Source organism: Mytilus galloprovincialis, unplaced genomic scaffold (assembly GCF_965363235.1).
Source record: "Mytilus galloprovincialis unplaced genomic scaffold, xbMytGall1.hap1.1 HAP1_SCAFFOLD_92, whole genome shotgun sequence".
NCBI classification, from domain to species: Eukaryota; Metazoa; Mollusca; class Bivalvia; order Mytilida; family Mytilidae; genus Mytilus; species Mytilus galloprovincialis.
In genome coordinates this window covers 1-72089 of record NW_027468029.1, presented here as the reverse complement: position 1 = coordinate 72089, position 72089 = coordinate 1, and the positions used below count along the sequence as shown (strand labels likewise).

Genomic DNA, 72089 nt, shown 5'->3' with positions numbered 1-72089 from the left:
AATTCAGTACATAAGCTACATGACAGACTGTGATGAACAGTGCATTTGAGATGTTTGTTTCAAACAATAATTAGGCTGATTGGCAAAACGTGTATACATTCTGTAAAAATGTTAAATGGATAATAAATTAATATAAAGAAGTAAGAAGTAAACAGTCTTTATTTCAAAACAACAAACAATTATGCAAAATAAAGCGATTACCATTTGTTTTATTTTGATTGGATAGGGGAAAAAATGTATCCACATAGTCAAAAATCACTGTTGCAGAACATGCGAATCTGTAAGTAATCACAGAAAAGCTATGAAAATTTATCAAAATGAACAAAATTGATGACATATATACATTATACACTGACCACAGTAGTTATCATTATTTCAAGGACAATCATCCTACAGTGTACCCTTTTTTGTCTATACATGCTTTAACCGTAGTCTTTAATTAATCAAATATAATTGTTTAACGGGAAAGATTGTGCCTGATTTTCATATGATGAAATCATAATCTTTCAGTCAATTTAATTGAAGTCTGGAGCTGGCATGTCAGTTAACTGCTAGTAGTCTGTTGTTATTTATGTATTATTGTCATTTTGTTTATTTTATTTGGTTACATCTTCTGACATCAGACTCGAACTTCTCTTGAACTGAATTTTAATGTGCGTATTGTTATGAGTTTACTTTTCTACATTGGCTAGAGGTATAGGGGGAGGGTTGAGATCTCACAAACATGTTTAACCCCGCCGCATTTTTGCGCCTGTCCTAAGTCAGGAGCCTCTGGTTTTTGTTAGTCTTGTATTATTTAATTTTAGTTTGTTGTGTACAATTTGGAAATTAGTATGGCGTTCATTAACATTGAATAAGTATATATTTGTTTAGGGGCCAGCTGAAGGACGCCTCCGGGTGCGGGAATTTCTCGCTACATTGAAGACTTGTTGGTGACCTTCTGCTGTTGTTTTTTTCTATGGTCGGGTTGTTGTCTCTTTGGCATATTTCCCATTTCCATTGTCAATTTTATCTATCATTCAATAATAAATATCTCAACCAAACGAAACGGTTTTTTCAATATCATTTTCGCTATGAATGAAGCTGACTTTCAATTGACTCCTCGTTTATGATTTGAATGTTGGTCGAACATTTTTCTTTCTTGTTCTCGTTGTCGTCTAAGACGGACACCCATTCTCGTGCCTACAGATATAAAACAAAATACAAAACGTGAATAGTGGATTATTAAAAACAAATAATCTATAAAAATGTATTTCTATGATGATATATTTCTAAACACACATTTGCTCTGAGCATATACCTATCTCTAATAATTATTCAATTGCTATTGATTAATTTTGAAAATGACTTGAAATTAGTTTGATTCATTTGAGCAGATGAACAAAAAAAAAAAAAAAAAAAAAAAAAAAAATAAAAAAAAAAAAAAAAAAATAAAAAAAAAAAAAAAAAAAAATAACATTAGGATCAATCGTATGGTAGTTTTTGATTGAAAGTACACAATATGCACAATGACCTTATGAAAATAAATTCGAATAATTCTTATCAAAGCAGCCTTTATCAAATTGTAATAGATCAAGGCTGTCAGACAATAATAGTCTGTCACATTGAATACGAGAATAACAAAACTCAGTACGTTATATTTTTAATTTACAAATTTACAAATCGCACCTACTATTTGAAATGTTATTTTATTGTTTCACATCTAATAAAAAAATGCTGTATTATTTTTTTCGGTGACGAAACACGAGTATCGCGTTCAAGGTTTTAATCCGGGTATTTATGATTAGTTTATTCCCTTTACATGATATAATACAATTTGGAATAGTACAATAGCATTTCAAATTGTTGATTCGACTTACGGGTGAAACGAAATTCTAAAATATATTAATAATAATAATTTTGCTATGTTTGATTTTGATCGCACACTGGAAATTATCATAAGACCGTTTTCACAGGTATAAAAGTAATTCGATCATTTATCGCATGCAACAAAGTGAATAGTAGCCATATAGATATTTTCATGATTATATATCCCGTCATTCTGGTGATTTTCCTGGTAATAGACGAATTAAATTGAATATCAGAACATTTGAATTGCAACTCCTAAATATTATTGACAAACTCAAACTCAACAAACTCAAGCTGCAATCATCTTACTTAATCAAAGTTAACATACATAGACAAACACTTTCAATCAAAATCTAATAGTTATCATTGCAAAGGAGATGCGAACGATATCAAAGGAAAACTTAATGACAATTTGACCATGGCGCGGCCAAAAAGACAAATAACACTACACCAAAAACAACATAGAAAACTTACGAAGGAGTAGCACGAGCCTAAATACAATCGGGCTATCTCATGTGCTTCAACTGGGTAAGCAGATCATTCTCTACATGTGACAAGGTATTTTAGTACTGTTTACGTACAGTAGTAACGTATGAAGAAATCTATGTTAAGTTAAAATTGACAACTGGAATCTTTCTAATCTTGCAGAAGTATGCCAAACATATCATAAAGCATGCACAAGATCTATTTAAATAACAAAGATATCTAACTTACATTAGTAACATATGATGAAGCATGCGCAAGATCTATTTAAATAACATATCATAAAGCATGCGCAAGATCTATTTAAATAACATATCATAAAGCATGCGCAAGATCTATTTAAATAACATATCATAAAGCATGCGCAAGATCTATTTAAATAACAAAGATATCTAACTTACGTTAGTAACATATGATGAAAACCATGTTAAGTTAAAATTATCAGCTGGAATCTTCCTGACCATGTAGATGCATGCCAAACATATCATGAAGCATGCACACACCAACATTGTTATAAGCACAGGTAAATGTAAATCAGATTCTATTCTTGATTCAACCACGTGATCTTTTTGAACACTTGTGAAGTTAAGTTCTAGCATTGAAGCGTCAGTAGTATCTGAAAATAGACATAACAGAAGCGTCTTGAGCTATGGATTTGATATCAATGTATACTCCTTTTTTTGTCTTCAAAAAATAACAAATGTAATACAACATTTACAAAATCTGACATAAATTAGTACAAATTTACAAAACACTTAATTATCACTAGACTGTGCCGCAAAAAGCCCACTAGTTCTTATTCTTGAATTGGCGCCAATCCGTATCTGACGAAATCCTTTATTTTGAATAATATTTTTCGCTTTTATTTCAAGTGCAACGTGCAGGTGTACGTCATTTGTATAGTTATTATTCAGGTTTGATGCAATTTAATTAAGAATTGCAAGTCTTTACTTATGGTACTTATTGGTTACAGGTATAATCATGGATATATATATATATCTAACAACTGAGTATTTATTTTGTTTTTGCTTTGCCAATTTTCGAATCCGGACAGGCTCGCTAACTGCAACGAAGAAATAAAGCAAAAGGAATTGAACTCCCATGTTTTCTGCCTCTATAATGGTAATGCTATACTTCTTAAGACCCTCTTTTATGAACATTATGAATTAGACAACAATAAGACGGTTTCTCTCGTTTATGCGCATCAAATTCACTGGAACTCTTCTTAAGAAAAATAGTGACAACAACAACAAAATCGATACGATGAGATTACACTATGTGCTGACTTTTTATAACTAAAAATCACACAAATTATCAATTTTAGAAAACTGTCAATATTCTAAAGGTTTACCTCAATCGTTAAGCATACAATTCCACGTGAATTAAAAAAACATATGAAAAGCTTTAAGGATTTAGAAAAAAATATATTTTTGAGAGAAAAAAAACATTCAGAAATTATAAAATGAAAATGAACAGTAATAAAATATTTCCTTAAACATTGTGTTAAATCAATGCATAAATAATAACACAAGGGAAACCTAAAAAATATTTACTATACCTAAAGCAGCCATATTACAGTGAGATGTTAATCGTTCTGAGTGCCAGACAAATATGGTGATGTATTTAAGGCATTGAGACTCAATATAACCCCTGATTATCAGATTATGCAAGATGTAAGTCATATTTAAAGGTGTTATCCTCCAGTTATGACCTTTCTCTACCACATTTTAACACGACTTAGATATATAACCTTAATCTAAAAATATTAACAAGAAAACAAATAACAGCAGCTGTAGTAAAAGAACCATGATGAAAGATATTTTATGTATGTTTTTAATTACGAGTTGTGTTCATCTCTATCGTTCGTCAACAATAACTGTTGATTTTAATAATTCATTTTCTAGTAAATATATTTATTTTATGTTAGTTGAGGTGCTCTTTTTCTGCATACGAAAGAAATGCAATATTATGTGATTTGTTGATGACAATTGTATCAAGTATATGAAGTATGTACAAAAATCATTCTTGATGATGTATCAAACAGTATATTATTCAGATGTCACGGATAGCAAAGTTTAGTCGAAAAAAAAATATGATACAAAATACATTGAAAGTTTCAAATCAATACAGTCTCGTTGATGTGTTCTTTATCAGACTCCCGTCTGTGGCCATTTCTGTTGGCTGAAATATGTTCCCATTCCACTAAACTGTGTCTTTAGAAGTAATTAAACTCATATTTGAATTAATTTTCTTTGATTAAACCAATAGTATTGTGATGTTACTTGGGATAGTCACAAAGCACTGATTAGTCATAAAAAACTGAGCAACACAAAATCTATATTCCTAATGATTATGGTACTCGTATTCAAAGGAATATGTTGCCTTAAATGTTATTTCACTTCGCTTTTATTTTATGCCTAGGTGCAGTCGTTTGCCATTCGGTATAAAAAGACGAAATTTGAACCTATATTTTAAAAGCTGGTGGAGATTTATTTCCCCGAGGGTATCACCAGCCCAGTAGTCAGCACTTTTGTGCTGACATGAATTATCATTGATATGGTTATATTTATAAATTGACTGTTTACAAAATTTTGAATTTTTGAAATTCTAAGGCGTTTCTACCTCAGACATAGATTACCTTAGCTGTATATGACAAAACTTTTAGGAATTTTGGTCCGTACTGCTCTTCAACTTCGTACTTTATTTGGCCCTTTTAACTATTTGGATTCGAGCGTCACTGATGAGTCTTTTGTAGACAAAACGCGCGTCTGGCGTATATATAAAATTTAGTCCTGGTATCTATGATGAGTTTATTTAAAAGATGCGAAAGATACCAGCGAGAAAGTCAAACTCGTATATCGAAAATAAACTGACAACGTCATGGCTAAAAGTGAAAAAGACAAACAGACAAATAAAAGTACACATGACACAATATAGAAAACTGAAGACTAAATAACACGAACTCCACAAAAAACTAGGGGTGATCTCAAGTGCTCCGGTAGGGCAATCAGCTCCTGCTCCACATGTGGCACCCGTCGTGTTGCGCTCATGGTATTATAAACCCGGTTTTTCAACTTTTTACTTGCAGATTACAAAGAACTAAAATAACGAACTGAATATTTCGAAGGTCCTTCTGGATCACAAAGCCTACTTTTTTTTATCACTTCCAAATAAATTATAAAAAAACCCATTCATGTTGGGCCTTGGGAATTTGGTAAAAAAACGACATTTTTAAAATACAAAAACTTCACAAAAATTATAGAAGCAAAGGAACAAAAGTAACATATTTCCCGACATTTTTGCACGAATAACTAGAAACTTGTTTATCATACTAAAAAAAAAACATATTACAGGGAGCTGATTCTCGGTATAAATGCCAGGCACATATGATGATAACACATGCATTATCAGATTATGCAAGATGTTAGTTATCTTTCTAAGTTTTATTTTCCATTTATGACCTTTGTCTATCACATTTTAATAAGAATTACGTCTATAACCTTAATGTAAAAAATGAGTATGAGTATAAATAACAACAACAGTAACAAACAACACATACAGGTAATATGTTTTATTTATGAGTCTAGATGTTTGGGCATCTCTATTGTCAGTCAACAACTTTTGTTCAATAATACATTACTAGCAAATGTAGTACATATACTTTTTTTAGGGGGTTGGCCTGACTGTCTCTTATTTTTGGGCATACCTTGGAAAATTGTCACACAATTATATGATTGATTTCCGGTTAAAATTTGTGTAACGTATGTACACAAATCATTCTGGCCAATATTCAAATCAAACATTCAGTTGTCATGGAATTCAAATTTTCGCCGACAGAAAAATTGAAAACATAACACCATATTATATAAAAGTCAAACTATACGCCCAATCTCATTTAAATGTCCTTGATGTATATCTAGTCTGTGGTTGTTTGTGTTACCTTAAACATGTCCCAGTTCCTCAAATATTGGTCATGAAACGCGATTAACTTGACATCTGAAGAAGTCATTTAGTGTTTTGTTTAGATCCACGTCCATATTATATATTAGACTTTCTGTAATTTGACATGAGTTGGGTTATGCACATATACATTCGTTGTGACATGATTATAGGGATCTGCCTCATCCTAACTAGGGACCTTTACGTTACAATAAAACATACACGTATACGACGCAGGACAGATTCCTAAATTCAGTTTGAAAGAACACGACTTATCAGCTAGGTTATAATCACATAGATTCAACAGAATTTTTTTAGTCCCTCCATATTCTAAATGTTCCTGACCCAAATCATAAGCCTGTTATAGAGATGTAGTCCTTGTTGAAGTACAAATTAAACACAGTCAAGTACATATATAGAGCGTTTCAGAATTTTACCTGTTTTTAGCGTACATGTTACAGTAAAGTGGTGAAATTTGAAATTACACATAAGTACAAAAATCAAGGAATTACATGTAATTACTAATCGCTTAGTGTAAACAAGTAATTTCTGAAATTATCATGTTATGACCAGTAACGAACATTTTTTAGATGAATTATTAAACCTCTTTTCTTACTGTTTTAAAACTAAATGTTGTAATATCTTGTTTAACAGGCTGAAACTGATTTAAAATGTTATCAAGTCTAAAATATACCTTTATGTTCATATTCATATTTGTTGAAAATGGCCGACGAAAATGGAAAAATATTTACAGAACAGTTGTTAAGAAAAAAAGTAAAACCACTAAAATACTGAACTCCAAGAAAAATTCAAAACTGACTTGGTAAAGACATTTTCAAATGTAGAAAATGGTGGATTGCACATAGTTTTATAGCGCTACACCTCTCACGTGTATGACAGTCGCTTCAAATTCCATTATATTTATTACAATGTGTTAACAAAACAAACGCAATAGGTAAAATAGTCAAAATATGGGTACAACAATTATCACTGTGTTACATAAGGAAAATAAGACAAGAAATGATAATAATTTTCTTTTCCCTGACATTCCTGTTGTAGTTAAAGTAATATAATATACACAAGTTTTGAACAGTCCTTGTTGAAGGTTGTAGTAAGAAGGGGTCAATCGGTACATGCGTATACCGTGCGGTGTTTTACTAGGTACTCTCCATTTTTGAATTTACCTAGGAGTATTTTTGTAATTTGACTTTTTCTGTACTAACAATAAGTCTTGACATGGTTCCTTTTCTAGATCTTTTTTGGGTTGTAATGTCAAACTTGGAACAGGACAGGTTTTAACTAGTATGTTATATCAGCATCCTCATCTATCACTCAATTTGAATAATAGTGTAAATAAATTCATTCGTATACAACTCAAAAAATGTGCCATGAAATCACAAAACAAAGCCACATATAAAAAGGCATCTGCGTCTTTTCGTTCACAAATCGTAGCAAGGCGCTCCGAAAAGATACGTAACTTCGGCTTCGTATGCGACATTAACAATGTATCAATAGCTTCTATTAACATGTTTTTAATCATAAACATGTATCCGTATATGATACCGAAATGGTAGGGTTACTGAAATATGACCTGTATAATACAATTGTGTTTGGGTTTGGAGTGATTAAGTTTGGAGGTCTTAAACAATCCTTATCTGTTCTTGATGATATATTTGATGTAAATAGATAATCTCATAATCCTATCAACCGCGCTTGGCGGGGTTTGGTGAGAGGATGGGCAGATACAGAAGGCAATGTACCCGAAAACAAATGTGACTCCTAGTCCAGAATGCAAAAGAAAGAGTATAAAGGTCAAACAGTGACGTCCATGACATGTTAGTGAGTTGAATTAGAGACAACAACAGAACTACAAAATAGGCAACCTGAGTTTGCGTAGTTTAACATGTTTTTAGTGGTTGCACCTATACCTGTAATGTTTATATCTTCTGGATTATAAAAAAAATTGGTATAACTGTCGTCAATGTTGAAATGTTTATCTGTAACATAAATTAAAATACTTTAATAAATTAATACAACGTAATTAACTCACTGTTTTTGTCTTTGTTTTTTTTTACCTTAGCTGAAAAATTCGTCAGGAGCCAGTATATTGATGAATTGAAGAACGTGTGTTGCATTCGCTTTGTATTAAAAGGGAGCTGCTTTATGATTTTTAGGGGATGACAAATATCCTGCCATTTTTTTTTCAAATTTCTTCCTAGTGATTGTCGGTGTTCTCCTTTAACATGTTAAACTGCACAAACTCGGGTTATTTTACATAGTGATATATATACTGTTTAAGTGTTTTATTGGGAATAGAAATTAAGTTGGTACCTAACACTACTGGGAGATAACTCTGTAAAGTCAGCTAAACGTTTTAATTACGTTGTGTTTTAAAGGAATATTAAGCTTCTCAATGATCAAAATTGGGTTTTGTCAAACTGCTATATAACCAGTGTAATTTTTCTGACAAAACGGTTGGTTCAAAGTTTTTGAAATTTTTATATTTTTGTTAAAGGGTCAAAGTAAATACTTTAACAAAATTTCATGAAAATTAAACGAGCCAAATTAATTTTAGTTAAAGTGTTGGGCACCACCTTAAGAGTGCAAATTGACAACAGTTATAATAATTATACTTAATCAGTATATATAAAACTATGTAAATATGGCAAGGTTATGTATTAAAAATAAAAAGAGAAAAATAATGTTTAGCCAAGGCCACGCATCGAATCAATATTTGCATGACCAAACATGTTAAATTAATTTACAAAAATGTTAGATTGCAAATTCAAATAACGCAATATTTGTATCTTCTGGCCAGTACCGATGTATTGGCTCCTGTATGTGCTAAATGAATTAAAAAAAAAAAATAAAAACGATAAACTAATAAAACTTTGTTTTGTAAATCCCGTTAATTCATGTCACCTCAATAACAATTACTGATGAAAACATACGTATTAAGTGTAAACGGATAAACAGTTCATCATTGTTGCTGTTTTATTTTTGATACTTGAAATGTGGGAGATAAAAAAAATTGAGGTGTTCGTTCCAAAACTATTATGAAATTGAGCAAATAGATGTAGAGTACATATACACCAATCATAATTGTCAGGACTAAAATTGTGTATGCCAGTATGCCATTTATAAAAGATTCATAAGTGAAGCTGAAATGGAAAGGCTAAAATGTACATAGTTGGAGAGCATTGCAGACCCATAAAATAAGAAAGGTTTTGTCAAATAAAGCTAAGAGTTTCTATCCCCGTGAAAGAACATCCCATTAATTTTATTTAAGCCATGGCGCTGTCAGCTGTTTTCTATCTATGAGTTTGAATGTCCCTCTGGTATCTTTCGCCACTCACTAAAACAATTCAAAGTAATACACATTAACTTCAGTTATAATTTAAATACTCAAATCAAACAATCAAACCAGTTAAACAATAAACATAATATTGTTAATGCAAATTTCAATAACAGATTGTTCGTATGTTGTTGTACAGGCTAATGAGCTAGTTTAACGCTATGATAAAAAAGGTAAAATAAGGTGAGTTTATAATGTTTTCTTAAATTATAATTCATGCTTATTTAATACTATTTTGGAGGACATAAGCACTAATTAAAATTGAATTAATATAGTAACAGTTCTATATTAACGACAGTTACAGTTATAATTCTTTTAATCAGAGGAATATAAAATAAGTGTTTAATAGAGTAATCAGATAATCAGTTTACCAAGTACCAACTGACTGGCTCCTGTGTTAAGAATAAATTTAAAAAAAAAAAAAAAAAAAATGAAAACAATTTATTATAACTTTTTTTTCGTAAATCCTGGTAATTTATGAATCCTCCGAAACATATATTGCTGCTTTCAAGTGTTACAAAGAGAAAACAGATACTCCACGGTCAGTTTTGCAGCTGCTTTATCATTAATACTTTAAATGCGGGAGATAAAACAAATAGAGCTATTAGTGCGACAACAAATATAAAATTGAGAAAAAAGGTTAAGACTGCAAACACCGATTACAAGTATCAGGATTACGAATCTGTATGCCAGCTATGCATTTCATTTATAAAAGATTCATAAGTGGCGCTCGAATTAAAAATTGAAAATTAAAACAAATATAAAACAAAACTGAAAAGAAGTGAATACACAATAATAAGAAAGGATTTATCAAACAAAGTAAAAATTGTATATTCCCGCAAAGAGGATCATTTATAATTTGAGAAATCAAAGTTTTCAAACATTGACTTCAGTTATAATTGTAGTTCTCCATCCGAACAATGAACCAGTGAGATATGTTTTTTATTTAAATAATCAACATAATTTTGTTCATGCATATTTCTTTAACGAAACATTCGTATGTTCATGTCGGTACCGATGTACTGGCCGTTAAGCTAGTTTAAAGCATGAAAAAAGTTAATTTCATTTTCAAATTTTTAGTTATAAAGCTTGTTAATTTATATTACCTCGAATACTACTATTTTTGCGGACATAAGAATAACATTTAGTACACAGGTTAAAAGTTTTGAATTGACAACAGTTTCACTAATAATTCTTATAATCCGTGAGATGAAACAATAGAGATATAGGTGCCAAAATGTATGATATTGAAAATTGATAACTATACGTTATTAAGAAGAACTTTAAAAAAAAAAACAAATAGAGTAACAGTTTAGTCAAGGCCAGGCATGGAACCAATCTTTGCATGTCCAAAACATGTTCCTGTCTTTAAACAATATACAAAACTTTTGAATTGTAAAATTTGAATAACCGTATATCCGTATGTGTGGCCAGTACGCATGTACTTGCTCTTGTGATAAATGAAATAAGAGAGAAAAAATTGAAACAATAAATTAAAATTGTTTTGATAAATCCTGTTAATTTATGCAACCTTCAAAACAAATATTGCTGTGGACTTAAATTGAGTAAACAGTTAAACTGTTCCTTATTGTCGACAATATTATTATTGATACTTTGATTAAGGAAGATATAAACAAAATTAGAGGTGTTGGTGCGAAAACTTAAATCAACGTTTACCTTGACCTATAATGGTTTACTTTTATAAATTGTGATTTGGATGGAGAGTTGTCTCATTGGCACTCATACCACATCTTCTTATATCTAGTTGAATATAATATTGACACCCTTATTCAGAAAGATCAGATATGACGTCATAGAAATGACGATATATTTTGGCTGATCTTAAACCGCATACTTTTTTTTTTAAATCTAAATTGTTTAAGAACAGCTTCGCCCCAAAAAGTTTTTGAACACAAAGCAACTGCTCCGTTAAAAATCTGTTTTAAAAAAAATATGGTCATATTTGAATATTAATGACAAGATTACAAAATTAAACTCTTTGTAAGTGTTTTCTGCTGTTCACTGAATTTTAGAAATAAGATTGCCTGCTTTAGATCTGAAAGCTACAATTTAGAAATGTGTAGACTGCAGTCAATTAAACTAAGGTAAAAAAAAAACATCTGAAAAATATAATCGTTCATGACAAATAAAGGCAAAAGATATCAGAGGGACATTCAAACTCACAAGTCAACAATTAACTGACAATGACATGGCTTAAACAGAATACAAGACAAATAGACAAACAATAATACACAAAACACAGCTCAGAAAAGAGGAGACTGAGAAACACGAGCCAAAAGTAGAGACTTTACAACTATAACCACGCCAAACAATTATGGTGATCTTATGTGCACCGGAAGGGTAAACATAGCCTTCTCCAAAAATTAAGGGATACAGAATTGAAGACCATCAATTGCAGACACTTTGGGGACATAAGGGTACAAATCATCGATCTGTAACTAGGTATTTTTTGTTTTGTTACAAAATTGTGATAGATGTATCAACAATTTGATAAAGGATTTATTGTGAATCAAATAAGTAAATTCAGTGAATCGAGATAAGAAACTATGATAAACATGATAACTATGAACATGTTAATATCACAACATATAAAAGATGGACGAAAGATGCCAAAGGGACAGTCAACAAAATAGATCGAAAACAAACTGACAATGCCATGGCCAAAAAAAAAGAAAAATAGACAAACAGACAAATAATAGTACACAAAACACAGCATAAAAAACCTAAGACTGAGCAACACGAACCTTACGAAAAGAAAGGGTTGATCTCAGGTCCATTGGAGGGAATATAACATTTTTCAATAAATCATCCAATGTTACATAAACAAATCTCTCTCGTGCGACAGATTTTTACGTGTTACTGAATTTGAATTTAAGGCAGCCATTTTTATCATAACATCATCTTAAAAATCTGACAAATACATTATGTCAGTATTTCAGTCAATTACTATTGTTAAATGTATCAACTGCGCGTTAATTGGTTGTGAGACGACTCAGTATAGTTCTGAAGCTTTTGTGATAATTCAGTATGTCGTTAATTTAAATTTATAAAAAATTAAAATCACAATCACAATTACTCTGAGGGAAATTCAAAATGGAAAGTCCCTAATTAAACGGCAAATCAAATGATAAAACACATCAAACGAATGGTCAATAACTGTTATACACCTGACTTAGTACAGGCATTTTCAAATGTAGAAAATAGTGGATTGAACCTGGTTCTATAGCGCTGAACCTCTGACGTGAACGATAGTCGCACCAGTTTCCATTATTTTAACAACGTGAACAAAATGAACAATCTGATTCATGGGCTTATAGACAAAACAAATACTTAATGACTGCAGGTATATTGTCAGTGCTGCGCTTAACGCAAGTCTAATCATTGCTTGAAAGATTTAAAATGACTGGATAATGTATAATTAGTTTAAATTGACAAGATTGTTTCAGATACAAATTGGTGTCTTGATGGTTGCAAATATATTTGGACGAAGACATGTATTCAATGTTTTAGCTTTCAAATGGGAAAATGTGTCCAACCTTTTATCTTTGGGCATGTGTTCGGATTGTAGTATCTTTAATTAAATGCATTTTGCAGGATAAATGATGCTTCATATACTAACATGTACAGTTTTTTTGTGAAGATATATTTTGAGGGAGGGGTTAATACGACAGAATTTATAAAATGTCTTGATTTTCCATTTTTCTTAGCTTATTTAAAGTGATACTCTCTAGACAAAGCGAAATAACTCAGTTATGTTAGTATTTTTTTTGTTTGGACTTTTATGGTTGTTTTTAGTTAGTTAAAAATACTGAACAACTTAATTATTTGCAAAACAATAGAATTCAAATGAGATGTTATAGGTGCTTTTAAAATTTACAATTATATTAAAGGGACATTTTGAATAGTCTATCATGTCTATGCGTTCGTGAAGCGGAAATCTATACAAGTCATAAAAAAAAAAAAAAAAAACGATAAACAAGTTTGAACTTTAACTTATCATACACATATAATAATAGGAAAAAACTACTAAATTATCCCATTTACAAAATATTGAATTTTTTGAAATATTAAGGCTTTTCTACCACAGGCATAGATTACTTTACCTGTATTTGGCAAAAGTTTTAGGAATGTTGGTCCTCAATGCTCTTTAACTTCGTACTTTATTTGGCCTTTTTAACTTTTTTGGATTCGAGCGTCACTGATGAGTCTTTCACAGACAAAACGCGGGTCTGGCGTATATATTGAATTTATTCCTGGTATCTATGATGAGTTTATTTATAAAAAAATATTCATTTACAAAGCAAAAACATATGATCTGAAAAATCTCACAAAATCTGAAAAATAGAAAATAAGGGGTATTGAACACATGGGGTCAATATCGAATTTTGAATTTATTGGTAAAAAGGGTTTTGATACGAAAGTATTAGACTGTAAAAATAAATGACCAATTTGGCAATTATTAAACTTGGTACAGCATGTACAGTGCATCCAATTTCATGATTTAGGTAAAAAAAAAAAAAAAAAAAAAAAAAAATTTGCCTTGTGTCGTTTCTTTTGTTGACTAGTATATTTTTTTTAATTGTTTTGCTATTTGGTCCCTTTTCACCTTTTCAAAGTAAGAATAATTTTGTTGAACTGCTAATTGATTCGACATTGTTAACAAAACTATATTTAATTAGAATATAACAAAGTGCTCTCGACCAATGAAATTGTAGAGTTTGGTGTCTCTTAATTTCGAAGTATGAATGTAAATCATGTTCTTAGTAAGGAATGGTCGAGTTCCGCAATAGCTATACCGGTTGTTTTTCCGTATACGTTCCCGATATTATTTTTATCATCTACTTCCGAGACGTCTCTCATCATCAACATATCATAGCAACCACAATCAACAAGACGCAATTCACAAAATTAACTTACTATTTACGATCATCGATAATATATAAAGGTAAACAGTTATGCTTTAGTATAGTACAATATATATAGATATGTTTTAATACAGATTCGAACTTTTTTTCATCTAGAAAGATGGATTCTGACCCAATCTCCTATAGTTTTGTACATTTTTTGCGTAAATCTTGTACGTTAAAATCGTACACGGCAGGACCAGTATATCGCATTTGTATTTATGTGTACCCTTGGGCTAAAACAGGTTGAGAACAACCCCCTCAATGAGAAATGTCCCTCAAACAAGGGTTTATTTCCATGTTGTGGATAATTAGAAAACCAGAAAAACTTATTTTTGAAACAACACTTATAAAAGTGGGGTCCACTTTCTTTTAATTATAAAGAGGAGATACAAGTGAATATTAAAAAATTCTTTGACATGTTTTGACCATATAATATAAGATACTGATAGATATAAAGTTCTTTAGGCAAAGTTCATTAAATAATATAAATATGTGCCCTTTTGTAACAAGAATTGTTTTTAATAAAAAAAAATATCACTAGAAATGAAACTTTTCTCTAAGAAATATACATCTATCTTGTAAAATATGCCATAATATGGTTAAACATGTCCAAGAATTTTGTAATATTCACCTGTACCCCTTATAAAAGGGATAGACTTTACATTGAGGGGTTGTTCCCCACCTTTAAAATGGCTGTGTTTTCATCTCAAAATTTACTCTGAATACAGACAAACCTTTGCATCTGGAAAAGTTGTAAGGCATAGCAGAGAGTGTTTTGATATTAGCTATTATTAGTCTTAGAGTGCTAAAATTTAAGATAAAGAATATATAGAAAAACAAATTAAAAAAAAGAATAGAGAATAATGGGATATATATTAAAATATAATGATTAGAGAATAATGTGCAAAAAGTACTAAGAATGAAGATTAAAGACAAATGACCTACACAATTAAAGAATAGAAAAAAAAAGGACCCCATATAGGCTCTCAGTTTTTAATTTTCTAAAACATAAAATAAATTGGCATTTTGTTTATCCTGGATATGTTATACTAAGTAAATTTTGAGATGAAAACACAGAACCACAACCTTAGCCTAAAGGTGACAGCAGGGTCAATATGAACCTTAGTCAACTATAAAGAGTGTGAAATACTACATGTCAGCTATAAATCTTCAAAGTTAAAATCTCACTGCATCTTTGTCATATCAAAAATAAGGAGATGTGGTACTATTGCCAATCAGACAATCATACACCCGAGTTCAAATGAAGTGGATGTAAGCAATTATGGGCAATCGTACATCTTTCAACATTGAGACATACATGTACTCATACTGTATAGATATATATTACAGATTACGAATGTGTTGATATCCATAGATGTTAGCATTTATTCAGAAAACTACCAGGGTATATATATACAACTTTTTCACCCCATTTCGAACCTCTACAAATTGATCATAACAAATGTTACTATGTGACGAAGTCTTAAGCTGTACAGTTTGTCATAGGCTCACACAGTGAAAAAAAAAAATACTTATATCAGTCAATAATACGCTTCTCATTTAAAATCACTTGGTTTGAATATCAAACACTATTAAAATTGATGTCTCAGATTGTTATAACATATTATTTTGCACGCAATAAAATTATTTTCACAGCAAATTACTATATTCCTCACATATGCGTATATATATATACTGTATACAATTATCTCTTAATTCTAATGAAAGATCTATGAAAGAAGCGAAGGGGCTCTATCCATACATGCTTCAGTGACTCCCTATATAATCAACCAATTTTTTTCAACGAAAGGGGGTCCTTGGGCCCCTGAAAAGGCCTATGGTTATTATCTTTTATTAATTTTCTTATATAAATAACCCGCGGAGGGACTATATAATACAAGCTCAAACTAAATAAATATATATTAACAAGTCTAAATTGAAAACAAGTTCAAACCTATGATTCTCTGGGATAAAAACCGCAATTTTTATACGTGTGCATGTAAAACAAATTTCATTGTACGTAGAGGGGTTTAAATACAGCACATACAACATTTTCCAAAAGACCAAAACAGTGAAAAAGTATATTTTAACAAAAACGCATTTGAGTAACAGGTCGAACAACTGGTGTTCTTAAATCCTGCTGACTGCCAAAGAAATTGATCACAAGAGAGGGGGGCGGACCTTTTTAGGGACGTCGGAATCGGGTGTTTTTAAGCTCGGGTTTCAGGATTGATCCTTTCCGTTTTGGGATCCGGGAATTCTTTTTCAAATTTCGGGATGTCTGGATGTAAATTTCTTTAAATTCTGTACCTCAGGATTTCATGTTTTTATGCCCGGGATTTCATGATCAGGAACCCTCCAACCCCCCCTCACAAGATGTTACAAAATGGATCTTTATATTAATTTAAAACAAAACATAAAACAATAGACTTACCACAAAGACAGTATACCACAAACATGGGGTGCAAATATCCCATGCCATATCCAGATTTCAACAATTAATGTCTCTTCAGTGATGATAGGGATCAAAACGGAATTTGGAAGGCCATATATACATGTATATATATATATATAGTGAATGTTTTAAAAATATTTGGTACATTGTACCTATAAATCATTAAAGCAGTGCATTATATACCCTGCATGAGATCTTTAAAACATATAATGTATCAGATATCAGATTGCTGGTTCCTACATGTATGATTGCCATGTTTAACCCCGCCACATTATTTATGTATGTGCCTGTCCCAAGTCAGGAGCCTGTAATTCAGTGGTTGTCGTTTGTTTATGTGTTACATATTTGTTTTTCGTTCATTTTTTTACATAAATAAGGCCGTTAGTTTTCTCGTTTGAATTGTTTTACATTGTCTTATCGGAGCCTTTTATAGCTGACTATGCGGTATGGGCTTTGCTCATTGTTGAAGGCCGTACGGTGACCTATAGTTGTTAATGTTTGTGTCATTTTGGTCTTTTGTGGATAGTTGTCTCATTGGCAATCATACTACATCTTCTTTTTTATATACTTATCCAGTCACATTACTCACATTATTTAAAATCTCGCAATAAATTATACTTGCTATATTTACAGTACATATTGAAAACCTTAAGCTTGCATTCAATATATATAAAGTTCTCTTTTTTAGGATGGGTAAAAGATACTGTTGCGTTCCGGGATGTAGCAACACCTCTGACAGTGTGTAGATTTAAATGGCAACAAAATTATTTTGCATCGTTTCCCAATCTCAGAAAAGAAAGCACACATCAAAAGACTATGGATTCAAAGATTGAACAATGTAAGAGCAAATTTGGTGGTGAAAGACCATACTAGAGTGTGCAGTGCTCATTTTGAAGGGACATTCACAGATGAGTCAATACCAACCATATTCCCTAGCAAGCCAAAAAAAAACAGGAAACTCCCCGCCGACCATTGATTAGGAAATTAGGCAATAATAATGAGTTGAATGATGCTGAAGAAAATGAAAACCCAGTTGGACTTGAACCATACAGCAAATTCAGATCAGTGTCAATACAAACTGATGGTGTATTTTTAAACGGGGTCGCCCCGATATTCCGACACCCCGTTAGTCCGATACCCCATTGGTCCGACACCCCATTAGTCCGAAACCCCATTGGTCCGACACCCCATTAGTCCGACACCCCGTTAGTCCGACACTTTTAACATAGATTATGACATTATATATAACTATGCAAATGCTTGCAATACTGAAAGACATAATTGCAAACTGCATTATTTGTACCACTGTCCCAGGTTAGTGGGAGGGTTGGGATTTCCCTAACATGTTTAATCCCGCCATATTATGTATGTAACTATGTGCCTGTCAGGAGCCTGGAATGCAGTGGTTGTTGTTTGTTTATGTGTAACCTATTTTTTATTCGTTCATTTTTTTAAGGATAAGGCCGTTAGTTTTCTCGTTTGAATTGTCATTTCGGGGCCTTTTTTAAAATTAAAAGCTGACTATACGGTATGAACTTTGCTCATAGTTGAAGACCGTACGATGACCTATAGTTGTAAATTTCTGTGTCATGTTGGTCTCTTGTGGAGATTTGTTTCATTTGCAATCATACCACATCTTCTTTTATATTTATATATCGGCACGATTAAAACAACGTCATCACACAATTTTAGTCGAAACTATGGCAAGCCGTTCTCGTCAAAACTATGTTTAAACCATTTTTCAAAAAATTTACACACTGAGAATTACAACAAAGCACACTGAGATTTAAAAACTTCAAAACGCACACTGAGAATTGAAAATTACACACTGAGAATTAAAAATTACACACTGAGATTTCATAAAGACGCACTGAGATTACAAAAATGAAAAACGCACACTGAGAATTGAAAATTACACACTGAGAATTGAAAATTACACACTGAGAATTGAAAATTACACACTGAGATTTCAAAAAGACACACTGAGAATAAATAAACTGAAAACACACACTGAGAATTTGAAATTACACACTGAGAATTTAAAATTACACACTGAGATTTGTGCGCACTTTTTATGCGCACATATCTAATTAGTATACTTAATCTGAATCTATTACAAGCTTAAAACGACAAGGGGACATAACTCGTTAGTCCTTTGATTTGGTTCCAAATTATTAATAAAAAACCTTTAAAAATACAAGAACAAGAAAAATACCCACTGACTCTTATTACAAAATATAACCAAATGGTGAAAAACTTTATTAAAATTATAAGTAAAACATTGGAACAATCTGCAAAAGAATGCAGTGAAATTTTTACTCAAGTGTCTAATATAGCATATAAACGTAACAAAAATATAATAGATTAACTAGCGAAATCAGAGAAACAGTTGGAAGACTTTTGACTGAAAAGGGACACATGTTTAATTACTGGTAGTAATGATCTGAATTATAGGCAACAAACTTATGAATATGAGCGATGTTAAGTCTTGAAATTTATTACGAATGTTGGTTGAAGGAATCGCATTTCATTACAATGACAAGAGTTCTTGAGATCAAGATATTAATCTGTTGAATTATTCATCTCATGAATATTCATTAGTAATTTGCATATTAATCTCAGTGTGTATTTTTGAAATCTCAGTGTGTAATTAACAATTCTCAGTGTGTGTTTTTCAATTTATTTCATCTCAGTGTGTCTTTTTAAAATCTCAGTGTGTAATTTTGAATTCTCAGTGTGTGTTTTTTATTTTTTTAAATCTCAGTGTGTAATTTCGATTTCTCAGTGTGTTATTTTATTTTTTTTAAATCTCAGTGTGTATTTTTTTCGAAAAAAGGGTTTAAACATAGTTTTGACGAGAACGGCTTGCCATAGGAAACAACTTCCATTTCAGGGATCGCAATTGACTTATAAATTCCTAAAAGGTGTTTCATATATCCACATGTTGAAGCCTACCTGAAAATTAGCAAAATCATAAAAACTTTAATTGAGGAACGTCGATTTTGTTACAGTACTATCTTCTGATTTCTTAACTTTAACTTCAAATTATTATTTATGAACTACTCCTTAATTCTATTCAATGATAATCAAGCTGTTCATTAGACTCCGTGTAATATGACTAATATATGCTAATAAATAGGTACAGAAAGGTCAAGTAAGCTTTTCTCATCACTTGGCGTGCGGCGTCCGTCGTCCGTCTTCGTCGTCGTCTGTTCACTTGAACAAAAATCTTCTTCTCTGAATTTAAGAGCCCAATTTTAACCAAACTTGGCCACAATCATCACTAGGGTATCTAGTTTAAAACATGTGTCCGATCGATGACCACGCCTGCCAACCAACATGGCCGACATGGCTAAACATAGAACATAGTGATAACATGCAGTTTTTGGCTTATATCTATGAAACTAAAGCATTTAGAGCAAATCTGACAGGTGTCAAAAATGTTTATTGGATTTAGATTTATCTGCTCTGACATTTTCAGACGAATCCGCCAACCCGTTGTTAGGTTGCTGCCCCTGAGTTTGTAATTTTATGGACATTTTGCAGTTTTTTGTTATCATTATAATATCTAATATTTAATACTATTAATTCTGATTTTAACCTTATTTTACTTGATTCTCTAAGCATCAGTAAATGCAGGTGAGCGACACAGGCTCTTGAGAGCCTATAGTTGAATCATGTACAGTCATATTGTCTATGTATGTTATAAACTACTAGGTATAAACACAACTGGTGATAGTTTTCAAAAGGAAAATGCCTGTATAAGTACGTCTGTAATATTATGTTAATAATGAGCATGCATAGACGTTACGCGCGATGTTCGTACCTTTTACGTTTATGCATGTTTCGTGAGTAAAACTGCTCTGTAGGTGCAGAAAAAAAAAACGTATTTTAATTAGAAAAAAGATATCAATTTGCAGGATATAAACGTCCTTGTTCATTTATCTCCATTAAAACAATATAAAAAGCATTTGTTCGAGTTGATAAGCATTTAATTCTGGATTTTTTTGTAAAAAATGGGTTGTCCTGGGTAACATTTGACGATGAAAACTGAAGTATAAACCTTCTTTTCGCCTTCTTTTTTTGCCGATTTTCTTATATTTTTTTTTGCCGCGAACCGCCATGAAATGGCAATACTTTATGACGTATTTGAATGGCGGCTACTGACGTCATATTCTGTTTCGCCAAGCAAATCGGCAAAGTTGCATTGTGTCCTATCTCCATTTCCGAAACTAATTCACCGAAAACAGTCCAAAAATACGGATAAATGATGTCATCAGGTGAGAAAATGATAAAGCTTGTATAATGTTGTTTTTCTGTAATTAATTAATTTCAAAAGCAAAATCGTTTAAACACAAAAACAAAAAAGATGATAAATTTTTAAATTTGGTGAAAAAATGTCACACGTTCATTTTTTGCAAAAACGTTGCGTACAGTCGTTATTAAAGATAGCTAGGTTTCGTTTTGCACTTGATTGTCGACAACGGCATTCTAATATAGACATGTTATTTTTCTAGTCTTTCTAAAATATCTATATTGATCTCCATAGCATTCGTACTTTCCGAAAAAAAAATGTTTGAAAAATGGTGAAATTGATGTCACACGCATTAAATTTATAACGGCGGCAACCTGACGTCGTTTCGAATTGTGAAAACAACAAAATACGCGGCTCCATGAAAACACATTGAACAAGCTCACAACTTAGTCGATTGTCGGTGCATGCATTTTAAAACTATAAATATAGAGAGAGAGACTTTTTAAGCTACGATTTGATTTATCTATATGTTACTGATTTTTCCGATCTTTTTTGTTATTCCGTGATATTAATAAGTGCTGCCCTCGACGCAGAACAGATTGCATGTTTTATTTTGCCCGCAAATTTTAACTTGGGTGCAAAACTTTCAAATTTTTTAAAACAAGTAAAACGTGGGCGCGTAATAGTTCGAGCATTTCTTTTATGCGTTTCTATCTTTTAGCACTAAAGAGGTTTCTTTTAAACACGCGTTCCATTTTTCAAAACTCAATAATAATTTTTTGGTAATGATTTTAATTTGCAGTTAACAAAAGCACGTCTGCTTTGAGATTTGAAATGTTTAAGTGTAATCGTAGCAAGCACAAGTGGTAAAAACATAACTAAAGAACGAAAGAAAACTTTACTTTCAAGAAAGTTGGGACTACCCCTTAAACGAATATCGAAAGGAAAAAGAGTACGCACCCAAACATTTACTTCTGAAAAGTCATGTTGGACATATATTGAGAGAAAAACGAGGAAAGATGCTATTACTGACGATGTAAAGAAAATCGCGTACAATTTTTGGACAGATCCTAATACATCCCGTCCGTCTGGAAACAAAAATGACACGAAGCGTATCCGTATTGGCCCCAAACAATTTTTAAAACATCCTATTTATATACTTGATAAATCTCAAACTGAAGTGTTCAATGACTTTTGTATAAATAATCCAAACATAAAAATGAACCAAAGAACATTTGAGAGATTAAAGCCGTATTTTGTTCGGTCAGCAAGACCAAAAGATCGTGTTACCTGCTGTTGTCGCTACCACATAGAAGCCAGAACTTTGTTTTCAAAAACAATGGAGTTTAGAAAAAAATACACGATTCCGAACATTTTAGATTTCGAGAAAAGCGTATACCCTATTTATGAACACCTGACTGATATCGCCGTTGCTACTCTATGTGATAAGGATCAAGTTAATAATTCTTACTCGAAGGCGTGTTTAGATCGTGAATGTAGTAAATGTGGACTTTCGTTATTAAAATTTACGGACGAAGAGTTGAATGTTTCGGATCATGCTCCCAATGTATCTTGGGAACGGTACGAATATATCACTGTAAATTCAAAGAAAAAACTTACACTTGTCAGAAAATGCACTAAACCGGGTGAAATGTTTAATTATTTTAGAGAACTTTTAGAAAAATTTGCTGGACATCAGTTCCGGGCACAGTGGCAAAATGCACAACTTAAATGTTTGAAAGAAAACTTATTACCAAATCACTGTATTATAATTCATGACTATTCCGAAAACTACGGTTGCGAAGAAAAGTTTGAACTTCAACAAACTTATTTTCAGCGCACTGAGGTATCTATTCATGTGTCCGTAATTTATCGACATGCAATTTTGGAGGTAGACGGAGTAGAAAGTTTGCCGGATATTCCATGTATTATTACTGAGCATTTTTTTGTAATAAGCCCGGATGAGAAACATGACCAATTTTTTACCCAAAAAGTTCAAACCCTTGTCAAGGAGTATTTAGATACGATTCAATATGATGTAAAAGTTATTCATGAGTTTACTGACGGTTGTTCGGTTCAGTATAGGTCACGAAATTGTTTTGGAATGTTAACCGACATTTGTTCCAAAGACGGATATGAACTTTTCATTCGAAATTATTTCGAAACTTCGCACGCAAAGGGACCTCAGGACGCAGCCGGTGGCTTTTTAAAGAATCAAGTAGACATGGCTGTTTTTCGCGGGAAGGAAATAATACAATCTGCGAACGATTTTTTTAAATATTGCGAGGAACATTTGAAGGACACTAAGTCACTGTATTGTAAGCGCCGAATATTTAGATATGTCGAGAGTATAGATCGTGACACAATATCTTTTAAACCCGTTCCTGGTATGAGAAGTCTTTATCAAGTTTTTTCTTCTTTGAACGATGCTAATTTGACAGTTAGGTACAAATGTACCTGTCATGTTATTCTTGTGAAAACTGTTTGGTTGGTACTTACAAAGACTGCATGAATAATTCCATTGGGAGTAAGGCGACCGTACCGATAGTTGTCGAGAACAACCGAACCCGCCTTTCGGGTACCGAAAAATCCACGGAAAATTACGAAATGGAAGACCTGATTACACTTGGCACAATACTGGCAGTATACACTGATGAAGCAGATTCAAATTATTACCTTTTAAAAGCAGATGCTTGCCCCGAAACTCTTAAAAAGGACACCACTGATGATTGGGGCGTAACTTACGTAAAGGGATCCAAAGTTGTTCGTGGTTTATACTTTGACCAAGCAAAAAAACTGTTGTCGTATAAACTATTGGATAAGAAACATTCCATCATTTCCATTGCATCTGTTATTTACATTTCACCAACTCTTCAATGTTCGACGCGTGGAACTGTAACTCTTCCGGAAACTACACATCTTGACATTTTATCAGTATTGGATGAAATTGAAGGAGCTAGCACAATAAAGTTATTGTTTAAAAACTTCTTTCTTCTATAGTTATATCCCCCAACAAAAAAGTTTTGGGTTATACAGGAACCACCATGTCCTTCTGTCTGTCCATTTTTCTTGTTAGTGGTTATCCTTATCAATTACTTTATGGATATTAATTAACTTGACACAACGTGATGTAGTTGTAGGACACTAGTTATAGATGGGCATGTAGGGAGATAGATCGCTTAGCTAAATATTACAATATATAGCTATAGGGTATTATATATAGTCTTGTTATGTAAGTGCAACTTATTCTAAACGTTTATTGGATTTCAATGAAACTTTACATTAGTGTAGTATACTGTGTGTATAGGATGTGCATAAAAAATAATAATGTAATCTGACATTTTTTTCTTGAGATAATCCTAATAATTTGAGGGGGGAAGGGAAGATGATCGTGACCACAGCTCTCGTTTTACCTGTATTAGAATCACATTAAAATGAATCATTTTAAAAGAGGTCAAATGGTTTGCTAAAAGTGATCATATTTATTTGTTTTGGGAATACATATCATTATAGTACAAATGTTATTAACGTATCTTATTCTAGAAGTATTTTTGTAACGTCTGAACCATAAAAAACGTCCGATTTTAGCGATAACGACTGTTACGCTTATAGGCACGAACATCGCGCGTAACGTCATACAATTCTTGCAATGCATTCTCGTGCATTATGGCCAATAAGACGACCCATGTATCTAGGTACCTGCGAACGCTATTATGCGTTATATTATCATGACTATGATATGCATGATTTTTACTGATATATATTTCTCAAGAAGTTTGAACATTTTGACAAAGAAATGTTGTATGCTCTTTAGTTGGGTGGTTGTCTCTTTGACATATTTCCCATTTCCATTCTCAATTTTATTAAAACAAATATGCTCTTGAAATTTCATTGGTTATATTAATATACCGTATAGCGGGTTATTTTCGCGGGTGTAACAATTCACGATTTTCATTGAATAAGGTATACATGCGAAATACTTTGGAAGTTATTATTTTTTGCGGATTCATAACTTTTATTATACCTTTGCATGATCACTTGCGGAATCTAATTTGAAGATTTTATTCTATCCGCGAAAATTTACACCCCGCAAAAACAACCCAGTATACGGTATATGAAGCGATAAAGAACTCCATTTTGCATTCGATGACGCCAGCGTATGTAGATATATGCGCAGCAATACTTGTTTAAAGAACAGCTGCACCATGAGCGCATGATACGTCCGTCGTCTTGTGTGTGAACTTTTATGCAATAATCATAAAATTATAGTTTCATACATATGGGGTGACATGTGAGAACCCCCCTTTTTTAATAAAAAAAAAATCAATAACTCTAAAATAAAGTTTGAATCATCACCAAAAAGTATACAGATCTTTACATTAATATAACTAAGAATTGTATAAAGTTGTAAGCAATAATCATAAATTGTTTTTGAGATACGGCGCGACATGTGACCCCCCCCTTTTTTTACAAAATAACATAAAAATAAAATTTTGAATCAAAACCAAAAAGTATCTAGATCTTTAGATTAATAAAACTAAGAAGTATGTTAAGTTTTAAGCAATAATCATAAATGGCTTTTGGGATACGGCGCGACATGTGAAAAAATTACACCCCTGTTTTAGTTACAAAGTCCCGTAACTCAAAAAGTTTTAATCTTATTGTCATCAAAAAGTATATAGATCTTTTGATTATCATAAAAAACAACTATGTTAAGTTTCATGAAATTTGGATGAGTCTTTCTCAAGTTACGATGCGACATGTTTACGCCGGACAGACAGATGGACAAACGGACAGACGGACATTTGTATACCATAATACGTCCAGTCAAAATTTTGACAGGCGTATGAAAACAAACACAGAACTCCCATAACATTAATATTTGAACCTGCATTTATTTGGTTGATATTTTGATACCTTGCCTATATATAGCTAGCTAGATGCTTTTTGTAATAATATACATGTACGTGGTTTTTTTTCTTGGTTCCGTGAAACTACTATTGCACAATCGAATACCGGTAACAAGTATATAACGATCTTCTGATGAGGCTTTCTTTGTAATGTTTTTTATATCATAGATGTATATCCTTCCAGATCACCTAGTTACATTTCAGGTTGTGAGTGCGAGTTTTTGTTTTGAACAACTTTTATTTAATAGTCCAATTGAGCATGGAAAGAGGAAATGTGTCAAAGAGACAACAATCAGACCAAAGAACAGACAACAGCCGAACGCCACTTATGGGTCTTCAATGCAGCGAGAAACTCCCGCACCCGGAGTCGTGTTTCAGTTGGCCCCTAAACAATACTATATAGGGGTTGTTTTATTTGAACATTTGTATTGTCCTATTTTCTTATATACTTATAGGTCGATTTTCTTGTTGCCTTTGATATAGATACTCTAGGGTTACCCTTTGATCTAAGTCGCAAAATTCCTGAATTTGTGTTCATCTTTATTTCAAATACAATAGATCTATATGATAGGACAAACAGTAAATAATCAAATAAATACGGAAAGAACTCACAGTTTTCGGTTTCGGTCAAACTAACCAATGAATGTTATCTATAATCAACATTATTGAATCGATTCATTTACCAATAAATGAGTTGAAGTTGTAGATTGTTGTTTGCATCTCCCGCAATGGAGGGGTGAGGGGTAAGCAATTCCGTTCGGATAGCGGGTTAATTGACAAGTTCATTGATGTGGAAAGTGTGTGTTCACAGTTTCGGTATGCAATGTTGTTCCTCGTAAAGATAAACATTTACATAATAGTACTATCGATGTGTCCCTGATTGCTCTCTAAAAACTGGTCTAACACTAGGTTCACAAATTGGTAAGTTTCTGTGTATCACCTTACTACTATTGGTCAGGATTAATTGTATTGTCGGACTATTGGTGTGTCGGATCAATGGGGCGTCGGACCAATGGGGTGTCGGACAAATGGGGTATCGGACCCGTGGGGTGTCGGACCAATGGGGTGTCGGACTAGTGGGGTGTCGGACCAATGGGGTGTCGGACTAACGGGGTGTCGGAACATCGGGGCTGCCCCATTTTGTCTATATGAATGTCGGTAAATTCGTATGATCGAGCACACCGACAAGTGTATCGTTGGGACAACTCGATATAATGTAATCAATATACGTGACAAATAACCTAATGTGAAGTTTATTAAAATCATCATAACATAATTGAACAACACATTATATTTGAAAAACATGAGTCCTATAATATAAGACATTAAAGGTTCATATCATTTACATTCAACGTTTTTATTGGATTTTTTTTTTACTACAATGTAACCTCGAGGTTAAACGTTGGTAGTAAAAAAAATCCCAGAAAAATGTTGATTGATATTGTAAATGATATGAACCTTCGAATTCTTATAATATCGGAATAGAAAATATGTGATCCGAATTAACCATGCACGTGTATTGAAGAAGACTTTGCACTTTTATGAAGTACAGGGGGTAAGGTGTTTTTCTTAAACAATATTATGATCCCAAATTTGAGGAATTTTGTTGGCAATACTTTTAAAGAAACACTACATATAGGAAAGTATATGTTAAATCTCAATGTATTATTATTATGAAAAAACCATCCCCCTCCCCTGATTTAGCATGTAATGGTTGAAACCTAAGGTGATTCGCACTAACTGCCTAAAAGGGGGCCCGCTTCAGTCTTGCGTCAGTGATTTAGTATATACTAGTAATAAACAAAATATTGTCTCATACTGAAAGGGGCGGTCGAGCAACCTGCACAGCCAAGCCTTTTATAGCTGACTATGCGGTATGGGCTTTGCTCATTGATGAAGGCCGTACGGTGACCTATAGTTGTTAATGTCTGTGTCATTTTGGTCTTTTGTGGATAGTTGTCTCATTGGCAATCATACCACATCTTCTTTTTTTATATTGTCTTGCAAAACAGCCAAGATTTACAAAACATTTCCAACAAAAACCTTCAGTTGGGCAATCTGACTGGAATCTAATTATCGCTACTGATAAATAATGCAACACTAATGATACATTTAAGTTTTGGAAGGATTTTATTCACAAAGAATGTTTCTCATTGATGTACATTTCTATGCTCTTGTCTTTTCGGAGTTTATATTGGAAATTAAATTGTTCCATGAAAGAGTCTAGCTCCACATTCCTATGCATATGATTGTCATATGTACGTGAGAATCATTCCATAAAACATCCGTTTGATATCCTTTCAATGCCAGACACTGTATATACATAGTGTGGGAAATCTGGCGAAACTTGTGCTGGATCAGACACTTGAATCTTACATCGTTATTGATGTTAAGCAATTAGTTTAACGGGCCATCCGGAACTGTTAGATTTTATGACAATCTTCCTTCCATACAGAACATCACTGCAAAATAATTTGAACATTCAATTAGGTGATTATAATATTATTTGGCAATCCAAAGAGAACCTGAAAATATTAGACCAACGTACGTTTGAACAGAGATGCTAAAAAAATCCCCCCACAAAACCCCAGCCATTTTACTTTACAATCAAATTGAAAAAGTAGTTAGTTGCATGTCCCATCATCCTTTGGTTGTAGACCCCAGATAAATATAATCTAAATTTCGTAGCATTTTCACCACCCCCCCTTTTTTTTAACTGAATTTGTTCAAGGTATAGTGGTTTTACCCCTTTTCAGATTTCAGTATGTCATGTTGTATATATTTTATAAATTAGATGAATTTCTAGTAAGTTTCTACGATATTCTTTATCATTTGACAAAATACTATGCATCTGAATTAAATTGTTTACTATTTGAAAAAGCGCGCCTTCTTATACTTGAATTTACCTTCCATTATTTCACATAGCAACACAAATTAAAAACTGCCAATCTTTGCTGCATATCAATTTTTTTTCCCCGATAAAAATATATATCATGCAACATAATCAACTTTACAAATTGGGAGAAAATCATGGTGTTCCGACCATTGGATAGTATTTAAAAAAAAATAATGAAAGGATGGCATGATTACATGTTTGATCCCTGACGACACTGACAATCGAAAATTCACGCATTTACCTATCATATGATGATACGATGAGGTGATAAACTTAACAAGAAATAATTTACCTGATTCGTTATCATATTCACATTATGTTGACACGTCTTAGTTCGTTTATGCTAGCTCATTTTAAACAAGCTAAACAAGGCGTCAAAGAAAAAAAATTATAATAGCCTTTCAAGACGTCATAATTATTTGGACTAGGATGAAACATTTGCCCCTGGACGTTAGGCTACAAACAAAATCAATCATTTTTCTTTGCCTTCTTCAAATTATGTTTACATGATTAACAGTATACTATTCCAAGAAGAGAACTTCTGATACATGTACTTTTCATTTTAAAATAAAGTTACTGTATAAGAATCAGTCATGTGAGTGTTGGATGATGCCGTTATATAGTTTTGTTTAAAAAAAAAAAACCATCACTAACTACTGACTTAAAAAGTCACTAAAGTGACGGTTCATTATTATGGATATAGAGAGGAAATAATGGTGCGCTAAATTGATGTGGTATACATTGTGTTCCAAAGTTCAGGTGTCATCTTTATCATACGATCCACCCTGACATAGAAATATTATTAGTTTACAATGAAGCCATATATATTTACAAGATAATAAAAGTGTAAATATGTTCAGTTTTGGTTGATGCTGTCACTTACATGTATGGTCAGTTTTGGTTGATGATGTCAAATATGGCCAGTTTTGGTTGATGCAGACAAATAAGTTTGTTATATGAGTCAGTCTGAGATATCAAAACTACTGAACTTAGTTCACGATTCAAAATTTTGAATAAAAAGAGGACATGTTGGCACTATACACTGATGCGAGCATAATTTCGTAGTCATTGTTTTCCAATATTGCTTTAATCTATATTACAATATACAATCCATCCTGATATAAAAATATAAGTGATTTACTTTGCGGCTATATTACATGTATTAAGATTTACATCATGTACATATAAATAAAGTGCAAATATGGTCAGTTTTGGTTGATACGGACAAATAACTTTGTTATACCAGTCAGTCTGAGGTATGAAAACTACTGATATTTTTTTATGATGCAATATTTTGAATAAAAAGAGGACATGCTGGCACTCTAAATTGATGCAAACGGAATAAGGTAGCATTGTGCATGTTGTGTTCCAATATTTCTATCATTTGTATTATACAATCCATCCTTACATAAAAATATTACAGATTTACTATGCGACTATAAGAGTTACATAAAAAAGAGTAAATATGGTCAGTTTTGGTTGATGTGGTCAAATATGGTCAGTTTTGGTTGATGCTGTCAAACATGGCATGTATGGTCAGTTTCGATTGATGCAGACAAATAATTTTATCATATGAGTCATTGATTTCCAATATTGCAGCTATCTATATACTACAGTCCCTCTTGACCTAACATTATAACTGAATTACTGTGCAGCTATATAGGTTTACATAAAAAAGCAAATTTGGTCAGTTCTGGTTGATGCGGTCGAAAGATTTTATTACACGACTCAGTCTGAAGTATGAAAACTACTAATTGTTTGTTTACGATTCAATATTTTGAATAAAAAGAGTACATACTGGCACTATAAATTGATGCGAACAAAGTTTTGTGGTCAAACTCATTGTTTTCCAATATTGCTGTAACTTTAAAAAAGAAGATGTGGTATGATTGCCAATGAGACAACTGTCAACAAGAGACCAAAATGACACAGACATTAACAACTATAGATTACCGTACGGCCTTCAACACTGAGCAAAGCCCATACCGCAGTCCCTCTTGACCTAAAATTATAACTAAATTACTATGCAGCTATATAGATTTGCAGAAAGAAAGAGCAAATAATGTCAGTTTATATTGATGCGGTCAAAATATTTTCGTTAAACCATGTAAACAGGTCCGTTCGAGGTATGAAAACTACTTGTAAACAAATATCACATTTGTATACGATTCACTATTTTGAATAAAAAGAGGACATGTTAGTTCTATAAATTGAGTGCAAACAAAATTTTGAAGTCATTTTTTCCAATATACTAGTAACTGCTGTCATTTTTACAATACATCCTTGCCTAAAAATATAACAGGATTACTGCAGTGTGCAGCTAGATATATATAGATTAACATGATGAAGAGCAAATATGGTCAGTTAAGTTTAATTTAAAACATATATAATAGTGGATTGGGAAACAAGTTATTACATTTGGTTAATGAGGTCAGATAAGTTTGTTATGTGAAACGAGCCATCCTGACTCTTAAACTGGACCCCTGTTGTGTTCACTTATCGCTACACTGACGCGAAGCTATAGATAGAACGGCGGACCAGTTTACCTGACTCCCAAATGACAAATGTAAAACAATTCAATTCAAATAATATTGCCCCTCCCCCCTCCCCCCTCCCCCCCGATAATACTAACGGCCTACATTGTGATTAGTGTACAAAAAATGAAAGAAAAACAAATAATTTATGTAACACATTATCAACAAAAGAAAATTACTGAATTACAGGCTCCTGACTTGGAGCAGGCACATACAGTACATGCAGAATATGGCGGTGTTAAACATGTTCTCTTGCCGATTAAAAATCGCAGGTGGCAGTTAGGTCCGCTGCTGTATGCCCTGAGGTAATCGGTGCCCTGAGGTAATCGTGGTAATGCGTCATTGATTAAATACGCACGAAAATATAGTTCTTATTTAGATAGATCTTAATACCAAATTTTAATGTGACCAAATACCAAAGATGTCAACAAACTTCCCAAATGATTTTATTATTTGTTTTCACCGATCATTCATTTCGTATGTACGTGTAGGGTGGGAATGGCTGGTAAAATTATAAACTTTTTTTTTTTTTTTTTTTATAAAAGTTCAATTAATGATCTGAAGTATTCATTCATGACAGGGTTACCTGAGGTAACCCCAATTATAACAACAAATACAACCATTAAACTCAAGTAAACTGAGGTAACTTTATATATACATCACATAAACAATACAAATCTATGAAGTCCTACATTCTATTATAAAATTAAGAAATTGTGTAATTAAAATATAAATGTATACACTAGCAAAGTATCTACTAAGAATTCTTTCATAGCAGGGTTACCTGAGGTAACCAATACAATAACAACAAAAACAACCTATTTAACTCAAGTAAAATCATATCACCTTTACATATACATCACATAAACAATATAACTTTAATGAATTCCTACATTGAAAATGAAGAAGTTGGTTTATTAGACCATAAATACATATACTAATAAAGTATCTACTAAGTATTCTGTCATGACAGGGTTACCTCAGGTAACCCATAAAATAATAACAAGTATTATCCATTCATATCAAGTTAACTTAAGTCGCCTTTCCTAAATATCATATAAACAATACACATCTATGAAGTTCAAATTTATAAAAAAGTAAATCGTTTATTACAACTTAAATGTATATTCTGGAAAACTATCTACAAAGTGTTCTTACATGACAGGATAACCTCGGGTAACCATAACAATAACATCAAATAAAAAATACAAATCTATGAAGCCCTACATTTTTAAATTAAGAAATTGTGTGATTAAAATACAAATGTATACACTAGCATAGTATCTACTAATATTTTTTTCATAACAGGGTTACCTGAGGTAACCCAAGCAATAACAGCAATTACAACCAATTTAACTCAAGTTAATTCAGATCACCTTTACATTTACATCACATAAACAATATAACTTCAATGAATTCCTTCATTGAAAATGAAGAAGTTGGTTTATTAGACCATAAATACATATACTAATAAAGTATCTACTAAGTATTCTGTCATGACAGGGTTACCTCAGGTAACCCATAAAATAGCTACAAGTATAATCCATTTAAATCGAGTTAAGACAGATCGCATTTTCTAAATATCGCGTAAGCAATTTACATCTGTGAAGTCCTACATGTAAAATAAAGAAATTGTTTCATTACAACATAAATGTTTACACTAACAAACTATCTAATAAGCATTCTTTCATAACAGGGGTACCTGAGGTAACCCAAATATAATTGCAAATATAACCCACTTAACTGAAGTTATTTGAGATCACCTTTACATATATATCCCATAAACAATATAACTTCAATGACGTCCTACATTCAAAATGAATAAGTTGGTTTATTACAATTAATGTAAAGACTAGCAAAGTATCTACGAAGTATTCATTCATGACAGGGTTACCTCAGGTAACCCCAACTATAACACCAAATACAACCCATTTAACTCAGGTGAACTCGTTTAACATTTACATATAATCGCATAAACAATACAAATCTATGAAGTCCTACATTTTAAATTAAGAAATTGTGTAATTACAGCATAAATGCATATACCAGCAAAGTATCTACGAAGTATTCTTTCATAACAGGATTACCTCAGGTAACCCAAAAAATAACAACAAATATAATCGATTCAAATCAAATTAACATAATGTTGCAGTCTTGTTATTGACTGCTCCATAGGCTTACATGCAAAACAGCTGATCTTAGAAAAAAAATCATGTTCATATCATGGATGTACCAAAGCGAAATGGTGATTTAATTGAAAAAAGGGGGTCTTGCCACGAAGAATAAAACGTTACGCAATCCTGAAGTCAACTCATTTTTTTCTACTTTCTGTTTGCTATTTTTACTAGACCTCACCACTTCAAGTAAACATGATATCCTTCCACTTTCCTGGAATGATATCCCCAAAAGATGCAAGATTTTTTTAAAATAAAATTGAGAAAGGAAATGGTGAATATGTCAAAGCGACAACCACCCGACCATAGAGCAAACAACAGCCGAAGGCAACCAATGGGTCTTCAATGTAGCGAGGATTCCCGCACCCGTAGGTGTCCTTCAGCTGGCCTCTAAAATATGCATAATAGTACAGTGATAATGGACGTCATACTAAACTCCGAATTATACACAAGAAACTAAAATTTAAAATCATACAAGACTAACAAAGGCCAGAGGCTCCTGACTTGGGACAGGCGCAAAATTGCGGCGGGGTTAAACATGTTTATGAGATCTCAACCCTCCCCCTATACCTCTAGCCTATGTAGAAAAGTAAAAGAATAACAATACGCACATTAAAATTCAGTTCAAGAGAAGTCCGAGTCTGATGTCAAAAGATGTAACAAAAGAAAATAAATAAAATGACAATAATACATAAATAACAACAGACTACTAGCAGTTAACTGACAAGCCAGCTCCAGACCTCAATTAAACTGATTGAAAGATTATGTCTTCATCATATGAATATCAGGTACAATCCCTCCCGTTAGGGGTTTAGTATCATACTATCATAAAATATATGAGAAGAACATAACCCGTGTCATGCCAACAACTGTTTTTTCAGAAATAAATGTGTTTAGTTCCGATGCAAAGACCCTATCGTCTATATTTATGTTTCCATTCACCATAAACCTATAAACAAACAGAAAAAAATGAGTTCAGAAAAAAATTCAGTCTACTAAATTATCTGTAAATCTCATTCTTGTCTATCTTTATGAATAACCTGACCATGCACAGTTGTACAGTGGTTCACTGAGGTAACCTGACCATGCACACGAGTACAATGTTTCCCTGAGGTAACCTGACCATGCACAGTTGTACAGTGGTTCCCTAAGGTAACCTGACCATGCACATTAGTACAATGGTTCCCTGAGGAAACCTACCATGCACAGTAGTACAATGGTTCCTGAAGTAATCTGACCAGGCACAGTAGTGCAATTGTTTCCTGAGGTAACCTGACCATGCACAGAAGAACAATGGTTCCCTGAGGAAACTTGACCATGCACAGAAGTACAATGGTTCCCTGAAGTAATCTGACCATGTACAGTAGTACAATGGTTCCCTGGGGAAACCTGACCATGCACAGTAGTACAATGTTTCCTGAGGTAACATGACAATGCACAGTATCACAATGGTTCCCTGAGGTAACCTGGCCATGCACAGTAGTACAGTGGTTCCCTGAGGAAACATGACCATGTACAGTAGTGCAATGGTTCCCTGAGGAAACCTGACAATGCACAGTAGTACAATGGTTCCCTGAGGTAACCTGACCATGCACAGTAGTACAATGGTTCCCTGAGATAAACTAACCATGCACAGTAGTACATTGGTTCCCTGAGGTAACCTGGCAATGCACAGAAGTACAATGGTTCCCTGCAGTAACCTGACCATGTACAGAAGTACAATGATTCCCTTGGGAAACCTGACCATGCACAGTAGAACAATGGTCACCTGAGGTAACATGACAATGCACAGTAGTACAATGGTTCCCTGAGGTAACCTGACCATGCACAGAAGTACTGTGGTTCCCTGAGGTAACATGACCATGTACAGTAGTACAAGGGTTCCCTGAGGAAACCTGACAATGCACAGAAGCACAATGGTTCCCTGAGGTAACCTGACCATGCACAGAAGCACAATGGTTCCTTCGGTAACCTGACCATGCACAGTAGTAAAATGGTTCCCTGAGATAAACTGACCATGCACAGTAGTAAAATGGTTCCCTGAGGTAACATGACCATGTACAGTAGTTCAATGGTTCCCTGAAGTAACCTGATCATGCACAGTAGTGCAATGGTTCTCTGAAGTAACCCGACCATGCACAGTAGTGCATTGATTCCCTAATTACTTACCATGCACAGTAGTACAATTGTTCCCTGAAGTAACCTGACCATGCAGGGTAGTACAATGATTCCCTGAGGTTACCTACCATGCACAGTAGTACGATGGTTCCCTGAAGAAACCTGACCATGCACAGTAGTGCAATGGTTCCCTGAGGTAACCTGACCATGCACAGCAGTACAATGATTCCTTGAGGTAATATCACAATACACAACAGTACAATGGTTCCCTGAGGTACCATGACCATGCACAGTAGAACAACGTTTGTGTAGTGGTTACCTGTTGTAACATGACCATGCACAGTAGTACAATGATTCCCTGAGGTTACCTACCATACACAGTAGTACAATGGTTCACTTAAGTAACCTGACCATACACAGTACAATGGTTCCCTGCATATTAGTATAACGGTTCCCTGGGGTTACCTGACCATGCCCAGTTGTACAGTGGTTCCCTGAGGTAACATGACCATGCACAGTAGTACAATGGTTCCCTGAGGTAACCTGACCATGCACAGTAGTACAATGGTTCCCTGAGGTAACCTGATCATGCACAGTAGTTCAATGGTTCCCTGAGGTAACCTTAAAATACACAGCAGTACAATGATTCCCTGAGGGACCATGACCATGCACAGTAGAACAATGATTCCCTGAGGAGACTTGACCATGCACAATAGTACAAAGGTTCCCTGCACAGTAGTACAATGCTTTCCTGAGGTTATCTGACCATGCCCAGTTGTACAGTGGTTCCCTGAGGTAACATGACCATGCACAGTAGTACAGTGGTTCCTTGTAGTAACATGACCATGCACAGTAGTACAATGATTTCCTAAGGTAACATGGCCATACATAGAAGTACAATGGTTCCCTGAGGTAACCTGACCATGCACAGTAGTAAAATGGTTCCCTGAGGTAACCTGACCATGCACAGTAGTACAATGGTTCCCTGAGATAAATTTACCATGCACAGTAGTACAATGGTTCCCTGAGGTAACCTAGCAATGCACAGTAGTACAAGGTATTCCTGAGGTAACCTGACCATGCATAGTTGAACAGTGGTTCCCTGAGTAACCTGACAATGCATAGTTGAACAGTGGTTCCCTGAGTAACCTGACAATGCATAGTATTACAATGGTTTCCTGAGGTAACCTAACCATGCACAGTAGTACAATGGTTCCCTGAGGTTACATGATAATGCACAGTAATACAATAGTTCCCTAAGGTTAAATAACCATGTACAGTAGAACAATGGTTTCCTGAGGAAACCTGACAATGCAGAGTAGTACAATGATTCCCTGAGGTACCTTACCATGCACAGTAGTAGAATGGTTCCCTGAGGTGACCTGACCATGCACAGTAGTAGAGTGGTTCCCTGAGGAGACATGACAATGCACAGAAGTACAAAGGTTCCCTGAGGTAACCTGGCAATGCACAGTAGTACAATGGTGCCCTGAAGTAATCTGACCATGTCAATAGTACAATGGTTCCCTGGGGAAACCTGACCATGCACAGTAGTACAAAGGTTCCCTGAGGTAACATGACAATGCACAGTAGTATAATGGTTCCCTGAGGTAACCTGACCATACACAGTAGTCCAGTGGTTCCCTGAGGTAACCTGACCATGCACAGTAGTGCAATGGTTCCCTCGGTAACATGACCATGCACAGTAGTACAATGGTTCCCTGAGGTAACCTGACCATACACAGTAGTCCAGTGGTTCCCTGAGGTAACCTGACCATGCACAGTAGTGCAATGGTTCCCTCGGTAACATGACCATGCACAGTAGTACCATGGTTCCCTGAGGTAACCTTACCATGCACAGTAGTACAATGGTTCCCTGAGGTAACCTAGTCATGTATAGTAATTTACATATGACCTGAGGTAACCTTGTCATGTACAGTAATTTACAGATGACCTGAGGTAACCTGGTCATGTACAGTAATTTACAGATGACCTGAGGTAGCCTGTCCGTGAAAAAAAAAGAACATAGATGTAATCTGTACTGACTAAGCTGACGAAGGGAGTTATGAACATTCAATTGTGGTAACCTGAGGTTTGTAGAAAATTAGCGTTTTGCAAAGTTTATCTGTGGTAACATGCAGCTGGTACAATGACCATGAAGTTGTGACCTTAGGTAACCTCACCATATTCTAACATACAGAGGTATTCTGAGGTTACATATTTATATACAGTAGTTAAGAAATGACATTAGTTAACATGTGCACTTGGCCATGTATAGAAATGCAGAAGTGCCCTGAGGAAAACTAAAAAAAATAGTGTTTTGTAAAGTTTATACAAAGTGTGGTAATACGAGTATGTGCAGTAATACAGAGTAACCTCACCATGTACAGCAATACAGAGGTAATATTAGGTAACTCACAATGTTCAATCATACAGAGGTGACTGAGGTAACCTCACCATGTGAGCAATCATAGATATGATCTGAGATACAGGAAATACACAGTAATTTAGAGATGACCTAAGGTTATCAGAACATGTACAAAAGTCCACTGGAGAAGTGAAGTTTTTCCTTGAAAATATCCAACATCTCTCAAATAAGATTGATTAAGACAATTAACATTTTAAAAAAGCAGTTATATACTATATAACCCGTGCTTGTAACTACGTTACTTTCAAAGTAATGTCAAATGAAAAAAAAAAAATAGATTACTGTTCGTACTGCAATGTTTCTCTTTTTTAATACTGGTGAATAAAATCCTTACAGTGTGTACTGGCTGGTCATCATCGCGTATGATACGATTTTGATACTCATACACAGCTAATGAATATTATGCATGAATATAGATAAGATCAGCACGTGTAGCCATAGACTGAGAGTTGTAGATTTGTAGTGTAAATATATAGATGCCGTTTATAGAATACAAAATTAGATCAGAAACATAGTTATTAAAATTGAGAAAGGAAATGGTGAATATGTCAAAGCGACAACCACCCGACCATAGAGCAGACAACAGCCGAAGGCAACCAAAGGGTCTCCAATGTAGCGAGAATTCCCGCAGTTGTGGGTGTCCTTCAGCTGGCCTCTAAAAATATGCATAATAGTTCAGTGATAATGGACGTCATACTAAACTCCGAATTATACACAAGAAACTAAAATTTAAAATCATACAAGCCTAACAAAGGCCAGAGGCTCCTGACTTGGGACATGCGCAAAACTGCGGCGGGGTTAAACATGTTTATGAGATCTCAACCCTCCCCTATACATCTAGCCAGTGTAGAAAAGTAAAAGCATAACAATACGCACATTATAATTCAGTTCAAGAGAAGTCCGAGTCCGATGTCAAAAGATGTAACAAAAGAAAATAAATAAAATGACAAAAGTACATAAATAACAACAGACTACTAGCAGTTAACTTACATGCCAGCTCCAGACCTCAATTAAACTGATTGAAAGATTATGTGTTCATCATATGAATATCAGGCACAATCCCTCCCGTTAGGGGTTTAGTATCATACTATCATAAAATATATGAGAAGAACATAACCCGTGTCATGCCAACAACTGTTTTTTAGAAATAGATGTGTTTAGTTCCGATTCGAAGATTCTATCAGTGAATCAATATTAAAGCCAAAATATGCAATCTTTAATGACCTGACAACAGTTTCGTAACTATATCCCTTTTTAATAAGTCTATTTAAAGGTTTTGTTAGTTTCTGAGGAGAATACTGACATTTTTGTTCTTTATATAGAATACTTCCATAAAAAATTGAATGTGAAATACCTGAACGTATAAGGTGTCTGCATGTTGAGTTATATTTACGAATTATTTCCTTATACCGATGATAAAATTTAGTAAATGTTTTGACCAGTTTGTGATATCGAAAACCCTGGTGTAATAAGTTTTTAGTAATACATAAATTTCTATCGCTAAAATCTAATACGTTGTTACATACACGAGAGAATCGTACAAGTTGAGATATAAAAACACCATAAGATGATGACAAGGGAACGTCACCATCTACAAATGGATAATTAACAATAGGAAATGAAAAAAACATCTCTTTTATCAACAATTTTTGTATTAATCTTCCCGTTTATGATATAGATATCAAGATCGAGGAAAGGGCAGTGGTCATTGTTATCATTAGTTTTAATTAAAGTAAGTTCTACAGGATAAATTTCTTTAGTATACATAGGGAAGTCGTTATTATTGAGAGCCAATACATCATCCAAATATCTAAAAGTATTGTTAAATGTTTGTATCAAATATTGTTTTGATGGGTCTTAGCTAATTTAAGTCATAAATTGTAACTCATAACAATACAAAAACAGGTCCGCAATAATTGGTTCACAGTTAGTCCCCATTGGAATTCCAATAACTTGACGATATACGGAATCTCTAAAGCGAACAAAAATGTTATCAAATAAAAATTCAAGCGCATAAATAGTATCAAAGCATGTCCAATTGACATAGTTCTTTTGTTTATTGCTACTAAAAAATGATCGCAAAGAGTTTGAACATATGTACTCGCATTCCGACTTTTTAAATGCCCAGTTAATTAGGGATGTGAATTCTTTCTTAATAAGAATATGAGGCAAAGTGGTATATAGGGTAGAAAAATCAAAACTTTGAACAGATTTAAAATCACCAATATATGCATGCAATTTATCAAGTACTTCCAACGAGTTTTTGACACTCCAAAAGTAATTAATTCCACTATTTTCAAAGGCCTTATTTGAACAATTTATTATCAGGTTTTTTATTGTACCAAGTGTACTAGTAAGTAAAACAGACAATTTAGTAGTTGAACAATGGACGGTGGCGGGTCCAGGGGTGTTCTGGGTATAGGAACCCTTTTTTTGGAGATCAATGCATTTGAATGGAAACATATAGTTGGAACCCCCTCCTTGTGTCCTGGATTGGGAACCCCCCTTTTTGAAATGGATGGATCCGCCACTGCCCCTCATGCAGTCGGACAAGATGGACTAATTTTCAATAACCTATCTATTAAATGTTATCATTTTCTACTTATGTTACTTTAAAAGAAGTAACCAAAATCAATATATGCGTAATCTGTCCATATGTTAGTGTTATATATTATTAACTATTTTAAAGCCAATCGAGTAAAATACGGATCTATAAATGTATGCTTTGCTTAAATGATAAAGATTTATGATTATTTATACTTTGATATAATTGATGGAATACTTTTCACATATCGATTGTTTGTACAACTTTTATAAGAAAAAAAAAAAACCGTATGTGCCTGCCCCAAGTCAGGAGCCTGTAATTTAGTGGTTGTCGTTTGTTTACTAGTTTGTGCTACATATTTGTTTTTGTTCATTTGTTTAATATAATTAAGGCCGTTAGTTTTTCTCGTTTGATTGGATTTCATTGTTATTTCTGAACCTTTTATAGATGACAATGCGATATGGACTTTGCTCATTGTTGAAGGCCGTACGGTGACCTACAGTTGTTAATTTCTGTGTCCTTTTGTGGACATGTTGTCTCATTGGGATTTATACCACAGCTTCTTTTTTATATGTATCATTATTGAACGCATACATATCGTTATCTAGGTTCTTCTATTTTAATTGTATATATATATATATATCTACTACCCCTTTCGAATAAACAAAGAATGGTACACAAAGAAGCTTTAAATAAAATACATTTCAAATAAAGATAAGAAAAAACCAACGAAAGTGGTAATTATTTAACAATTTTGCATTAGTGTTAATGCTAATCTTACAGTGCAAGATGCATGCAGTACACTTAAATTCAAATAATGCCGTGACAGTTTATAGCGATATTTTTTGTAACAGCTCAGTGGTGGGTCCAGGGGTGTTCTGGGGATAGGAACCCTTTTTTTGGGAGATCAATGCATTTGAATGGGAACATATAGTTGGAACCCCCTCCTTGTGTCCTGGATTGGGGACTCCCCCATTTTAAAAAAAAAATGAATGGATCCGCCATTGCCCCTCATGCAGTCGAACAAGATGGACTGATTTTAATAACCTATCTATTAAATGTTATCATTTTCTACTTATGTTACTTTAAAAGAAGTAACCAAAATCAATATATGCGTAATCTGTCCATATGTAAGTGTCATATATTACCAAACACAATGATAGTCAAAGTTTCAACAGGACATTCACGAAACTTAGGCAGCAATCATTTCATTTTCAGGGGGGGGGGGGGGGGGGCTATGGTTTTTTTTTAAAAGTTTGTTTCTAATTGTTCTGCCACTATATGTAATGCTAAAATTGAAATGAAAGAAAAGAAATGTTTTCGACCTGTCTCCAAAAAATATTGTCTTTCGCCGAAGGAAAAAAATCCATAGCCCCCCCCCCACCCCCCGAAAATCAAATGTTTGCTGCCTTAGGCATGTGTGGATAACTTTTATTCTTTAATAGTTAGTTTAAATAATTGTATATACATTTATTTACATAAATCTCTATGAAACCAGTTTTTGACAACTATTATTATAAAAGTTTAAATCGCCATTCAAAAAGTGTTTTCTATTTAATTATTTTAAGTCATTTACGTTTCACTAAATAAATATCTGTTCACGTTGCAATGATCACAAATAAACCAAATATTTGGATTTTTTTCGTGAATTATTTGTCGTAACTTATTGTAAAAAATTGTATGTGTTCCTGTTTTCTCCTATTTTTCGCACATATACTGTCAGTCGAAATAGAAAGTACAATGATGTATTTTTAGTTTATTCTATTTTTAGATCATGTTATTACTACGCATATGGGCACTATTGCCACGATTACCTGAGGGCACCGATTACCTCAGGGCATACAGCAGCGGACCTAACTGCCATCTGCTTAAAAATCTAAAAAAACGGCAAAATAGCAAAACTCTATATTATATTAATCGCCATTTTGCCGAAGTCTTAGAATTTATAAATCAATTTTAGCCGTAGAATTTGTAATCAATTTTAATCGTAGAACTGTTCTAGAAGTAGAACTGTCAGGATCAGTTCTAGGTAGAACTGTCTAAATCAGTTCCAGGTAGAACTGAGCAAATCAGTTCTAGGTAGAACTGTCCAAATCAGTTCTAGGTAGAACTGACCAAATCAGTTCTAGGTAGAACTGACCAAATCAGTTCTAGGTTAGAATTGTTTTAGCTAGAACTGACTAAAAGGTGTCAGGCTGACAGTTCTACGTACTGTCCTAGAACAGTTCTCCTGACAGATTCTGACAGATTTAATGAGATGTTAGAAGTGATCTCCACTGTAGATATCGAAGACGATTTATTCCTTGAAATTCTTCTAATACAACCGTTATATATACAGAGTCTATGCTTTACATCAATTTGAAGCACATTGAAAGTTCAGGGGGGGAGGGGGGGCTCTCATCCTCATTCAAGCGGTCTCAGGTAGATTTTCATTATAAATTTCTTTTTTTGGCGCTCCTTAATTTTTTTTATTTATATTCCAAAATGTTTCTAGAGTTATCGGTTTTTCTTTTTGGTTTAAGATTATTATATATACATAAAGACAAATATATGCAAGTTAGAAAAGAGTTTATATTCGAGAACAACGAGAATTTACGATAGGCTAATTACGATAGGCTTGCTTGTAGAGGTCATGAAACGATTTCCTACGTATCTTATCAGTCCTCTTAACTATGAAGATAATGCTTTTAATGTTATTAAGTATTATTATTTTTTTTTTATAATTTTCAACAAAATTCTGAATATCCAACCGACTGCTAGCAGCCGGTTGGATATTGAATATCGAATATCGAATATCGAATAACGAACCGGCTGCTAACTTCACACACACGAAAAACTGCGGGTGATATTTTTTTTTTGATAAGATTATAACTTTCTAAACGAAACTCTTTAAAACTTCGAAATGGTGTATGCCAACCTTTGCTTAACTTATTTCAACATTTTATTTATTTGTCCGGCCTTATTAAATCTGCGGATGCCAGTTTTTGTTTTACATATTTCATTATCGCCAAAAAAAAAAAAAAAAAAAAAAAAAAAAAATACGGATATAACATTCAAATTTCTTAAAAGAAACTCTCAAGACAATTATCTAAATTGTTCATTCCCTCGGATCTTCGTTATTATCGATATACTTTTCATATGTACATTCTGAATATATCAATTGTTATTTTTTTTATCAAATTAGGAAAATTAAACGTTCTAAAACTTTTCCCGTAAGAGCCTTATCTTTCATCTTATCCCTTATTACCATGAAATTTTCCTCCAATGTGTCGTGACTTTCTATTGGCTCCTAGTTAAGTTAATCAATTTTCTCAGAATTTTCAGATAATCCCGGATTTTCTCAGAAAATCCCGGTTATCTCAGATAAACTAGGATTATCTCAGCTTAATTCTTAATTCAAATTCGAGAAAATTCTAGTTTATCTTAGAAAATATAGAAAATTCATTATCGGGAGAAAATCCCGGTTTATCTGAAAACTCTGAGATAAACCGGGATTATCTGAAAAAAATCGAGATAATCCCGGTTTATCTGAGCTTAATGTAAAATAGTGAGATAATCCTAGTTTATCTGAAAAAATCCTAGTTTATCTGAGATAATCTAGGATTATCTATAAAAGTGGTTCAGGCGTGCCATAGTAAGAAGCTTAGTATTCCCTTTACAACACAACTAGAACACACCCGCGAAATCGCGGGCATTCAGAGCGTAGTTTAAAGTATGTAAATTGTTGTTCGAAGAATTTTGTAAAATATTGAATGACTGAAGAATTTCAGTAAAAGTATCATAAGTCATAGGTTATTGGGGACAGGAAAATGTATCTATACTATTAAACGAGAAGACCACATTTTGTGTGTCGCTTCTCTTCCTTCCACGATAAATTAATCATCATACCTCTGTGTTCTATAGGTAACATGCATAGTCGCATTTGTCATCCATTCTTATGATTATTCAGATTGAGATTGTTTTGGAGAAAAACGACAAAAAAGGAGTCCGGATATTGATTCCGTCATTAGACTGAATTTTAGTCATAGATAAGACTTCCGGTTTGAAACATGTACAAGTACAACCAATCGTATGATAGATAACAAAAATGAAAAATAAATAGGCCAATCAGAGCGTTCTCCATATCATGGTGTTTAGATCGCAAGAACCACAACTATTATACTCTGTCTACTGTTTTCTTTGAAATGTTTACTATTTAAGGGGTCATACCAGTTGCATATATATATTAAAATAAGTAAAACATGTTGAAACAAGAATGTGTCCATAGTACACGGATGCCACATCGGCACTTTATTTACTAAATTTCGAGTTGATTGGACTTCAACTTTATCAAAAACTACCTCGACCAAAAACTTTAACCTGAAGCGGGACAGACGGACGGACGAACGAACGGACGTCCGCACGGATGCACAGACTAGAAAACACAATGCCCATAAATGGGGCATAAAAACTTATTGTTGAAAGTGAAAGTAGTGATTTGGCAAAAATGAATGTAGGGTAGAGATTAGAGGGAGGCAGGACCTTTTTTGGAACGTCGGGATCGGGTGTTTTAAGGTGGTACCTAACACTACAGGGAGATAACTCTGTAAAATCAGCTGAACGTTTTAATTACGTTGTATTGTTAAGGGAATATTGAGCTTCTTAATGATCAAAATCAGTGTCAAATTGCTATATAACCAGTGTAATATTTCTGACAAAATGGTTGGTTCAAATTTTTTGAAATTTTTATATTTTTGTCAAAGGGTCAAAGTAAATACTCTGTCAAAATTTTATGAAAATTAAACGAGCCAAATTAATTTTAGTGAAAGTGTTGGGTACCACCTTAAGTTCGGGATTTGGAGATTGCAATTGATCCTTACGGGATCCGGGAATATATTTTTCAATTTTCAGGATTTCGAGATATGAATTTCTTTAAATTCTGCATCTCGAGATTTCGTGTTTTTAAGCCCGGGATTTCGGGATCAGGATCCCTCCGACCACCCCTCAACTTAGCCTAAGTCGGTCTTAATCATTTATACAAGATTCATATCCTACCATTGGCATGTTTATAAGGTTCTCAAAAGAAAAGGCGCTGATTGATTGTCCTAGAAGCATATTTTATTAGACTAATAATGGTCTATATATAAGCAGTTACATTTATTTCATGTTTAAAGCGGTGCAATTTTTTGATTTAATTTGACTTTTACCAAAAGATGCATTGTATAGCAAAGGAGAAGAATAATTGTTGTCTGAGGCCAGAAACACGAAAATAATTGAATTTAATAGAAAGGAAAAAAATATCGGACTTTGGAAAAAGGGAGAGGGCTTTTGATACCTTTTATGAAATTCTCCATACATAATATCTTTTACAAAAAATCCCCCTACAACAGTTCACAAGCTGTATATGCCCGCGATTTCGCGGGTGTGTTCTAGTAGATATAAAAATAAATATATAGCAATAAACATGTATGTAGTGATTGATGAATATTATATACACTTGAGATATTTTCTTACAAATAACTTGAACTACTATAGGTAGTGCGATTTAAAGCTTCAATTTGATGGACTGTCACTAACAAAAATTTCATTTTAGGAATTTAAATTAATATATAAAAATAAATATATAGCTTTAAACATGTATGTAGTGATTGATGAAAGGTATTGTACTAAATTAATACAAGGAAATGAACAACGAATATTAAACCTATAAATAACACAATTACCTACATTAGTTGACTCTTGATGTTTTATTTTGAGATTTGTAATACAAATTATGTAATCAATGACAGAATATCCAAGGAAATTCCCATAAACTAACATGAACTCATGACAAAGGAATATATATATAAGCTATATTAAGTGCATTTTTAATTTGGCGTAAGAGGTACATGCTATATTTGTATGTAATGTTTCAAATGTCATAATAACACCTTTACATATATCTCTAGACAGGCAATTTACTTGAATTTCCCGTGAAATTCATCTCAAACGAGCTTATACGTTAAACACACGTTAAATCAGGTCATGTGAGTTTCACGTGACTCTCGATGGAATTCACGTGAAAATCACGTCATATTTTTTTCACGCGAAATTCATGAAATGTTTAAAAGTAAAGTTATTAAATTATTATTTTTGATTTTCTAAATTAAATACAATCATGTAAAAAAAAACATTTTGTTTGTAATGTTCACGGGAAATTCGGGTAAATCTCAATTCACGTTAAATTCATGTGAATCTAAATCTATGTGAAATTCACATAAACATTTTTACAAGAGTTTCATGTATAAGCACGTTTGAGGTATATATCTTCAATTTAGGTGTAATACCACCAAATCATGGTACGTCACATCCGGTTGTAGGCCCAAAAAAAAAATATTCCCTTGAATTTAACAGTTGTAGAAAATTAACCCTGCATTTCAATGCACTTAAATTTTTCTGAGTCATAAACATGTATGTTGGGTGTCTGAAAGCATCATTCTTTTTTTATTTGATGGTCTTATAAAATATTTTGGAACGTTAAGGTTACATAGTTACCAAAGCAGGTAACCAGTAAATAACAGTGTAAAAATTGGGTTGTTTACTTCCGGTTATAGTTACTTTCTTATATGCAATGAAATGTAGTGTGAAATTTTCACTGTAGCACTGGAAAGGATTAATCTTTATACATGCAAAGTATTTCTTTGGTTGAAATAAAGGTAAATACTGTACATTATTTTTAAAAGTGCCAATTTAACAAAGACTGATAGGGGAAAATCAATGGTGGTATTACACCTGGTAACATCAGTACTCTCTTAACAATCCAGATATTGTCAATTGAATATTATTTAGATAACTCTAGACATATTCATACATTATACATGCTCTTTTTCACAGAAATTAATGATAGCCACACAACATTATAAGGTGATCATTTTTAGACAAGTCATGCGCATTTAATATGATAGTTGTGGTATGATTTCTATCAAGACAGCTATTCAAATGATGGAGTAAGCATTTATAGGAAACAGTAAGGCCTTTTACAATAAAAAAAAAAGGTATACCGTTTGGTCAGCTATAAGAGGCCCTGACAGGAAAATATGAAACGATTAAATTAAGAAAACATGAACTAACAACAATCACTGAACGATAGACTATTACCTTGGGACATGCGCATAAAGAATGTGGTGGTGTTAAACATGTTAACGAGTGCTCAACCCTCCCCTAGCCGGTCTTCCTATGTTCCAAGCAGTGAGTGGTATATGAGCTGTGTCAAAATCATTCGAAATACATGTTATATTGTAGTACAAGAAAAAAATACTTTCTTCCACCAATCGGTTTGTGTTTTGTCACATGTGTAACCATACATTGTATCAACAAGACTTAATTTTAAAGTTCAAAAATTGTATCAAAGTGGATTTATTGAGAATATCAAGCACAACCAGTTACTATAAAAAGAGGCACTAACAACAACGGAACAATATTATTCTGCAGTTGGTCATAATTTGATAAAGTCCTGGCTCCAAACAGTTCAAATAAAAAGCAAATAACACATATGAATTGATATTATACCTTTATCTAGCTTTATTCATACTGATGTCTCATTGTAGGAAATTTACAAATTTAAAGCATTATCTGAAAAATAAGCAAGTTTTAGTCGAGCAATTTGCATGATTCTATAATGCCTGAAAATAAACAGTAGAACAAAAGTGTTGTTTTTATCACTTACCGGAGCACTTATTATTCAGCTGATGAGCTACATGTACATGTCCCAAGGTAGATATTTCCAAAAAAAAAACTAACAAATCATAAAAAAATTAACATGATTAATGCTCACCTGTTAATTTGTCTATCTGATAGTCCTTTTCAAGTTGTGTTCCACCACACCGGAAATGTTCGTCAATTGTGTATGTTTATGTGATGTCATTTACCAGATAGAGGGGCGGCCTGTATCCCTGCGCTATCAAAGTTCATCAAGCGTCTTTGTGATCGTTACTATGCAGAATAAACTAGAAAAAAATATTTGTTATGTAATTACTCTCCTTTTAAAGCAGTGCTGAATATCAATTATAAGAAGTAAATTTGATAAAAAATTCGTGCAACAGAGCATTATCATTTTAACCAATAGCTCATCATTGGAATGGAAGTCACGACGCCATTAAGCGTATGATCGATGTTCACTCAAACCAAAGCTTTTGACGGTAATGCATCAAACTCGAAAGTTGTCTTTTTTGGCCAATCAGTGAAGCATATTTGATAAATAAATAACTTATAATAAGAAAAAAAGATTAGATAGAAAAGATTAGAAAAAAAGTATTTTGATTCGTTTACAAATTTCTGTATATTTAGAGTTAATTGTGAAGTTTTTATTATTGCGAAAAACGCGACAGGGTTAGAAGCACAATAACTTAACTCGTACTTTGAAATATTTTATATGAATTTAACAGGATTTTTCTCAAAATCGCAAAAATCAAAATCGCTTTTCAGTTTAAAGCTACATAATCGCAATAATAAAACAAATCTGAATTTACAGTATACAATATAATACTAAGGAGCTTTTAACCTAACCCATAATGTTATTGATACATGAAGCTCGATGGATTTATTTCATCAAGTATCATAATAAAAACGTTACAAAAGTAGTGTGATGGTGTTGTATAATAGGTTCAATAGTTTACCTTAGTTACAGTTCTGCAGAAGTCTTATCTTATCTGTTTGCATAAAGTTTTGTAAAACATCGAAAATAATAAGATATTTCATAGATATTTAGTGGGTAAATATTTGGTCAGGTCAAATTTGAAGGAGTGTTCCAAAGGAAAGTCTTATACTTGTAACGATGCACTTTGACACAACTCTCCTTTACGAATGGTACGGTTACCATTGTCGTATATACACGTACAGGAGAGATTGTCATAAGTCTAAGAAGACGAAGACTACCAAATACGGTACGTTGATATTTGAGTTCATTGTCTCTTATATATTGGATACTATTACAGACAGCGAAATAAATAAGAAGTTGTGGCCAGTTAGAAACACGGACAGGTACAAATTAGAGCTGTGTTTGTGGCCAGTTAGAAACACGGACAGGTACAAATTAGAGCTGTGTTTGTGGCCAGTTAGAAACACGGACAGGTACAAATTAGAGCTGCGTCGTATTGTACAAGTGTGTTAACTTGTAGGGTTCGTACTTAGGGGTCATCAATAATTGTCAACCATTTTCCAAAGTGTACAAAACGTACACTTGGGGGAGGGGGTTATCATTTTTACTGTACGCTTTTTTTTCTCCGGAATTTATTTCGTTTCCGTAGGGAACTCAAGGTCGATGTATAAAATCGAGAATTGGCTTAAGGTGTGTTTCTCTTCTTATTTCTTCTTTATTATTTTCACTTGATGATATTTATTTCGGTATCATAATTCTCCTCAATCTGGATTGAACGATTAAAAGATCAAATCTGAAAACTAAATCTTTCAAACATGTGAACTAGTAAAATTATTTAAACAAAAAGTTTGCAAGCATTTCTCAGTACCCCCGATTGTCAATTTCACCTGCTTTATGATAGATCGTTATCGTTTCACTCTGTTTAATAAACAAAATCGATGGAAACATTAAATTCTCTGAATGTTTTAATTTTGACAAGACGCCATTTTGTGAAAAGATTTTAAACTGGTCCTTCGATTAATTTTCTTGTAATGCATTTCAAAATAGTAAACCAGTAAACCGGAAGTAAACTTATTTTTCTTAGTATAAGACTCCTTTAAAAAGAAGCACCTCCATATGAGATTTAACCTTAACTTAAAAAAAATCCAATATATTTACACGTTACAGTATGAATGGCATATTTACAGGGACCTTTAAAATAGAAATACAGGCGGGAAATTTAAAAACTTAAAATGTTTTAAACATTACACTTTTATTGATTGCTGTCTTGAGCTCTAATTCCATCAACAACTGTCAGTCCATACTTTACCAATGCAATATAGCCATGCATTTCCCTTTCTTTGATTCTTAGCATAATTAATGTGCCCTTTTGTTAATCTTTTGCATGCTCTAGGTGCCCTTTTTCATTGGAGTTACCATTCCCACTGTGTGATAGGGGAAACACTTATCTTTGTACTCTTTATTCTGACAAAACACAAGCATCACAGATAGATGCCATCAAATAAAACAGTCATCTATGTTTTAGTTTATTTTCAATACAAATTTCTATGTTAAACTAAAATATATAAACAGAATCTTCTTTCTAGGTGTAATACGACCATTGATTTTCCCCTATTAGTCTTTGTTAAATTGGCACTTTTAATAAAAATTGTACAGTATTTACCTTTATTTCAACCAAAGAAATACTTTGCATGAATAAAGTTTAATCCTTTCCAGTGCTACAGTGAAAATTTCACACTACATTTCATTGCATATAAGAAAGTAACCAGCACCGGAAGTAAACAACCCAATTTTTACACTGTTATTACTGGTTACCTGCTTTGGTAACTATGTAACCTTAACTTTCCAAAATATTTTATAAGACCATCAAATAAAAAAAAAATGATGCTTTCAGACACCCAACATACATGTTTATGACTCAGAAAAATTTAAATGCATTGAAATGCAGGGTTAATTTTCTACAACTGTCAAATTCAAGGGAATATTTTTTAGACCTACTTTCGTATGCAACCGGATGTGACGTATCATGATTTGGTGGTATTGCACCTAAAGAACACCTAAATGTCAAATAAACTTAATGTAATTTTTTTCCCTCCAATTGCAAGTTATTTCAAGCATAACTGCCAAGTTTTGTTTCAGTCAGATCTATAGTTTCAGAGAAAATCACTATAATGTAAGGCCATATCCAACGGCGATTTCAGTCTTATTTCTTCGAAAAATCCTTTTTTCAGTGTATCATTATAAAATGCAGTGTTGACTAATATCTGATCATATACTCATCATCTAAGCATTCAAACAATTAAATAGGATTGTCTGTTTTGGTCTGTTTTGGTCCATTTTTCCTTCTTCCTTCTTTTTTCATCAAAACTTGATATCTTTTGCCTAAAAAATAAAGCAAATGTAATTATTTTCCCAGAAAAAATGAAAGAAATGTAATGTCAAATCAACAATTAAAGTGTTTTAGCTGAAAGAACTGTCTCTATAAATGTTTACAGTCTCCACCGAAGTTTCTACAAGCCCTTATGTGTAACTTGAGTTTTTGGTCTGTTCCACGAGTGTGTCAAATAACGGTTCCCTTTCAGTCAATCATTTATTGTTACTGATATCAAAGTCATTTCATTTATTTATTGCAGTATATTTCTAATAGATTTACACCTAAAAAGTCCACTTTCTTGTATTTTACATTAGAAAATGAGGAGAAAGAGTAATAAAAAATACATCAAAATGGTTTTAAAAAGGGTTATGTCCCTTTGAATGCTGGTAAAAAAAAATTTGGTACGAATTATAAAATTTAAGTATGTGAGACTGGATTCTGATGTGTATAAATCCAAGGCAAGTGTTTAGATGATGTTTTGTCGGTGCAAAATACAGATGGCACAATGGCAAATTGTAAACTTTTGCGGCCAAAACAAAAATAAAACATGACATTAGTTGATACATACCTCAATGCTAAAGTGTCATCTGCAGACCAATTCACATATAAGATTTTTCAACAAAATGCTTGTCAGATTCATGGTTAACACTGAAATGAAAAATCACATGTTGTATAAACAAAACTGTAAAGGTGATTTAAAATTTGACACAGAGGCTCACGTAAAATGGGGATTAGCATGGCAAGCTATAAGAAAGGTCTCAATGTAATATATGTATGTTGATTCAAAAGTGTATTTCATAAATTATATCATATGCAGAAAAATAAGACTTCTCTTTAAAACCATTATTGTTTTACCATTTTAAATCAAACAGTCTTGGTAGGGTTTGTGTTTTCGACACCTTGTTGGGTGTGTACCACGACAAACTTGGCGGTCTTGGTTAATATGAGGCGGCTCGAAAGACAGGTGCTCAGGGTTAATGCATCTCTTCTGATGACACAGATGAGACACATCAAATTCCTCTGATAGGTCAAATTTCTCAGTGTGCAACATGTATGCAAATCTGTGACCATACAAGGTTCTTTTTATTCTGTCCCAAAGAAACCTAACACTATACACTGAATACAGCCTTGTCTGTCCACCCATTTGACTTAGCAAACACCCGTAAACCCCCATTTCAAGGCAATTTTCCCTCAACGTGCTTTCTGTGTCTCAATCCATTCCGAATAGTCCATTTTTACAACGTATGAACTAGTTTAGTAATAATTTTATACTTTTAATTGTAATAATAAAAAAATTGTACAGTATTTACCTTTATTTCAACCAAAGAAATACTTTGCATGAATAAAGTTTAATCCTTTCCAGTGCTACAGTGAAAATGTCACACTACATTTCATTGCATATAAGAAAGTAACCAGCACCGGAAGTAAACAACCCAATTTTTACACTGTTATTACTGGTTACCTGCTTTGGTAACTATGTAACCTTAACTTTCCAAAATATTTTATAAGACCATCAAATAAAAAAAAAATGATGCTTTCAGACACCCAACATACATGTTTATGACTCAGAAAAATTTAAATGCATTGAAATGCAGGGTTAATTTTCTACAACTGTCAAATTCAAGGGAATATTTTTTAGACCTACTTTCGTATGCAACCGGATGTGACGTATCATGATTTGGTGGTATTGCACCTAAAGAACACCTAAATGTCAAATAAACTTAATGTAATTTTTTTCCCTCCAATTGCAAGTTATTTCAAGCATAACTGCCAAGTTTTGTTTCAGTCAGATCTATAGTTTCAGAGAAAATCACTATAATGTAAGGCCATATCCAACGGCGATTTCAGTCTTATTTCTTCGAAAAATCCTTTTTTCAGTGTATCATTATAAAATGCAGTGTTGACTAATATCTGATCATATACTCATCATCTAAGCATTCAAACAATTAAATAGGATTGTCTGTTTTGGTCTGTTTTGGTCCATTTTTCCTTCTTCCTTCTTTTTTCATCAAAACTTGATATCTTTTGCCTAAAAAATAAAGCAAATGTAATTATTTTCCCAGAAAAAATGAAAGAAATGTAATGTCAAATCAACAATTAAAGTGTTTTAGCTGAAAGAACTGTCTCTATAAATGTTTACAGTCTCCACCGAAGTTTCTACAAGCCCTTATGTGTAACTTGAGTTTTTGGTCTGTTCCACGAGTGTGTCAAATAACGGTTCCCTTTCAGTCAATCATTTATTGTTACTGATATCAAAGTCATTTCATTTATTTATTGCAGTATATTTCTAATAGATTTACACCTAAAAAGTCCACTTTCTTGTATTTTACATTAGAAAATGAGGAGAAAGAGTAATAAAAAATACATCAAAATGGTTTTAAAAAGGGTTATGTCCCTTTGAATGCTGGTAAAAAAAAATTTGGTACGAATTATAAAATTTAAGTATGTGAGACTGGATTCTGATGTGTATAAATCCAAGGCAAGTGTTTAGATGATGTTTTGTCGGTGCAAAATACAGATGGCACAATGGCAAATTGTAAACTTTTGCGGCCAAAACAAAAATAAAACATGACATTAGTTGATACATACCTCAATGCTAAAGTGTCATCTGCAGACCAATTCACATATAAGATTTTTCAACAAAATGCTTGTCAGATTCATGGTTAACACTGAAATGAAAAATCACATGTTGTATAAACAAAACTGTAAAGGTGATTTAAAATTTGACACAGAGGCTCACGTAAAATGGGGATTAGCATGGCAAGCTATAAGAAAGGTCTCAATGTAATATATGTATGTTGATTCAAAAGTGTATTTCATAAATTATATCATATGCAGAAAAATAAGACTTCTCTTTAAAACCATTATTGTTTTACCATTTTAAATCAAACAGTCTTGGTAGGGTTTGTGTTTTCGACACCTTGTTGGGTGTGTACCACGACAAACTTGGCGGTCTTGGTTAATATGAGGCGGCTCGAAAGACAGGTGCTCAGGGTTAATGCATCTCTTCTGATGACACAGATGAGACACATCAAATTCCTCTGATAGGTCAAATTTCTCAGTGTGCAACATGTATGCAAATCTGTGACCATACAAGGTTCTTTTTATTCTGTCCCAAAGAAACCTAACACTATACACTGAATACAGCCTTGTCTGTCCACCCATTTGACTTAGCAAACACCCGTAAACCCCCATTTCAAGGCAATTTTCCCTCAACGTGCTTTCTGTGTCTCAATCCATTCCGAATAGTCCATTTTTACAACGTATGAACTAGTTTAGTAATAATTTTATACTTTTAATTGTAATAATAAAAAAATTGTACAGTATTTACCTTTATTTCAACCAAAGAAATACTTTGCATGAATAAAGTTTAATCCTTTCCAGTGCTACAGTGAAAATGTCACACTACATTTCATTGCATATAAGAAAGTAACCAGCACCGGAAGTAAACAACCCAATTTTTACACTGTTATTACTGGTTACCTGCTTTGGTAACTATGTAACCTTAACTTTCCAAAATATTTTATAAGACCATCAAATAAAAAAAAAAATGATGCTTTCAGACACCCAACATACATGTTTATGACTCAGAAAAATTTAAATGCATTGAAATGCAGGGTTAATTTTCTACAACTGTCAAATTCAAGGGAATATTTTTTAGACCTACTTTCGTATGCAACCGGATGTGACGTATCATGATTTGGTGGTATTGCACCTAAAGAACACCTAAATGTCAAATAAACTTAATGTAATTTTTTTCCCTCCAATTGCAAGTTATTTCAAGCATAACTGCCAAGTTTTGTTTCAGTCAGATCTATAGTTTCAGAGAAAATCACTATAATGTAAGGCCATATCCAACGGCGATTTCAGTCTTATTTCTTCGAAAAATCCTTTTTTCAGTGTATCATTATAAAATGCAGTGTTGACTAATATCTGATCATATACTCATCATCTAAGCATTCAAACAATTAAATAGGATTGTCTGTTTTGGTCTGTTTTGGTCCATTTTTCCTTCTTCCTTCTTTTTTCATCAAAACTTGATATCTTTTGCCTAAAAAATAAAGCAAATGTAATTATTTTCCCAGAAAAAATGAAAGAAATGTAATGTCAAATCAACAATTAAAGTGTTTTAGCTGAAAGAACTGTCTCTATAAATGTTTACAGTCTCCACCGAAGTTTCTACAAGCCCTTATGTGTAACTTGAGTTTTTGGTCTGTTCCACGAGTGTGACAAATAACGGTTCCCTTTCAGTCAATCATTTATTGTTACTGATATCAAAGTCATTTCATTTATTTATTGCAGTATATTTCTAATAGATTTACACCTAAAAAGTCCACTTTCTTGTATTTTACATTAGAAAATGAGGAGAAAGAGTAATAAAAAATACATCAAAATGGTTTTAAAAAGGGTTATGTCCCTTTGAATGCTGGTAAAAAAAAATTTGGTACGAATTATAAAATTTAAGTATGTGAGACTGGATTCTGATGTGTATAAATCCAAGGCAAGTGTTTAGATGATGTTTTGTCGGTGCAAAATACAGATGGCACAATGGCAAATTGTAAACTTTTGCGGCCAAAACAAAAATAAAACATGACATTAGTTGATACATACCTCAATGCTAAAGTGTCATCTGCAGACCAATTCACATATAAGATTTTTCAACAAAATGCTTGTCAGATTCATGGTTAACACTGAAATGAAAAATCACATGTTGTATAAACAAAACTGTAAAGGTGATTTAAAATTTGACACAGAGGCTCACGTAAAATGGGGATTAGCATGGCAAGCTATAAGAAAGGTCTCAATGTAATATATGTATGTTGATTCAAAAGTGTATTTCATAAATTATATCATATGAAGAAAAATAAGACTTCTCTTTAAAACCATTATTGTTTTACCATTTTAAATCAAACAGTCTTGGTAGGGTTTGTGTTTTCGACACCTTGTTGGGTGTGTACCACGACAAACTTGGCGGTCTTGGTTAATATGAGGCGGCTCGAAAGACAGGTGCTCAGGGTTAATGCATCTCTTCTGATGACACAGATGAGACACATCAAATTCCTCTGATAGGTCAAATTTCTCAGTGTGCAACATGTATGCAAATCTGTGACCATACAAGGTTCTTTTTATTCTGTCCCAAAGAAACCTAACACTATACACTGAATACAGCCTTGTCTGTCCACCCATTTGACTTAGCAAACACCCGTAAACCCCCATTTCAAGGCAATTTTCCCTCAACGTGCTTTCTGTGTCTCAATCCATTCCGAATAGTCCATTTTTACAACGTATGAACTAGTTTAGTAATAATTTTATACTTTTAATTGTAATAATAAAAAAATTGTACAGTATTTACCTTTATTTCAACCAAAGAAATACTTTGCATGAATAAAGTTTAATCCTTTCCAGTGCTACAGTGAAAATGTCACACTACATTTCATTGCATATAAGAAAGTAACCAGCACCGGAAGTAAACAACCCAATTTTTACACTGTTATTACTGGTTACCTGCTTTGGTAACTATGTAACCTTAACTTTCCAAAATATTTTATAAGACCATCAAATAAAAAAAAAAAATGATGCTTTCAGACACCCAACATACATGTTTATGACTCAGAAAAATTTAAATGCATTGAAATGCAGGGTTAATTTTCTACAACTGTCAAATTCAAGGGAATATTTTTTAGACCTACTTTCGTATGCAACCGGATGTGACGTATCATGATTTGGTGGTATTGCACCTAAAGAACACCTAAATGTCAAATAAACTTAATGTAATTTTTTTCCCTCCAATTGCAAGTTATTTCAAGCATAACTGCCAAGTTTTGTTTCAGTCAGATCTATAGTTTCAGAGAAAATCACTATAATGTAAGGCCATATCCTACGGCGATTTCAGTCTTATTTCTTCGAAAAATCCTTTTTTCAGTGTATCATTATAAAATGCAGTGTTGACTAATATCTGATCATATACTCATCTCTAAGCATTCAAACAATTAAATAGGATTGTCTGTTTTGGTCTGTTTTGGTCCATTTTTCCTTCTTCCTTCTTTTTTCATCAAAACTTGATATCTTTTGCCTAAAAAATAAAGCAAATGTAATTATTTTCCCAGAAAAAATGAAAGAAATGTAATGTCAAATCAACAATTAAAGTGTTTTAGCTGAAAGAACTGTCTCTATAAATGTTTACAGTCTCCACCGAAGTTTCTACAAGCCCTTATGTGTAACTTGAGTTTTTGGTCTGTTCCACGAGTGTGACAAATAACGGTTCCCTTTCAGTCAATCATTTATTGTTACTGATATCAAAGTCATTTCATTTATTTATTGCAGTATATTTCTAATAGATTTACACCTAAAAAGTCCACTTTCTTGTATTTTACATTAGAAAATGAGGAGAAAGAGTAATAAAAAATACATCAAAATGGTTTTAAAAAGGGTTATGTCCCTTTGAATGCTGGTAAAAAAAAATTTGGTACGAATTATAAAATTTAAGTATGTGAGACTGGATTCTGATGTGTATAAATCCAAGGCAAGTGTTTAGATGATGTTTTGTCGGTGCAAAATACAGATGGCACAATGGCAAATTGTAAACTTTTGCGGCCAAAACAAAAATAAAACATGACATTAGTTGATACATACCTCAATGCTAAAGTGTCATCTGCAGACCAATTCACATATAAGATTTTTCAACAAAATGCTTGTCAGATTCATGGTTAACACTGAAATGAAAAATCACATGTTGTATAAACAAAACTGTAAAGGTGATTTAAAATTTGACACAGAGGCTCACGTAAAATGGGGATTAGCATGGCAAGCTATAAGAAAGGTCTCAATGTAATATATGTATGTTGATTCAAAAGTGTATTTCATAAATTATATCATATGAAGAAAAATAAGACTTCTCTTTAAAACCATTATTGTTTTACCATTTTAAATCAAACAGTCTTGGTAGGGTTTGTGTTTTCGACACCTTGTTGGGTGTGTACCACGACAAACTTGGCGGTCTTGGTTAATATGAGGCGGCTCGAAAGACAGGTGCTCAGGGTTAATGTATCTCTTCTGATGACACAGATGAGACACATCAAATTCCTCTGATAGGTCAAATTTCTCAGTGTGCAACATGTATGCAAATCTGTGACCATACAAGGTTCTTTTTTTTCTGTCCCAAAGAAACCTAACACTATACACTGAATACAGCCTTGTCTGTCCACCCATTTGACTTAGCAAACACCCGTAAACCCCCATTTCAAGGCAATTTTCCCTCAACGTGCTTTCTGTGTCTCAATCCATTCCGAATAGTCCATTTTTACAACGTATGAACTAGTTTAGTAATAATTTTATACTTTTAATTGTAATAATAAAAAAATTGTACAGTATTTACCTTTATTTCAACCAAAGAAATACTTTGCATGAATAAAGTTTAATCCTTTCCAGTGCTACAGTGAAAATGTCACACTACATTTCATTGCATATAAGAAAGTAACCAGCACCGGAAGTAAACAACCCAATTTTTACACTGTTATTACTGGTTACCTGCTTTGGTAACTATGTAACCTTAACTTTCCAAAATATTTTATAAGACCATCAAATAAAAAAAAAATGATGCTTTCAGACACCCAACATACATGTTTATGACTCAGAAAAATTTAAATGCATTGAAATGCAGGGTTAATTTTCTACAACTGTCAAATTGAAGGGAATATTTTTTAGACCTACTTTCGTATGCAACCGGATGTGACGTATCATGATTTGGTGGTATTGCACCTAAAGAACACCTAAATGTCAAATAAACTTAATGTAATTTTTTTCCCTCCAATTGCAAGTTATTTCAAGCATAACTGCCAAGTTTTGTTTCAGTCAGATCTATAGTTTCAGAGAAAATCACTATAATGTAAGGCCATATCCTACGGCGATTTCAGTCTTATTTCTTCGAAAAATCCTTTTTTCAGTGTATCATTATAAAATGCAGTGTTGACTAATATCTGATCATATACTCATCATCTAAGCATTCAAACAATTAAATAGGATTGTCTGTTTTGGTCTGTTTTGGTCCATTTTTCCTTCTTCCTTCTTTTTTCATCAAAACTTGATATCTTTTGCCTAAAAAATAAAGCAAATGTAATTATTTTCCCAGAAAAAATGAAAGAAATGTAATGTCAAATCAACAATTAAAGTGTTTTAGCTGAAAGAACTGTCTCTATAAATGTTTACAGTCTCCACCGAAGTTTCTACAAGCCCTTATGTGTAACTTGAGTTTTTGGTCTGTTCCACGAGTGTGACAAATAACGGTTCCCTTTCAGTCAATCATTTATTGTTACTGATATCAAAGTCATTTCATTTATTTATTGCAGTATATTTCTAATAGATTTACACCTAAAAAGTCCACTTTCTTGTATTTTACATTAGAAAATGAGGAGAAAGAGTAATAAAAAATACATCAAAATGGTTTTAAAAAGGGTTATGTCCCTTTGAATGCTGGTAAAAAAAAAATTGGTACGAATTATAAAATTTAAGTATGTGAGACTGGATTCTGATGTGTATAAATCCAAGGCAAGTGTTTAGATGATGTTTTGTCGGTGCAAAATACAGATGGCACAATGGCAAATTGTAAACTTTTGCGGCCAAAACAAAAATAAAACATGACATTAGTTGATACATACCTCAATGCTAAAGTGTCATCTGCAGACCAATTCACATATAAGATTTTTCAACAAAATGCTTGTCAGATTCATGGTTAACACTGAAATGAAAAATCACATGTTGTATAAACAAAACTGTAAAGGTGATTTAAAATTTGACACAGAGGCTCACGTAAAATGGGGATTAGCATGGCAAGCTATAAGAAAGGTCTCAATGTAATATATGTATGTTGATTCAAAAGTGTATTTCATAAATTATATCATATGAAGAAAAATAAGACTTCTCTTTAAAACCATTATTGTTTTACCATTTTAAATCAAACAGTCTTGGTAGGGTTTGTGTTTTCGACACCTTGTTGGGTGTGTACCACGACAAACTTGGCGGTCTTGGTTAATATGAGGCGGCTCGAAAGACAGGTGCTCAGGGTTAATGCATCTCTTCTGATGACACAGATGAGACACATCAAATTCCTCTGATAGGTCAAATTTCTCAGTGTGCAACATGTATGCAAATCTGTGACCATACAAGGTTCTTTTTTTTCTGTCCCAAAGAAACCTAACACTATACACTGAATACAGCCTTGTCTGTCCACCCATTTGACTTAGCAAACACCCGTAAACCCCCATTTCAAGGCAATTTTCCCTCAACGTGCTTTCTGTGTCTCAATCCATTCCGAATAGTCCATTTTTACAACGTATGAACTAGTTTAGTAATAATTTTATACTTTTAATTGTAATAATAAAAAAATTGTACAGTATTTACCTTTATTTCAACCAAAGAAATACTTTGCATGAATAAAGTTTAATCCTTTCCAGTGCTACAGTGAAAATGTCACGCTACATTTCATTGCATATAAGAAAGTAACCAGCACCGGAAGTAAACAACCCAATTTTTACACTGTTATTACTGGTTACCTGCTTTGGTAACTATGTAACCTTAACTTTCCAAAATATTTTATAAGACCATCAAATAAAAAAAAAATGATGCTTTCAGACACCCAACATACATGTTTATGACTCAGAAAAATTTAAATGCATTGAAATGCAGGGTTAATTTTCTACAACTGTCAAATTCAAGGGAATATTTTTTAGACCTACTTTCGTATGCAACCGGATGTGACGTATCATGATTTGGTGGTATTGCACCTAAAGAACACCTAAATGTCAAATAAACTTAATGTAATTTTTTTCCCTCCAATTGCAAGTTATTTCAAGCATAACTGCCAAGTTTTGTTTCAGTCAGATCTATAGTTTCAGAGAAAATCACTATAATGTAAGGCCATATCCTACGGCGATTTCAGTCTTATTTCTTCGAAAAATCCTTTTTTCAGTGTATCATTATAAAATGCAGTGTTGACTAATATCTGATCATATACTCATCTCTAAGCATTCAAACAATTAAATAGGATTGTCTGTTTTGGTCTGTTTTGGTCCATTTTTCCTTCTTCCTTCTTTTTTCATCAAAACTTGATATCTTTTGCCTAAAAAATAAAGCAAATGTAATTATTTTCCCAGAAAAAATGAAAGAAATGTAATGTCAAATCAACAATTAAAGTGTTTTAGCTGAAAGAACTGTCTCTATAAATGTTTACAGTCTCCACCGAAGTTTCTACAAGCCCTTATGTGTAACTTGAGTTTTTGGTCTGTTCCACGAGTGTGACAAATAACGGTTCCCTTTCAGTCAATCATTTATTGTTACTGATATCAAAGTCATTTCATTTATTTATTGCAGTATATTTCTAATAGATTTACACCTAATAAGTCCACTTTCTTGTATTTTACATTAGAAAATGAGGAGAAAGAGTAATAAAAAATTCATCAAAATGGTTTTAAAAAGGGTTATGTCCCTTTGAATGCTGGTAAAAAAAAATTTGGTACGAATTATAAAATTTAAGTATGTGAGACTGGATTCTGATGTGTATAAATCCAAGGCAAGTGTTTAGATGATGTTTTGTCGGTGCAAAATACAGATGGCACAATGGCAAATTGTAAACTTTTGCGGCCAAAACAAAAATAAAACATGACATTAGTTGATACATACCTCAATGCTAAAGTGTCATCTGCAGACCAATTCACATATAAGATTTTTCAACAAAATGCTTGTCAGATTCATGGTTAACACTGAAATGAAAAATCACATGTTGTATAAACAAAACTGTAAAGGTGATTTAAAATTTGACACAGAGGCTCACGTAAAATGGGGATTAGCATGGCAAGCTATAAGAAAGGTCTCAATGTAATATATGTATGTTGATTCAAAAGTGTATTTCATAAATTATATCATATGAAGAAAAATAAGACTTCTCTTTAAAACCATTATTGTTTTACCATTTTAAATCAAACAGTCTTGGTAGGGTTTGTGTTTTCGACACCTTGTTGGGTGTGTACCACGACAAACTTGGCGGTCTTGGTTAATATGAGGCGGCTCGAAAGACAGGTGCTCAGGGTTAATGCATCTCTTCTGATGACACAGATGAGACACATCAAATTCCTCTGATAGGTCAAATTTCTCAGTGTGCAACATGTATGCAAATCTGTGACCATACAAGGTTCTTTTTTTTCTGTCCCAAAGAAACCTAACACTATACACTGAATACAGCCTTGTCTGTCCACCCATTTGACTTAGCAAACACCCGTAAACCCCTATTTCAAGGCAATTTTCCCTCAACGTGCTTTCTGTGTCTCAATCCATTCCGAATAGTCCATTTTTACAACGTATGAACTAGTTTAGTAATAATTTTATACTTTTAATTGTAATAATAAAAAAATTGTACAGTATTTACCTTTATTTCAACCAAAGAAATACTTTGCATGAATAAAGTTTAATCCTTTCCAGTGCTACAGTGAAAATGTCACACTACATTTCATTGCATATAAGAAAGTAACCAGCACCGGAAGTAAACAACCCAATTTTTACACTGTTATTACTGGTTACCTGCTTTGGTAACTATGTAACCTTAACTTTCCAAAATATTTTATAAGACCATCAAATAAAAAAAAATGATGCTTTCAGACACCCAACATACATGTTTATGACTCAGAAAAATTTAAATGCATTGAAATGCAGGGTTAATTTTCTACAACTGTCAAATTCAAGGGAATATTTTTTAGACCTACTTTCGTATGCAACCGGATGTGACGTATCATGATTTGGTGGTATTGCACCTAAAGAACACCTAAATGTCAAATAAACTTAATGTAATTTTTTTCCCTCCAATTGCAAGTTATTTCAAGCATAACTGCCAAGTTTTGTTTCAGTCAGATCTATAGTTTCAGAGAAAATCACTATAATGTAAGGCCATATCCTACGGCGATTTCAGTCTTATTTCTTCGAAAAATCCTTTTTTCAGTGTATCATTATAAAATGCAGTGTTGACTAATATCTGATCATATACTCATCATCTAAGCATTCAAACAATTAAATAGGATTGTCTGTTTTGGTCTGTTTTGGTCCATTTTTCCTTCTTCCTTCTTTTTTCATCAAAACTTGATATCTTTTGCCTAAAAAATAAAGCAAATGTAATTATTTTCCCAGAAAAAATGAAAGAAATGTAATGTCAAATCAACAATTAAAGTGTTTTAGCTGAAAGAACTGCCTCTATAAATGTTTACAGTCTCCACCGAAGTTTCTACAAGCCCTTATGTGTAACTTGAGTTTTTAGTCTGTTCCACGAGTGTGACAAATAACGGTTCCCTTTCAGTCAATCATTTATTGTTACTGATATCAAAGTCATTTCATTTATTTATTGCAGTATATTTCTAATAGATTTACACCTAAAAAGTCCACTTTCTTGTATTTTACATTAGAAAATGAGGAGAAAGAGTAATAAAAAATACATCAAAATGGTTTTAAAAAGGGTTATGTCCCTTTGAATGCTGGTAAAAAAAAATTTGGTACGAATTATAAAATTTAAGTATGTGAGACTGGATTCTGATGTGTATAAATCCGAGGAAGTGTTTAGATGATGTTTTGTCGGTGCAAAATACAGATGGCACAATGGCAAATTGTAAACTTTTGCGGCCAAAACAAAAATAAAACATGACATTAGTTGATACATACCTCAATGCTAAAGTGTCATCTGCAGACCAATTCACATATAAGATTTTTCAACAAAATGCTTGTCAGATTCATGGTTAACACTGAAATGAAAAATCACATGTTGTATAAACAAAACTGTAAAGGTGATTTAAAATTTGACACAGAGGCTCACGTAAAATGGGGATTAGCATGGCAAGCTATAAGAAAGGTCTCAATGTAATATATGTATGTTGATTCAAAAGTGTATTTCATAAATTATATCATATGAAGAAAAATAAGACTTCTCTTTAAAACCATTATTGTTTTACCATTTTAAATCAAACAGTCTTGGTAGGGTTTGTGTTTTCGACACCTTGTTGGGTGTGTACTACGACAAACTTGGCGGTCTTGGTTAATATGAGGCGGCTCGAAAGACAGGTGCTCAGGGTTAATGCATCTCTTCTGATGACACAGATGAGACACATCAAATTCCTCTGATAGGTCAAATTTCTCAGTGTGCAACATGTATGCAAATCTGTGACCATACAAGGTTCTTTTTTTTCTGTCCCAAAGAAACCTAACACTATACACTGAATACAGCCTTGTCTGTCCACCCATTTGACTTAGCAAACACCCGTAAACCCCCATTTCAAGGCAATTTTCCCTCAACGTGCTTTCTGTGTCTCAATCCATTCCGAATAGTCCATTTTTACAACGTATGAACTAGTTTAGTAATAATTTTATACTTTTAATTGTAATAATAAAAAAATTGTACAGTATTTACCTTTATTTCAACCAAAGAAATACTTTGCATGAATAAAGTTTAATCCTTTCCAGTGCTACAGTGAAAATGTCACACTACATTTCATTGCATATAAGAAAGTAACCAGCACCGGAAGTAAACAACCCAATTTTTACACTGTTATTACTGGTTACCTGCTTTGGTAACTATGTAACCTTAACTTTCCAAAATATTTTATAAGACCATCAAATAAAAAAAAATGATGCTTTCAGACACCCAACATACATGTTTATGACTCAGAAAAATTTAAATGCATTGAAATGCAGGGTTAATTTTCTACAACTGTCAAATTCAAGGGAATATTTTTTAGACCTACTTTCGTATGCAACCGGATGTGACGTATCATGATTTGGTGGTATTGCACCTAAAGAACACCTAAATGTCAAATAAACTTAATGTAATTTTTTTCCCTCCAATTGCAAGTTATTTCAAGCATAACTGCCAAGTTTTGTTTCAGTCAGATCTATAGTTTCAGAGAAAATCACTATAATGTAAGGCCATATCCTACGGCGATTTCAGTCTTATTTCTTCGAAAAATCCTTTTTTCAGTGTATCATTATAAAATGCAGTGTTGACTAATATCTGATCATATACTCATCATCTAAGCATTCAAACAATTAAATAGGATTGTCTGTTTTGGTCTGTTTTGGTCCATTTTTCCTTCTTCCTTCTTTTTTCATCAAAACTTGATATCTTTTGCCTAAAAAATAAAGCAAATGTAATTATTTTCCCAGAAAAAATGAAAGAAATGTAATGTCAAATCAACAATTAAAGTGTTTTAGCTGAAAGAACTGTCTCTATAAATGTTTACAGTCTCCACCGAAGTTTCTACAAGCCCTTATGTGTAACTTGAGTTTTTGGTCTGTTCCACGAGTGTGACAAATAACGGTTCCCTTTCAGTCAATCATTTATTGTTACTGATATCAAAGTCATTTCATTTATTTATTGCAGTATATTTCTAATAGATTTACACCTAAAAAGTCCACTTTCTTGTATTTTACATTAGAAAATGAGGAGAAAGAGTAATAAAAAATACATCAAAATGGTTTTAAAAAGGGTTATGTCCCTTTGAATGCTGGTAAAAAAAAATTTGGTACGAATTATAAAATTTAAGTATGTGAGACTGGATTCTGATGTGTATAAATCCAAGGCAAGTGTTTAGATGATGTTTTGTCGGTGCAAAATACAGATGGCACAATGGCAAATTGTAAACTTTTGCGGCCAAAACAAAAATAAAACATGACATTAGTTGATACATACCTCAATGCTAAAGTGTCATCTGCAGACCAATTCACATATAAGATTTTTCAACAAAATGCTTGTCAGATTCATGGTTAACACTGAAATGAAAAATCACATGTTGTATAAACAAAACTGTAAAGGTGATTTAAAATTTGACACAGAGGCTCACGTAAAATGGGGATTAGCATGGCAAGCTATAAGAAAGGTCTCAATGTAATATATGTATGTTGATTCAAAAGTGTATTTCATAAATTATATCATATGAAGAAAAATAAGACTTCTCTTTAAAACCATTATTGTTTTACCATTTTAAATCAAACAGTCTTGGTAGGGTTTGTGTTTTCGACACCTTGTTGGGTGTGTACCACGACAAACTTGGCGGTCTTGGTTAATATGAGGCGGCTCGAAAGACAGGTGCTCAGGGTTAATGCATCTCTTCTGATGACACAGATGAGACACATCAAATTCCTCTGATAGGTCAAATTTCTCAGTGTGCAACATGTATGCAAATCTGTGACCATACAAGGTTCTTTTTTTTCTGTCCCAAAGAAACCTAACACTATACACTGAATACAGCCTTGTCTGTCCACCCATTTGACTTAGCAAACACCCGTAAACCCCCATTTCAAGGCAATTTTCCCTCAACGTGCTTTCTGTGTCTCAATCCATTCCGAATAGTCCATTTTTACAACGTATGAACTAGTTTAGTAATAATTTTATACTTTTAATTGTAATAATAAAAAAATTGTACAGTATTTACCTTTATTTCAACCAAAGAAATACTTTGCATGAATAAAGTTTAATCCTTTCCAGTGCTACAGTGAAAATGTCACACTACATTTCATTGCATATAAGAAAGTAACCAGCACCGGAAGTAAACAACCCAATTTTTACACTGTTATTACTGGTTACCTGCTTTGGTAACTATGTAACCTTAACTTTCCAAAATATTTTATAAGACCATCAAATAAAAAAAAATGATGCTTTCAGACACCCAACATACATGTTTATGACTCAGAAAAATTTAAATGCATTGAAATGCAGGGTTAATTTTCTACAACTGTCAAATTCAAGGGAATATTTTTTAGACCTACTTTCGTATGCAACCGGATGTGACGTATCATGATTTGGTGGTATTGCACCTAAAGAACACCTAAATGTCAAATAAACTTAATGTAATTTTTTTCCCTCCAATTGCAAGTTATTTCAAGCATAACTGCCAAGTTTTGTTTCAGTCAGATCTATAGTTTCAGAGAAAATCACTATAATGTAAGGCCATATCCTACGGCGATTTCAGTCTTATTTCTTCGAAAAATCCTTTTTTCAGTGTATCATTATAAAATGCAGTGTTGACTAATATCTGATCATATACTCATCATCTAAGCATTCAAACAATTAAATAGGATTGTCTGTTTTGGTCTGTTTTGGTCCATTTTTCCTTCTTCCTTCTTTTTTCATCAAAACTTGATATCTTTTGCCTAAAAAATAAAGCAAATGTAATTATTTTCCCAGAAAAAATGAAAGAAATGTAATGTCAAATCAACAATTAAAGTGTTTTAGCTGAAAGAACTGCCTCTATAAATGTTTACAGTCTCCACCGAAGTTTCTACAAGCCCTTATGTGTAACTTGAGTTTTTAGTCTGTTCCACGAGTGTGACAAATAACGGTTCCCTTTCAGTCAATCATTTATTGTTACTGATATCAAAGTCATTTCATTTATTTATTGCAGTATATTTCTAATAGATTTACACCTAAAAAGTCCACTTTCTTGTATTTTACATTAGAAAATGAGGAGAAAGAGTAATAAAAAATACATCAAAATGGTTTTAAAAAGGGTTATGTCCCTTTGAATGCTGGTAAAAAAAAATTTGGTACGAATTATAAAATTTAAGTATGTGAGACTGGATTCTGATGTGTATAAATCCAAGGCAAGTGTTTAGATGATGTTTTGTCGGTGCAAAATACAGATGGCACAATGGCAAATTGTAAACTTTTGCGGCCAAAACAAAAATAAAACATGACATTAGTTGATACATACCTCAATGCTAAAGTGTCATCTGCAGACCAATTCACATATAAGATTTTTCAACAAAATGCTTGTCAGATTCATGGTTAACACTGAAATGAAAAATCACATGTTGTATAAACAAAACTGTAAAGGTGATTTAAAATTTGACACAGAGGCTCACGTAAAATGGGGATTAGCATGGCAAGCTATAAGAAAGGTCTCAATGTAATATATGTATGTTGATTCAAAAGTGTATTTCATAAATTATATCATATGAAGAAAAATAAGACTTCTCTTTAAAACCATTATTGTTTTACCATTTTAAATCAAACAGTCTTGGTAGGGTTTGTGTTTTCGACACCTTGTTGGGTGTGTACCACGACAAACTTGGCGGTCTTGGTTAATATGAGGCGGCTCGAAAGACAGGTGCTCAGGGTTAATGCATCTCTTCTGATGACACAGATGAGACACATCAAATTCCTCTGATAGGTCAAATTTCTCAGTGTGCAACATGTATGCAAATCTGTGACCATACAAGGTTCTTTTTTTTCTGTCCCAAAGAAACCTAACACTATACACAGAATACAGCCTTGTCTGTCCACCCATTTGACTTAGCAAACACCCGTAAACCCCCATTTCAAGGCAATTTTCCCTCAACGTGCTTTCTGTGTCTCAATCCATTCCGAATAGTCCATTTTTACAACGTATGAACTAGTTTAGTAATAATTTTATACTTTTAATTGTAATAATAAAAAAATTGTACAGTATTTACCTTTATTTCAACCAAAGAAATACTTTGCATGAATAAAGTTTAATCCTTTCCAGTGCTACAGTGAAAATGTCACACTACATTTCATTGCATATAAGAAAGTAACCAGCACCGGAAGTAAACAACCCAATTTTTACACTGTTATTACTGGTTACCTGCTTTGGTAACTATGTAACCTTAACTTTCCAAAATATTTTATAAGACCATCAAATAAAAAAAAAGTGATGCTTTCAGACACCCAACATACATGTTTATGACTCAGAAAAATTTAAATGCATTGAAATGCAGGGTTAATTTTCTACAACTGTCAAATTCAAGGGAATATTTTTTAGACCTACTTTCGTATGCAACCGGATGTGACGTATCATGATTTGGTGGTATTGCACCTAAAGAACACCTAAATGTCAAATAAACTTAATGTAATTTTTTTCCCTCCAATTGCAAGTTATTTCAAGCATAACTGCCAAGTTTTGTTTCAGTCAGATCTATAGTTTCAGAGAAAATCACTATAATGTAAGGCCATATCCTACGGCGATTTCAGTCTTATTTCTTCGAAAAATCCTTTTTTCAGTGTATCATTATAAAATGCAGTGTTGACTAATATCTGATCATATACTCATCATCTAAGCATTCAAACAATTAAATAGGATTGTCTGTTTTGGTCTGTTTTGGTCCATTTTTCCTTCTTCCTTCTTTTTTCATCAAAACTTGATATCTTTTGCCTAAAAAGTAAAGCAAATGTAATTATTTTCCCAGAAAAAATGAAAGAAATGTAATGTCAAATCAACAATTAAAGTGTTTTAGCTGAAAGAACTGTCTCTATAAATGTTTACAGTCTCCACCGAAGTTTCTACAAGCCCTTATGTGTAACTTGAGTTTTTGGTCTGTTCCACGAGTGTGACAAATAACGGTTCCCTTTCAGTCAATCATTTATTGTTACTGATATCAAAGTCATTTCATTTATTTATTGCAGTATATTTCTAATAGATTTACACCTAAAAAGTCCACTTTCTTGTATTTTACATTAGAAAATGAGGAGAAAGAGTAATAAAAAATACATCAAAATGGTTTTAAAAAGGGTTATGTCCCTTTGAATGCTGGTAAAAAAAAAATTGGTACGAATTATAAAATTTAAGTATGTGAGACTGGATTCTGATGTGTATAAATCCAAGGCAAGTGTTTAGATGATGTTTTGTCGGTGCAAAATACAGATGGCACAATGGCAAATTGTAAACTTTTGCGGCCAAAACAAAAATAAAACATGACATTAGTTGATACATACCTCAATGCTAAAGTGTCATCTGCAGACCAATTCACATATAAGATTTTTCAACAAAATGCTTGTCAGATTCATGGTTAACACTGAAATGAAAAATCACATGTTGTATAAACAAAACTGTAAAGGTGATTTAAAATTTGACACAGAGGCTCACGTAAAATGGGGATTAGCATGGCAAGCTATAAGAAAGGTCTCAATGTAATATATGTATGTTGATTCAAAAGTGTATTTCATAAATTATATCATATGAAGAAAAATAAGACTTCTCTTTAAAACCATTATTGTTTTACCATTTTAAATCAAACAGTCTTGGTAGGGTTTGTGTTTTCGACACCTTGTTGGGTGTGTACCACGACAAACTTGGCGGTCTTGGTTAATATGAGGCGGCTCGAAAGACAGGTGCTCAGGGTTAATGCATCTCTTCTGATGACACAGATGAGACACATCAAATTCCTCTGATAGGTCAAATTTCTCAGTGTGCAACATGTATGCAAATCTGTGACCATACAAGGTTCTTTTTTTTCTGTCCCAAAGAAACCTAACACTATACACTGAATACAGCCTTGTCTGTCCACCCATTTGACTTAGCAAACACCCGTAAACCCCCATTTCAAGGCAATTTTCCCTCAACGTGCTTTCTGTGTCTCAATCCATTCCGAATAGTCCATTTTTACAACGTATGAACTAGTTTAGTAATAATTTTATACTTTTAATTGTAATAATAAAAAAATTGTACAGTATTTACCTTTATTTCAACCAAAGAAATACTTTGCATGAATAAAGTTTAATCCTTTCCAGTGCTACAGTGAAAATGTCACGCTACATTTCATTGCATATAAGAAAGTAACCAGCACCGGAAGTAAACAACCCAATTTTTACACTGTTATTACTGGTTACCTGCTTTGGTAACTATGTAACCTTAACTTTCCAAAATATTTTATAAGACCATCAAATAAAAAAAAAATGATGCTTTCAGACACCCAACATACATGTTTATGACTCAGAAAAATTTAAATGCATTGAAATGCAGGGTTAATTTTCTACAACTGTCAAATTCAAGGGAATATTTTTTAGACCTACTTTCGTATGCAACCGGATGTGACGTATCATGATTTGGTGGTATTGCACCTAAAGAACACCTAAATGTCAAATAAACTTAATGTAATTTTTTTCCCTCCAATTGCAAGTTATTTCAAGCATAACTGCCAAGTTTTGTTTCAGTCAGATCTATAGTTTCAGAGAAAATCACTATAATGTAAGGCCATATCCTACGGCGATTTCAGTCTTATTTCTTCGAAAAATCCTTTTTTCAGTGTATCATTATAAAATGCAGTGTTGACTAATATCTGATCATATACTCATCATCTAAGCATTCAAACAATTAAATAGGATTGTCTGTTTTGGTCTGTTTTGGTCCATTTTTCCTTCTTCCTTCTTTTTTCATCAAAACTTGATATCTTTTGCCTAAAAAATAAAGCAAAT

General features: G+C 33.0%; 11 long non-coding RNA genes across 11 annotated transcripts; all 11 read right to left on the bottom strand.

The window, feature by feature from the left end:
* Positions 1 to 141: 141 nt before the first annotated feature.
* Positions 142 to 3965, bottom strand: LOC143060227 (uncharacterized). Its single transcript, XR_012973958.1, has 3 exons — positions 3890 to 3965; positions 2733 to 2947; positions 142 to 1182 (listed from the first exon to the last, which is right to left on the bottom strand). It is a non-coding gene; the product is annotated as an uncharacterized LOC143060227 (long non-coding RNA).
* A 47828-nt stretch (positions 3966 to 51793) lies between these two features.
* On the bottom strand, positions 51794 to 53248 carry LOC143060235 (uncharacterized). Its single transcript, XR_012973965.1, has 3 exons — positions 53167 to 53248; positions 52425 to 52504; positions 51794 to 51864 (listed from the first exon to the last, which is right to left on the bottom strand). It is a non-coding gene; the product is annotated as an uncharacterized LOC143060235 (long non-coding RNA).
* Positions 53249 to 53814: 566 nt separating this feature from the next.
* Positions 53815 to 55280, bottom strand: LOC143060231 (uncharacterized). The gene is made up of 3 exons (XR_012973962.1): positions 55188 to 55280; positions 54446 to 54525; positions 53815 to 53885 (listed from the first exon to the last, which is right to left on the bottom strand). It is a non-coding gene; the product is annotated as an uncharacterized LOC143060231 (long non-coding RNA).
* Positions 55281 to 55836: 556 nt separating this feature from the next.
* On the bottom strand, positions 55837 to 57291 carry LOC143060229 (uncharacterized). The gene is made up of 3 exons (XR_012973960.1): positions 57210 to 57291; positions 56468 to 56547; positions 55837 to 55907 (listed from the first exon to the last, which is right to left on the bottom strand). It is a non-coding gene; the product is annotated as an uncharacterized LOC143060229 (long non-coding RNA).
* A 567-nt stretch (positions 57292 to 57858) lies between these two features.
* On the bottom strand, positions 57859 to 59313 carry LOC143060230 (uncharacterized). The gene is made up of 3 exons (XR_012973961.1): positions 59232 to 59313; positions 58490 to 58569; positions 57859 to 57929 (listed from the first exon to the last, which is right to left on the bottom strand). It is a non-coding gene; the product is annotated as an uncharacterized LOC143060230 (long non-coding RNA).
* A 566-nt stretch (positions 59314 to 59879) lies between these two features.
* LOC143060225 (uncharacterized) lies at positions 59880 to 61318 on the bottom strand. The gene is made up of 3 exons (XR_012973956.1): positions 61253 to 61318; positions 60511 to 60590; positions 59880 to 59950 (listed from the first exon to the last, which is right to left on the bottom strand). It is a non-coding gene; the product is annotated as an uncharacterized LOC143060225 (long non-coding RNA).
* Positions 61319 to 61899: 581 nt separating this feature from the next.
* LOC143060234 (uncharacterized) lies at positions 61900 to 63354 on the bottom strand. The gene is made up of 3 exons (XR_012973964.1): positions 63273 to 63354; positions 62531 to 62610; positions 61900 to 61970 (listed from the first exon to the last, which is right to left on the bottom strand). It is a non-coding gene; the product is annotated as an uncharacterized LOC143060234 (long non-coding RNA).
* A 565-nt stretch (positions 63355 to 63919) lies between these two features.
* Positions 63920 to 65373, bottom strand: LOC143060236 (uncharacterized). The gene is made up of 3 exons (XR_012973966.1): positions 65292 to 65373; positions 64550 to 64629; positions 63920 to 63990 (listed from the first exon to the last, which is right to left on the bottom strand). It is a non-coding gene; the product is annotated as an uncharacterized LOC143060236 (long non-coding RNA).
* Positions 65374 to 65938: 565 nt separating this feature from the next.
* Positions 65939 to 67393, bottom strand: LOC143060228 (uncharacterized). Its single transcript, XR_012973959.1, has 3 exons — positions 67312 to 67393; positions 66570 to 66649; positions 65939 to 66009 (listed from the first exon to the last, which is right to left on the bottom strand). It is a non-coding gene; the product is annotated as an uncharacterized LOC143060228 (long non-coding RNA).
* Positions 67394 to 67958: 565 nt separating this feature from the next.
* Positions 67959 to 69413, bottom strand: LOC143060232 (uncharacterized). Its single transcript, XR_012973963.1, has 3 exons — positions 69332 to 69413; positions 68590 to 68669; positions 67959 to 68029 (listed from the first exon to the last, which is right to left on the bottom strand). It is a non-coding gene; the product is annotated as an uncharacterized LOC143060232 (long non-coding RNA).
* A 566-nt stretch (positions 69414 to 69979) lies between these two features.
* LOC143060226 (uncharacterized) lies at positions 69980 to 71418 on the bottom strand. Its single transcript, XR_012973957.1, has 3 exons — positions 71353 to 71418; positions 70611 to 70690; positions 69980 to 70050 (listed from the first exon to the last, which is right to left on the bottom strand). It is a non-coding gene; the product is annotated as an uncharacterized LOC143060226 (long non-coding RNA).
* Between the last annotated feature and the right edge of the window lie 671 nt (positions 71419 to 72089).